General features: G+C 48.0%; 1 long non-coding RNA gene across 1 annotated transcript; it reads left to right on the top strand.

Moving 5' to 3' along the window:
- The first annotated feature begins 14,108 nt into the window (after positions 1–14,108).
- On the top strand, positions 14,109–70,670 carry LOC143836495 (uncharacterized). Its single transcript, XR_013230633.1, has 4 exons — positions 14,109–14,228; positions 27,247–27,326; positions 61,091–61,313; positions 70,576–70,670. It is a non-coding gene; the product is annotated as an uncharacterized LOC143836495 (long non-coding RNA).
- The last annotated feature ends 868 nt before the right edge of the window (positions 70,671–71,538 follow it).

The following is a 71,538-nucleotide window of genomic DNA, read 5'->3' as shown; positions in this document are numbered from 1 at the left end:
GAGAGAGAGAGAGAGAGAGAAAACTTAAGCCCAAACCTGACCCCCATGTTGACAACCATTGGCTTAGAGAGCTCTGCTTCCCCAAGGCGATACCCCCTCTTATCCAGTCTAACCCTTTTGAAGGCCTGCGGGAAATGGACCTGACAACTGTACCGCAGCAAGCGATCTTTGCCAGTCCTGCCGCTTATTCTTTTGACACGCTGTCTGGTTTTTGGGGAGCAGAGGGGCCGCCGAAATAGATGGCGAATGGAACAACCTAATTGCTAGGGATCAACTAAGAGCAACGGCGCTTACATAACCCATCGCCTGATTTCCACACACAATGCTGCCTGTAGCTGGGATGTTCGCATGTCCGTGAAGCCTCCCGTGATGGGCAGGCTAGGCGCCACCCTCTCCCTAAGAGCAGCCAATGGGAGCTGATGGAATGTGAGGGAGAGAGGCAGGGATTGGAGGAGGGCAGCTGAGGGAGGGAGGGAGGGAGAGCTTGGCTGGGCGAAGCTGTGGTGAAGAACAGGGTGAAGCTAACCAGGAAGAAAAGAGCCCAAAGTCTGGAAGAAAAGGTTTCAACAGGCTCGTGGCTGAGAAACTTCCTCGCTGACCTTCCTCAGTGCTCAAACCAGAAGTCAAACTGGACTCCGTGTTTGTTTAGCTCCATGGGCTGGTTGCCTCGGGGAAAGAAACCCCCCAAAACCTCACACACGAGTTAAATAATTTAGGGTGATGGTTGAAGAGCACTGAAAGTCTCTAGCCCCAATAATTCTGTGCCTGTGTTTAAGCAAGGGTGGATTATTATAGGGGCCTGGGCAGGTTTTGTGGCCTCAGCGCAATATAACACCTAGTTCAGCAGTGGAATAGGCTGCCTAAGGAGGTGGTGAGCTCCCCCTCACTGGCAGTCTTCAAGCAAAGGTTGGATACACACTTTTCTTGGATGCTTTAGGATGCTTTGGGCTGATCCTGTGTTGAGCAGGGGGTTGGATTAGATGGTCTGTATGGCCCCTTCCAATTCTATGATTCTATAAGAGAATCTTCTACCAAAGTGTCCATTTTCTCTAGGTGAAGTGACCTTGTCAATCTGGAGATCACTGGCGATTGAAGGCGACCTCCAAGTGCCACCTATGTCAAGGGTGGTGGTGGGGGGGGGGAGATTTTGCCATAAAGAAGGATTCTGGAAAAGTGGGGTGAGGGAGCATGAAATTCCAGGTCTACACCTGGGGAGGGGAAATGGTGTGCCGAACTGATTGAATTGTTTGAAACTGCAAGAATGCCGATGTGGGGGCTTCCTCTTGTGCGGAAATGATTTCTGGGTGATGGTGGGGAATGGCCGTGGCCCACTGGCAGAGCATCTGCTTGGCATGCCCAAGGTTCCAGATTTGATCTCCAGCATCTCCACTTGAAAGGAAGAAGAAGAAGAGTTGGATATCATATCCTGCTTTTCAATACCCAAAGGAGTCTCAAAATGGCTCCCATGCACCTTCTCTTCCTCTCCCCACAACAGCTGCCCTGTGATGTAGGTGGAGCTGAGAGAGCTCTAAGAGAACTATTCTGCGAGGAAAGAACTGTGACTGGCTCAAGGTCCCTTCCAACTCCATGATTCTGTTATACCTGCCACATGATACTAATGCCTCGTGACTTCCTGTCACACACCTGCACCTGGGTGGGTCCTATATTCCCACTTGGGAGTTAAAAATAGAGGTCTGATTTGGAAACACTGGAGACAGCTGGGCATTTTTACTGTGCAATCTTTTGCAGATATAGAATTTTCTGAAAAGATATCCCCTACTTCTCCTATATTTGTAGAAAAGGAGGATCACGAATTTGGTTTTTTTTAATTAAAAAACTCCCCTTTAATGTCAGAGGTTGTCAGCTCTAGATTTGGAAACACCTGGACATTTCAGGGGCGGAGCCTGAGGAGGGCGGGGCTTGGGGAGGGACCTCTGCTGGCATAATGCTGAATCCACCTTTCAAAGCAGACATTTTCTTCAGGGGAACCAATCTAGAGATCAATTGTAATCCAGGAAATCTCCAGGTCCAACCTGGAGATTGGTAACCATACTTCATACCTGAAGCCCTGTTTTCTTTATCACACCAGATGTCAAAAGTTAGAATCCTAGAATCATAGTGTTGGAAGGGACTTCCAGGGTCATCTAGTCCAACCCACTGCCGAATGCAGGAAATCCACAACTGACCCAATTCTATGCCCAGGTGATGCCCCCCAAAATCCATGGCTAGGAAGAAATTTGCCAAAGTGGCCATGGGCATTTCCTGGGCATGCAAAAGCCAAGTACCCACACAATCCTTCTGCCCGCCCACTCATAATAGTCTGCCTAAGTTCACAGAATAATGCCTTGTTAGGAGTGCGGACTTCTAATCTGGCATGCCGGGTTCGATTCTGCGCTCCCCCACATGCATCCAGCTGGGTGACCTTGGGCTCGCCACGGCACTGATAAAATTGTTCTGACCGAGCAGTGATATCAGGGCTCTCTCAGCCTCACCCACCCCACAGGGTGTCTGTTGTGGGGAGAGGAATGTGAAGGCGACTGTAAGCCGCTTTGAGCCTCCTTCGGGTAGGGAAAAGCGGCATATAAGAACCAACTCTTCTTCTTCTTCTTCTTCTTGTTAAGTCCTAGGATTTTCAAGTTCATCACACCTTTCTGAAAAAAATTAAAACTGCACAGAGCCACAGAAACACAAGGGTGTGAAAACCAACTCTTGTCCTCAGGCAGGATCTCCTGTACTAAAAATATGCCTTTTTAAATGTCCAAAAGGGTCAAAAAATTTTTTTCACATTTCCCCCTGAAGGGAATTTTGCCCCTATTTCCAGAAGGAGGCTTCTAACATTAACATGGTGATAACAAAAGAGAAGGGCGCGCCCCCCCCCCCCATCACCAGGAGACCCTGCAGGGCCTGCCTCTTGGCCCCAGCTTTTGAGGTGGTCTGAATGGAAGGCATCCTTCAAGAGGGGGGAGGAGGCGGCAGGATTTGGGAATTGGTTCTTTTTATTCTGGTTTAACTGGGAATGTCTTTAAGCTATTCTTGTAAGCTGCCTTGAACCACAAGGAGAGGTGAGCAAGAGAGAGGGGAAGGAAGGAAGATTGGAAAAGAGGGAGGAAGGAAGAGATGGGAGAGGAAAGAAAGAAAGAAGAAGATAGAAAGAAAGAAAGAAAGAAAGAAAGAAAGAAAGAAAAGAAAGAAAGAGGGGAGGAAGGGAGGGAGGGAGGGCAGGAGGGAGGAAGGAAGGAAGGAACGAAGGAAGAAGAGAGGGAGAAAGGAAGGAAATGGAAAAGGAGGGAGGGAGAGAGAGAGAGAAAGAAAGAAAGAAAGAAAGAAAGAAAGAAAGAAAGAAGAGAGAGAGAGAGAGAGAGAGGGAGGGAGGGAGGGCAGGAGGGAGGAAGGAAGGAAGGAAGGAACGAAGGAAGAAGAGAGGGAGAAAGGAAGGAAAATGGAAAAGGAGGGAGGGAGAGAGAGAGAGAAAGAAAGAAAGAAAGAAAGAGAGAGAGAGAGAGAGAGAGAGAGAGAGAGGGAGGGAGGGAGGGAGGGAGGGAGGGAGGGAGGGAGGGCAGGAGGGAGGAAGGAAGGAATGAAGGAACGAAGGAAGAAGAGAGGGAGAAAGGAAGGAAGACCAAAAAGGAGGGAGGGAGGGAGAGAGAGAAAGAAAGAAAGAAAGAGAGAGAGAGAGAGAGAGAGAGAGAGAGAGAGAGAAAGAAAGAAAGAAAGAAAGAAAGAAAGAAAGAAAGAAAGAAAGAAAGAAAGAAAGAAAGAAAGAAAGAAAGAAAGAAAGGGTAAATCCAGTAGGTAAATTTTCTTGCTTATGCACTGTTAGACTGAAAGAGAGCTGCAAATATGCATGTTCAGGCTCTTCTGGCAAGTTTCTCCACACATTCCTTGCCTCAGCCCCTGAATCCCCCTGCAAGTTCACATGCACGAAGCACACCCCCTCCCCACCTCAAGCCAAAGATTGGGAGCCACATCCGTCTGGACCCCGTGGGAAATGGCTACATGCAGAGAGAAAACCTAAGTGCAGGGGGAAAGGGGAAAATATATAAAAACACACTGTGAAAGAGGAGCTTGTGCTGGCAGGGGCTCATGGTAACTGTAGTCTGTGGACATCTGGAGTGCCACAGTTTGGCCACCCCTGGCCTAGGGCCTTGGGTGCCTTCTACACGACGGTGTCTGGATCCAGCTTGTTCTCTTCATATTTGGCTGGACAATCTAGAGATCCTTAAGGAGAGGGAAGAGAAGAGAGCAGACTAGGATTTTATATTTGCTGATACTTACTTTTTTACATTGGGTAATATTAGTGCTTTGCTATTGTTTCCACTTGGCAGTTTATGGGGGGGTGATTATTTTAAAGTGTTTCGTGCACCATTCCCCTCCCCCGTGAGTAATATCGGGGTCTTTGCAGTACATTCACAAATGGATGGATGTAGAACAGAAACAACTGAGTAAAGAGAGAGGAGATAGTCCTAACAGGTTAACTGACTAATGTTGTATATAGCATAGCCCAACACAAAGCAGGGGAATAGAGGTGAACTATCTTATGGGTGAGCTCTCTTTCTCTCCAGGGTAGTGTGCAAGGTAAGGGGAATTTTGCCAAGCCTGAAATGTAGACAAAATACTGTGAGCAGAAAGAGTATGAGAGCCAGTTTGGTGTAGTGGTTAGGAGTGCGGACTTGTAATCTGGCATGCCAGGTTCGATTCTGCGCTCCCCCACATGCAACCAGCTGGGTGACCTTGGGCTCGCCACGGCACTGATAAAACTGTTCTGACCAGGCAGTGATATCAGTGCTCTCTCAGCCTCACCCACCCCCACAGGGTGTCTGTTGTGGGGGGAGGAATGGGAAGGCGACTGTAAGCCGCTTTGAGCCTCCTTCGGGTAGGGAAAAGCGGCATATAAGAACCAACTCTTCTTCTTCTTCTTCTATAGCCTCATCCTCAAAAACATCTTTTCCCCTCTCTTAGAACAAAGTGGGAGTCCAGTGGCATCTTTAAGCTTAATTCTGGGTATAAGCTTTTGAGAGTATACGTTCTTCAAAGACACTGAAACAAGACTCCTCAACCATTACGCATAGGAAATGGATGGAGCTAGGATTAGTTGCCAGGGAAGAATGAATTAAAGATGCATAAGTATCTGGACCATAAGTATAGTTAATATTGGATCCAGGCAGTTAAGACTTGGGAATAGCAACAAATTAACTTACAAATAAAAGAGTGAAGAGATTTGAGGACAAAGTCTGAGTCCGGGGGCACATTTAAGGCTGATGAAGTTTTATTCCGGGTAAAAAATGAGAACTGAGTGCCTTAGCATGTGCTGATCATAGAATCATAGAAGAAGAAGAAGAAGAAGAAGAAGAAGAAGAAGAAGAAGAAGAAGAAGAAGAAGAAGAAGAAGAAGAAGAGTTGGTTCTTATATGCTGCTTTTCTCTGCCCGGAGGAGTCTCAAAGCGGCTTACAATCGCCTTCCCTTTCTTCTCCCCACAACAGACACCCTGTGGGGTGAGTGAGGCTGAGAGAGCCCTGAGATTCCTGCTCGGTCAGAACAGTTTTATCAGTGCCATGGTGAGCCCAAGGTCACCCAGCTGGTTGCATATGGGGGAGCACAGAATTGAACCTGGCTCGCCAGATTAGCAGTCTGCACTCCTAACCACTACACCAAGTTGGCTCTCTAGAGTTAGAAGGGACCTCCAGGGTCATCTATTCCAACTCCCTGCACTATGCAGGAGCAGGAACTCATAACTACCTGCCCACCTATGGCGACTCCAAATTTCATTCTGTACACTTCAGATCCTGGTGCTTTGGTGGCAGCTGCTGCCACAGCAACAGATTACAAAAAATCTACACAGCCAGTTGGATCACCATCAAGCCTGGCTGGGCAAAAGCCTTAGCAGACATGTCCCAAAAACACTTGACGGGCACCCTGTGGTGCCTATGGACACTCTATTGGGGACCCTTGCTATAAAGCAAGACCAAATAGGCAGGAAGTTTGCAAAGGATGCCTAAGAATTTAAGGAGGTTTTTTTTTTTGGGGGGGGGGGGAGCAAAACCTTACAGGGGGCATTCGTTTTTACCAGTCCATAAATCCCCAGCTGCCAGCCTGTCACTCCCGGACTAGCGTGTGGCGGATGGCGCATTCCTGATTTGTAAATCTCTCTCCAACATGTGCTCCCGCGTCGCGTTCAGGATTCCGACGGCAACTCGCAGACGACGGGGAGACATCACAGGCCTGACAAGGGCTTAGCCAAGAATTTGCAGATGACAAATTGTGAAGAAGAAAAAAAAAAAGGGAGTAAGCTGATTATCTGGCGTCAGTCAAAGTTTGTCAGGGTTTTCCGAGGGTGTGAATGGGATTCTGAAGGCTTGTCAAAAAAAAGGGGGGGGGGAGAAAATTCAACAGAATATGTTCTGCGGAGCTGGTGAGGGGTGGGGGGGAGCCTTATGTGGTTGGGGAGCTGTTGCCGGAGACGCCCTTCCAGCGTCGTGGGTATACGCCTAGATCAAGAAAGATGCTTTCAAAGTTCACGCTGGCAAATGCGGGAGCGTTGGCTGGGCGTGTTCGTGCTTGTACATGGCTCGGTATATCTATCTCATAGAGTTGGAAGGGACCTCCGGGGTCATCTAGTCCAACCCCAATTCTATGCCCAGATGATGCCCCCCCCCCGGAATCCCTGGTCAGTCTGGCCTGGGGGAAATTCCCCTCCTGATCCCAAAGTGGCAACTGGCATTTCCCTGGGCTCTCAAGAAAGGGCCACAAGAGCCAAGCACCAACACGCACCCACTCACAATCTGCCTAACTTCACAGCATTGGCATGCCTTTCAGAGGGCAATCCAGCCTCTGCATAAAAACTTCCAAGGAAGGAGAGCCCACCACCTCCCGAGGAAGCCTCTTCCACCGAGGAACCGCTCTAAGTGTCAGGAACATCTTCCGGATGTTGGACAGAAAGAGAGCCAGTTTGGTGTAGTGGTTAGGAGTGCAGAATTCTAATCTGGCATGCCAGGTTCGATTCTGCACTCCCCCACATGCAACCAGCTGGGTGACCTTGGGCTAGTCACAGCACTGATAAAACTGTTCTGACCGGGCAGTGATATCAGGGCTCTCTCAGCCTCACCCACCCCACAGGGTGTCTGTTGTGGGGAGAGGAATGGGAAGGCGACTGTAAGCCGCTTTGAGCCTCCTTCGAGTAGGGAAAAGCGGCATATAAGAACCAAGGGCCATTTCGCACGGGGATCTTTGTTGCAAATTGGTCACTGAATGAAAAATCGCCATTTAAAATAGTGGAATTCGTCGTTTTGCACACCTGGCTTTGTAGTGGAATCAGTTGCGTTTTTTAGCGTTTCCCACAGGCTTCCGGTCTCGGCAGAAATCGCTAGAAAGGAAGCGCTATTGCCAAGCTCGTCCCGCCCCTGGCCGTCAAGCAGCCAATGGGCAGCCGTTAGCATGCTCCCAAACAGCCCCTTTCCCTTTAAGAAAGGTTTTTTTAAAAAAAAAAACAGACCCATAGCAACGAATCTAGGTAGATTCCTTGCAATGGAGAGACCCATCCAGCTGCCTAATGTGAGCTGTCGTTTGATTGTATGATCGTTTGCACGCTGCCTCGAGTGATAAAAAAAAAAATCCCCCCCCCTCTCACGGCCCCGATTTTGGGCTGAATTAATGTGTAAAAAATAAAGGGACTTTATTTCAGCAAACGGGCTTTTATGTGGTTTGTGCTTAGTGACTAAAGGTGAAGGACTGAAGCCAGGGAAGCCTCTAAACAGAAAGAGGCTCGCCGGTGCGTTTATCCCCGCTCGCTCCGAGAAAAAAAAATGGCGATCGCTTTGCCGGAAGTTTGGAGGACAGGCTCAGGAGGAGGGACTTTGAAGAACCCGCAACAATGGTAACGCACAGGTCTTTAGCGCTAGTGTTGCAGATTGGTTGCAGGAGTGTATCGCTATCCGGAGGGTGAATCCACTTTTCTGGATTCCCCTGAAAGCGCTAAAACGAAGCGCTTTTTGCTGATCGGTTTCAGGAGTGTTGCAGATTGTCTACGACGTCGTGGGTAATGCCAAATTAGTAGCGTTTTCAATTAGCAACCATTGTGCTATTTTTAAGCCGTGCGAAATGGCCCCAACTCTTCTTCTTCTTCTTCTTCTTCTTCTTCTTCTTCTTCTTCTTCTTCTTCTTCTTCTTCTTCTTCTTCTTCTTCTTCTTCTTCTTCTTCTTTCCAGACCCCAATCTCACCTGTAGCTCTGACCTACAACCTGAGCTCCGACGTTGAGTTTTGTGTGACCCACACCTGTCTTTTTGTCATTTGCTAGATTTGAATCCAGCACTTTAGAGACCAGGAAGAACTTTAGGCATAAACTTTGGAGAGTGAATTATGCCTGAGAATGGGATTTATTATTTATTTATTTCTTGCTTTTAATATGCCTCCCCTCTCCACGGATTTGGGGCGGTTCCCAAAATATGTCACATGTACATCATTTATACAACTGCAGTTCAAAGCATTATTAAACATGCATGGTGCTCTGTTACTTCCGCTCATCGGTTTGTCCATCTGCCTCCTGGTCCATTTTGCTATGTTAATCAGGTCCTAACTTGGTGGTCCTAACTCAAATACTTTGGCCACCTCATGAGAAGGAAGGACTCCCTGGAGAAGAGCCTAATGCGGGGAGCGATCGAGGGCAAAAGAAGAAGGGGGCAACAGAGAATGAGGTGGCTGGATGGAGTCACTGAAGCAGTCGGTGCAAACTTAAATGGACTCCGGGGAATGGTAGAGGACAGGAAGGCCTGGAGGATCATTGTCCATGGGGTCGCGATGGGTTGGACACGACTTCGCACCTAACAACAACTTGGTGGAGGGTATAATCCAGAGATGGAGGTAGGAAGCCCATAGATTTCATTGGGTTCTTGTTTGTTCTGGATTCAACTGAAAGCCTGGTGAAAAAACACTGTTTTGCTGGCCCTGTGGAACTCAGGTAGTCTTGACTGGCAGCTCATTCCTCAAGGCTGGGGCCATGGCCAAGCAGGCCCTGTCCCTGGTTGAGGCCAGATGCACCTCCTTCAGGCTGAGGACCACCAACATGTTGATATTAGAAGATCTTAAAGTTCTTCTGGGGGCATACTGGGAGAGGCGGTCCCTTAGATACACAGGGACTGTGTATAGCCTTAAAGGCTAGAACCAACACCTTAAATTTTATCCAGAATTCAACTGGCTACCAGTACAGCTGTTGGAGGGCAAGTTGTATATGGGCCCTCCATGGTGTCTCAAGGCTAAGGGTAGGCCCATGTAGAGCAAGTTATAGTAATCTAGCCATATTCATCTAGTAATCTAGTAATCTAGATGAATATGGCTAGATTTTCCAAAGGGCTCTACAGTTAACAGCCTTGCTCAGGTCTTGCAAAGTGAAGGTCATCGCTTCCTTGAGAGAGTCCATTTATCTCTGGTTGTGTCTTCCACTTTTCCTGCCACCTTCTGATTTCCAAAGCATTATTGTCTTTTCTGGTCAGTCATAGAATCATAGAACCACAGAGTTGGAAGGGGGCATACAGGCCATCTTGTCCAACCCCCCTACTCAACGCAGGATCAGCCTCAAACATCCAGGATAAGAGTTATAGAATCCTAGAGTGGGAAGGGGCCATGCAGGCCATCTAGTCCCACCCCCTGCTCAATGTAGGATCAGCCTCAAGCATCCAGAGAAGGATCTGTCCAGCCGCTGCTTGAAGGGCCAGTGAGGGCGAGCTCCCCACCTCCTCAGGCAGCCCATTCCGCTGCTGAACTACTCAAGACTGTGGACATGTTTTCAATCTTTTCTTCTCACTTTGTAACTGAGGCACAGTAGCCTGATTTGAACTTTTGGCGAGAATTCAGGCTCAATTTGATCGCGAGCCAACTAAGGTATGCAGTTTGATTTTCTTTCTCCTTTTTCTTTGTGAAAAATAAGTCGTTCATTTATTTGCTTTTCTACATGTCTACCGCCCGTCCGTAATGGCCCCAGAGATTCAGCAGAGCCACACCGCAATTTAAAACATTGCAGAAACAAACATTGAATTTTGTTTTTTACAAAAATTAAACTTTAAAATGTCATCAATGTAAAACAATTTAAAAGCCGCCTCTCCTACCAACATGAACTCAGTTGTGGGGTGGGGGTGGGGAGCTATGCAGTTCTTACAACATCCCATTCAGTAGGGGGGATTTTACCGAAATCTTTTTAGGAAGGGAGGCCGGGATTCCCAGACAGAATTCCTAGCCTCAACTACAGGCCTGGCGGAACCAGCTACTCTGTCTTCTTACACATATCAGCTACAGTGACTAAACTAAGGCTGTTATTTATTTATTTGCTTGTTTATTTAATAAAGCGAGTTTCCTGCATTCTGTAGGGGCTTCGACTAGATGACCCCAGAAGTTCCTTCCCGCTCTACGATTCTAAGGCACTTAAACCAGAGGCACAAACACACAGTGCGAGTGCAACAGGGGTGTGTGAGCACCTGGTGGTCTCCTGTCTAAATACAAGCTAGTTTGGTCCATCCAGATCCTGACAAGATACTGATGCAGGTGACCTTTCATGGCAGAAAACAAAGCTCAGATTGTTATTGTTGTTTGGTGCGAAGTCGTGTCCGACCCATCGCGACCCCATGGACAATGATCCTCCAGGCTTTCCTGTCCTCTACCATTCCCCAGAGTCCATTTAAGTTTGCACCGACTGCTTCAGTGACTCCATCCAGCCACCTCATTCTCTGTCGTCCCCTTCTTCTTTTGCCCTCGATCGCTCCCAGCATTAGGCTCTTCTCCAGGGAGTCCTTCCTTCTCATGAGGTGGCCAAAGTATTTGAGTTTCATCTTCAGGATCTGGCCTTCTAAGGAGCAGTCAGGGCTGATCTCCTCTAGGATTGACCGGTTTGTTCGCCTTGAGAGCCAGTTTGGTGTAGTGGTTAGGAGTGGGGACTTCTAATCTGGCAAGCCAGGTTAGATTCTGCGCTCTCCCACATGCAGCCAGCTGGGTGACCTTGGGCTCGCCACGGCCCTGATAAAACTGTTCTGACCGGGCAGTGATATCAGGGCTCTCTCAGCCTCACCCACCCCACAGGGTGTCTGTTGTGGGGAGAGGAATGGGAAGGCGACTGTAAGCCGCTTTGAGCCTCCTTTGGGTAGGGAAAAGCGGCATATAAGAACCAACTCTTCTTCTTCTTCTTCTTCTTGCAGTCCAAGGGACTCGCAAGAGTCTTCTCCAGCACCAGAGTTCAAAAGCCTCAATTCTTTGACACTTGGCCTTCCTTATGGTCCAACTTTCACAGACATAGATTGCAACTGGGAAGACCCTAGCCTTGACTAGATGCACTTTTGTTGGCAGGGTAATGCCTTTGCTTTTTAGGATGAAAGCTCAGATACGTACGGATAAATGCAACTCAAGTGAATGCTCAAACAAATATACAGAAAAACACCCATGCATTGGAATCAAACCCAGCTTGCCAAATTAGAAGTCCTCACTCTGAGTCCTAACCACTACACCAAGCTGGCTCTGCCACTGGGCTCTAAATTTGTTCTGAAGGAAAGGAAGAACATTATAAGAGAGAGGAAAAGAGAGGAAAGGAGGTGGTTTGCCTCACAACCCTGGACTTCCTTCATGGTCTCCCATCCAAATACCAGCTAACGATAGCTTCTGAGATCTGACAAAATTGATCTCTCTCTCTCTCTCTCTCTCTCTCTCTCTCTCTCTCTCTCTCTCTCTCTCTCACACACACACACACACACACACACACACAAACACACAAACACACACACATACACACAGAGTAATTATATTATTCCTGCCTTTTTTCCGTGCACCAGAGAACATGCGTTTTGGAAGACCCCAATGGGCCAAGTTTTGCTAGGCCCAGCATTCACAAGGGACCAACGGACCCCCAAGTGTCCCCCTTCCCTCCCACCCCCTCCCAATCCACCCCTCTCCCCCAACCCCGCCGGGAAGCCTCCAGCACAAAGCAGAAAGGATGCGGCCCTCCAGAATTCCTTCCATTGTGCTTTGGTGAGCCCTTCGGAGCTCTCTCGGCGCTTGGCCTCTTCGTCCAGTTGGCCGGCGAGCGCCGCTTTCCCAGGCCGATCCCGCCAGTTTTCAGAGCTGAGGCCGAGGGTCCATCTTGCCCAGCAGGGGTCTCGGAGAATCCTCTCATCCATAGAGCCGGGGTCAGGCGTTGACCTTTCACCTTCGTGGATTTCCATCCCGTCCCCCTCTTTCGAAGGCTTCGCAGATTTGTTGGTTACAATTGCTATTAAAAGGGGGCCCGGCCAGATTAAGGACAAACCAGTAAACTCAGAGGCTCAAAAGCATAGGTCGAAATCAGTTCCTTCAGCTCCTCTAGATTTAATAAATATCATCGAACGGCTTGAGATGTCTCTTCCTTCCTGGACTTCTTTTTTCAGGTTATATATATATATATTGAAAAACAACAGCGTTATTTATTCAGATAATGTATTTATTCACGTATTTGTATTGTGTTGAAAAAAGAGATACAGGAATGAGCGGGACTATATCTTTATATGTGCACTGATGCCGACATGTTTAAGCTATATATGTATGCACTTTGTACCTATGCCTGCATGCACTTTGTACAAATGTGCATACAACGCACACGTACATGTATCCCAATGAAGAAGGGAGCAGGGCTTCACAAAAAGTCATCCCCTGCTACCAATGTCGTTCATCTTTTAGGACATGTTTAAGCTATATATGTATATCCACGCCTGCATGCACATTGTACATATGCACAAATGCATACAACGCACACGTACATGTATCCCAATGAAGAAGGGAGCAGGGCTTCACAAAAAGTCATCCCCTGCTACCAATGTCGTTCATCTTTTAGGACATGTTTAAGCTATATATGTATATCCACGCCTGCATGCACATTGTACATATGCACAAATGCATACAACACACATGTACATATTTCTCAATGAAGAAGGGAGCAGGGCTTCACAAAAAGTCATCCCCTGCTACAAATGTTGTTAATCTTTAAGGAGGTGCTCTTTTCTAGATAGATCGGTGGACGCTGTGTTTATATCAGCATGTCTGTTTGTTGAAAGCACGGTATCTCTGAGCAAGCCAATATGCTAGCACCAACGGTGCACAATCTTAGGTGCACATGCTGTGCATCCATACAATATTTTGCAGTCTCTCTCTGGGCATCTTTACACGCACATGTATGTGTGAATATATTCCTGGGTTTATGAATATAGCAGAATTCGCGTGTGTATACATATGCAGGTACATCTATAAACACACACCCTTGGCGTGCTCACCTGGCCGTATGTTTGCATGTGTGTAAGAGAGAATACAGTCGCATGCCACATTGTCACCTTAGGCACTGCAACGATATTTGTCGCGTAAGGGAGAAGCAGCAACAAAGGTATCTACCAGTCTGCATCAATGTACATATTAACAGCCGGGCGAGTCTGCGATTAAAATATAGGCATAGAAAATACATAGATTCCAGGTACAGGGTGCATAATTACAATTTTAAAAAATACTTCTAAGTAGCTAGTTTGCACCACATTCGGAAGATTTTTTTTTTGCCCCCTCCCCAATTTAAGACAAACACCTTCCCCCTCTTCGGCCTCTCGGACAAACATCTATTTCTCCGTTCCAACAGCAAATTTTCCTTTTAATTGAATGAGGAGGCTCGATAAGGTTTTCCTAGCAGCAGCCCCCCTCCCCCTCTCGGGATGGCCTGGCCAGGAAGGTCTAACTTTGCCAGCCCTTTTCTGGAAGGGCCGAGTGGGAAGGGCCCTCGACAATGTGTGGGGAAGAGAAAAGAGAAACACCTCCACAAAAAGAGGGATTGTTAATAGCATACAATCTATTGAGAGGGGGCCGGCCGGGGCCTGTCTCTGACAATAAGCACAGAGGGCCGTGATTTGAATAGAAGGGGGGCCCTTTTGCTTTTTAAGCCGGACAAAAAAAAAAACGAAATGTTAATCAGGGCTTGAAATCCCTGACTGGTCAAAGCCCGGTGGGTAGAAAGGGGACCCTTTAACCCACCCCCCACCCACCCCCCTTGCCCGCTCCCCAATTCAGGCCCCATGCAGAAGAATCTGTCTCCTCCTCTAACTTTATTTAATTGATTAGCTCTTGAAAAAAAAAAGAAAAAGAAAAACCCTCTGATGGCCTTAAGGAAACTTTTAAAGGGAGGGTTTGAAAAGCGATATCTCTTCTTTCTTCCCGAGTCAGAGGGAAAGGAGGCATCCCAAAGGGCAGGTAGGGCTTTTTTTTTTTTTTGGGGGGGGGGAGATATTTTAGATTTTTTTTTTAAAGCAATGGTCGGTCAAGAAAGCTTTGGCCTATTTTGCGCTTAAAGAGTTTCTCTTCTTCGCCGGGCGTTTTCTAGGGTTTTTTTTTTTTTTGCAGAATTGTCTGCACGCAAGTTATTTTAACCCTCCTCTGTGATCCTAAACGTGTTGACTAGGTGAGGGAGCAAATCCCAACGAAAAGAAGGCATTTGCTCCTGAGTACAGATGCTTAGGGAGCGTCTGTGTGTGCAATCAGGTTAGTGTCCTTTTAAAGTCAGGATCGGACAGAGGGACATTAGGGGCCAGGTTTGGAGTGTTTGCCATCCTTCTTTCAGGGACAGTCCAGCTGGGACAGTGTGTGTGTGTGTTGTTGTTGTTGTTGTTGTTGTTGAAAAAAAGAAAAGGATTTTCTTCGTCTTCTTTTACAGGGAGTCTGTTGCTAGATGCCCAGGGGTCGATGTTTTGCACACTCATGTCCCTGTCGTTTCTGGTTAAAAACAGGCTTGGTAGTCTTTGCGGTGCTTCCAAAACCTACAGAACCTTTCAGCCAGAAAGCAGGATTTTAAAAAAGAGAAACAGGAACATCCGTGTGCTCTCCGGTGTCTGTGGGTCTGCTGCTCTGTTGCTAGCACTCTTAAAGGCCCATTTCTGCACCCGCTGGAGAATGCACGTTCAATATGCTTATGCATTCTCCAACATGTGCAGAATGGGCTAAACACTGCTGTCCACGAATCAGTTAAGCAGGAACATGGGCATTCTTGCGATTGGAGTCAGACTTCTACTGAGCAGACTTTTTACTGCTTTGAGGGTCTATTTGTACCTTTGTCAGTTTTACTGTTTATTGGAGGGAGGGGAAACATGAAAAATAAAACCTGGGGGCATTCCCCCCGCCCCCCCCCCATTTCCCAATGGCAAAGCATCCACATTCCCTTCTGTCTTGCACCCACCGTGAAAATGACCCCCCCTCCCTGTTCTTTTCCAAATGTAATTTTTAAAAGGGGGAGGGGAAAAACCCCGCCCTGAAATTCTGGGTAATTCTCATGCCCCGTCTAATGGGGAAACAACAGAATATTTAAATCGTAGGGAAGGCCGAGCAGAGAATACCCCCTCTCATTTTCTGCCGAGAGAATTGGTGGTGTGGTTGGCACCTGACTGCCCTCCCTTTTTTGTTTTGTTTTGTCTGGAGGAACGGAGAACCCTGGTAGGGAGGCAGAAACCTGTTTCTGTTGTGGACAATAAAGCAGCCATGAGTGTTAAGGAGGACGGAGGTAGCCGAGTCTGAATGTTCATACACAGTGTATCTATATTTATATCTTGTAGATATATACAATCTTTACATTGTACTATTTGCAGTATACTATATAGATATAGCATCAATATATTGCACTGTATGTATGTATGTATGTATGTATGCATGCATTCATGCATGTATGTATGCATATACACACACACATACATACACACACATATATATATACACACACATACACACACATACACACACACACACACACACATATATATATAGTGCAATATAAAAACTTATACCTTGCTATTGTTTATCTTTAGTGTGCTTTTGGACTCTTCCTCCTTTCTTTTTCTCTCTCTTATACATGTTTGTGTGTGTACAGTATAGTGTGTATGTCTCTGTATAGACTGAGATCTCCCCATCTGCCCCAGAGAACCGTATTGGCGTTTATGTGTGTGTATATATACATATATACATATATACATATATACATATATACATATACACACCCACATACACAGTACACTATGTATATATATTATAGCTATATATTGTACTATATACTATACATGTAGCATGAGTATATTGCGCTGTGTATGTGTGTGTGTATATAGTGCAATATAAAACAAAACTTTCTATTGTTTGTCTATAAGGCGCTATTGCTCTTGTTCTTTTCTCCCTCTCTGATGTTTGTGTGTGTGTATACATATATATAAGGGTGTGTATAGTATAGTATAGTATAGTATAGTATAGTATAGTATAGTATAGTATAGTATAGTATAGTATAGTATAGTATAGTATAGTGTGTATGTCTCTATATGGTCAGAGATTCCTCTATACCTGCTCCAGAGATTTATAGACCTCTGCTCCCTTTCACTACTTTACATCCTTTTTATTTGGAGTAATGGATCCTGAGTAGCTACCATGGGATGAACCAGAAGAAAATCAAGGCCAGGCTGGTGGCTGGTGCTGAAAGGACCCGAGTGGGAAAGGGCAGAGAATAAGAAGCAGATGAAGACTTAGGTTGGGGTAACTTGATTTTTACTACCCAAAGGAGTCTCAGAACGGCTTACAAACACCTTTCCCTTCCTCTCCCCGCAACAGACACCTTGGGAGGTAGGTGGGGCTGAGAGAGCTCTGAGAGATCGGAGAGTGGCCCAAAGTTTTTGCAGGCCTGTGTCTCAAAGTGGCTTACAACTGCCTTCCCTTCCTCTCCCTACAACAGATGCCCTGTGAAGTAAGTGAGGCCAGGAGAGCTGGGAGAATTGTGATTGGTCCAAGGTCACCTAGCAGGCCTCATCTGTCTCAAAGCCCCTTACAATCTCCTTCCCTCCCACTCCCCACAACAGTCACTCTGGGATGTAGGTGGGTCTGAGAGAGCTCTGAGAGAACTGTGACTGGCTCAAGGTCAGCCAGCTGTCTGCACTGGGAGGAGGAGCTGGAGGAGTGCCACTGCATGTGAACCGGGGCTCTGAGCCTGCCAGGGGCTGGAGGCTGAGACCCGGCAAGGTGGGGATGGGCAGGGAGGGGTGCAACGTCCTGGCATGCCAACGTGGGTCATTTTGTGAAAGGGGCATGAAGTCAGAGGCCCTCCTCTCCAATTCTCGGGTGGCAGAAGGCTTCCTGGCCTGACTCCTCAGAAGTAAGCCCCTACAACATCCCTGTAAAGTTCTGCATTTAGGCAGAAAAAGCCATCTATACCAATATTGGATACGGGAGACTTGTCTTGGCAGTATTATGTGCGAAAAGGATCTAGGGGTCTTAGTAGACCATACATTGAACATGAGTCAGCAGTGTGACTTGGTGGCTAAAAAGGCAGATGGGATTTTGGGCTGTATCAAACGGAGTATCGTGTTCCAGATCACGGGAGGTGATGGTACCGCTTTACTCTGCTCTAGTTCGGCCTCGCTTGGAGTCCTGTGTTCAGTTTTAGGCACCCCAGTTAAGAGGGATGGAGACAAACTGGAGCGTGTCCAGAGGAGGGCAACAAAGAGGGTGATGGGTTTGGAGACCAAAACCTATGAAGAAAGGTTGGGGGAGCTTGGTCTGTTTAGCCTGGAGAGGAGACAACTGAGGGGGATCTAATAACCATCTTCAAGTATATAAAAGGGTGCCATATAGAGGATGGAACAGAGTTCATCCCAGAACCAGTGGGATGAAATTAATTCAAAAGAAATTCCGTCTAAGTATCCGGAAGAAGTTCCTGACAGTTAGATCAGTTTCTCGGGAGGTGGTGGGTTCTCCATCTTTGGAAAATTTTAAATGGAGGCTGGAGAGCCATCTGACGGAGAGGCTGATTCTGTGAAGGTTCAAGGGGGTGGCAGGTGACAGTGGATGAGCGAGAGGGACGTGAGTGCCCTGCATAGTGCAGGGGGTTGGACTAGATGACCCAGCAGGTCTCTTCCAATTCTTTTATTCTATGATTCTATGACTCTCCTTACTTTCCCTGATCTTTCAAGAGAACCCTCAATTTCCGTGTTATGAAAACTGCCACGCACGACCTGGTGGAATTAATCGCCATAGCTTTGGCTACAGTCTTGTCTCTACCGACTCTCATTCATTCATTTCAGGTTCCCCCTCCCCCCCTTATGTAATGAGTGAATACCCCCCCCCCCCTTCTTACAGTCAGAGCTGTGATTATTCCGCTATAAAACCATGAATACGAGAATCAAATCAAAATAGTTTATGGGCCCAATCGCTGCGGCCTGGCTGGAAGTAAATCAGCCCCTGTCTGTTTGCTCCTCCCTCCCCCAAACAAACAAATGAAGACAGAAACCAGCCAGGGAAGGAGAATAAGTCCTGGATCTCTTTATTTAAAAATCACCTTTGGAAGGGCAATTGTGCACGTCCCAAGTACCATCCTAAATGGCTGTCTTCGGCTTTCCAGTTTTGGAATCTTCCCTCCAATGTGCAGGAAGCCAAAACAAAAGCAGGCAGGGATAGATTTCCTAGTTTTTGTGGGAAATATTTGCAGTGGTTTGCTTCTGATCATAATGCACCATAGGGACACATTGGAGGAAAACATGTCATTAAAAAAAAAAAAAACGATAACATTTCTCTGTTTATGCTCCTTCCTTTTTTTCTTTTTTGAGAAAGGGCTGTCCTACCTTGTCCTTTCCTGAAAACAGACACAAAATGTAGGTTTTGGAAAAAAAATATTCCATTCTGCAAAGGAAATGACTTGGCCTTTAGAAACGAACAAACAAACAAATAAACAGAGGGACAGAAAGAAGACACAAACCCCTCTTCCCACGTGAAGTTTCCTGGTTTTCATACCACTTGGGAAATTCACAATCAGCATTCTGTGCCCGGCCTACAGCTCCTTGCTTTATAATAGTCCATGCTTTGTTTTTAAATCAATGGTTCATCCCCCCTTGGGCCAGCTGCCAGCTGAGAATCAAAGTTGTGATTATTTTGAACGATCGATCAGTCATGACAGCTCATCTTAAAAATTTTTTTGAAAAGTATTCCGTGTTCTATTTTTAAAAATTAATCCTTTGTTGCTTTTCCCTGTTGGTGGAGACAAATTTCACGGTTATCCTGAGTGAAAAATGTTATTTGGGAAAGAAGGAAGGAAGGAAGGAAGGAGGGAGGGAGGGAGGGAGGGAGGGAGGGAAAGAAAGAAAGAATGAATGAAAGAAAGAAAGAGAGAGAGAGAAAGAAAAAGAGGGAGGGAGAGGAAGGAGGGAAGGAAAGGACAGAAAGAAATGAGGAAAGGAAAGAAAGGATAAAAAGGAAAGAAAGGATAAAAAAGGAAGAGTGAGAAAGAAAGAAAGAAAGAAAGAAAGAAGGAAGGAAGGAAGGAAGGAAGGAAGGAAGGAAGGAAAGAAAGAAAGAAAGAAAGAAAGAAAGAAAGAAAGAAAGAAAGAAAGAAAGAAAGAAAGAAAGAAAGAAAGAAAGAATCTAATAGTATATTGTGCTTTTCATCTGAGTCGTTAAGGGGGGATAAACAGGATTTCTCCTTCTTTCCATAATCCTTCAGTGGGTTCGGGGAGTGTGTGTGTGTGGGGGGGGAGAGATTCTCTTTGTTATTTATTCTTTCTTAGGTCTCTCTTAGCGCTCTGAATTCTAATGAAACAAACCGCTAATTGAAAGAAAGGGTGTGTAACTCAAGCCAGACAGCATCACTTTCTGGTACCCAGGGATCCTGGAAGCAGCAGCCCCGAACATTTCTTACTGGCTTCTTCAGGCTCTGCTGGGAAAAGCACCAAAACATCCCCAGGGGTGGGAGTGTGGGGTGGTGTACTTGGGAGGTGAGGGAGGGGAAAAGAGCACCTATTTCTCTTTTCCTTCTTTCCCTACATCAGGTGAGGAAGAGATGCAATTGTGAGCTCCAGTGGAAGGAAGCCTTCTGGATCTCCTTGTGTCTGCACATTGGGGAGGGGGGATGGACATGTGTCAATAGGAGAAAGACCCTTTGTTTGCAGATGCCCTACATTAGCAGGATCCCAATTTAGGGATCCTTCAGACCCCTTGGCTGCCCTTGCCAGTTCAAATGCTGCAATCTCCCCCTCTTTGCAGATGTTTTGGGCATAGAGGCCGAGGCCTTCCTAAGGACATCAGGGGAGCCCTGCTGGATCAGACCAGGGGTCCATCTAGTCCAGCCTCCTGTCTCACACAGGGGCCAGCCAGTTCCTCTGGAGGGCCAACAACAGGGCGGAGAGGCCAAGGCCTTCAAAGTGGCTTACAATCACCTACTTTTTCTCTCCCCACAACAGACACCCAGCAAGGTAAGGGAGACCGAGAGATCTCTAAGAGAACTGCTCTGCACGATCAGCTCTAAGAGAACTGTGCCTGGCCCAAGTTCACCCCAGCTGGCTGCATGGGGAGGAATGGCAGATCATACCCAGTTCTTGAGCTTAGACTGCCGCTTTTCTCCATCCTAAGGAGTCTCAAAGCGGCTTACGATCACAGAGAGTTCTGAGAGAACTTCTCTGCAAGAACAGCTCTACGAGAACTTTGGCCCTGTTGGCGGCATGTGGCGGAGCGGGGGAAGCAAACCCAGCTCTCCAGATCAGAGGCTGCTGCTCTTGACCACTACACCAAGTTGGTTTCTAGAAGAAGAAGAAGAAGAAGAAGAAGAAGAAGAAGAAGAAGAAGAAGAAGAAGAAGAAGAAGAAGAAGAGAAAACAAAATTAAAGGGTCCAATTTAACACAGGGGGAAGTTTCATGCCAACACTATGAGGCCTATTATTTCTGGCTACTTTGTGCATTTCTTTTCTGCAGCCGTTTCCCTCCCATGCGGTGCTCCCGCTAAGGTCAGCCAGGCACAGAGGCAGGTAATTCTCAATTTCCCCCCTTTGAGCCCCCCCCTGCTCAGTTTGAATCCCTGTTTCATGTGGCGTTAGCAAAAACGCAACCCAAGCTGTCTTGTGGACAGGGGAGTCTCAAACCAGCCCGGCCGGCCAGCGGCACCGCGTGGACTCGGAGATTAAAAATCCATCACAATGGGGAAGTGACATCCACCTTCCCGTAATAGCGGTTCCCGAGGACACAGATTAGCCAAGGCAGATCTGAAGCCCCCCAAGAAACACAGGGGTCCATTGGCACTGCAAGTGACCTGAGGGGGGGAGGGATTTCAAAGCCTCTTTTCCATTTTCGGAACAGGAGGAAGGCGGGGAGGCGAAAATGCAAACCCACCAGGTCTAGCGGTCCTCTCCTGTTGCTATTAAGGCACTGGCCTAAATTCACCTCCCGGAAATGGCTGGCAACTTCAGAAGGGACCAGTTCTGCTCAGCGGGCCCAGAGAAGCAGAGGCTGATCATGGGCCTCCTGGTTTTCAAGGGAGAGGATCGGGATGCCGACCTCCAAATGTGGCCTGGAGAGATCCTGCTTTGACTATTGTTCTTTAGACATTCGTTCCCCGAGAGAAAATGGCTGCTTCGGAGGGTGGACTCACACTAATATCACCCGTAAATGATGTAGGAACATTGGTTACATTGTGTGTGGGGGGAAATGTTCTGGTTTGGGGGCAAAACTCTATGGTAAGAAGCTAATTTTACCATAGAGTTTTGCCCAGAAGCCAGAGAGTTGCTTCCTTGATGTCGCCGTTGTGCAAGCCGCTCTTCCAGGTGATGTTAGCGGGTCACCTTAATTTCTGTGCTCTTCCCTGCTTCCTGAATAGGCACCTCCCATCCCCTGCCAAGAGCTGCAAGGGAGCCTGGAAACCCTTCTTAGGGATCAACAGGATTTTGAAGATCTAAGGCTTTGAGTGTGATCCGTCACCTCTGAAGAAGGGCATTTAGACTCCCATTTAGACTCCGAAAATCCTGCTAGCCGGTAAGATACGAATGGATCCAGAGCCTGCAGACCCTTGTCCGCCCCACTTGCTGGAGTGTGGTTTTGCTCCAATGTTAATCTTTTCCTAATCGTTTTGAAGAGAGAACCTTTTAACAAAATGCTCATCAAAATCTCATGTCGGGGATCTGTCGCTTTGAAATGACCGAGTGTAGTTCTCTTTTCCATCTGCGAAGAAGCAAAACGGCCTTGCCAGGGAGGGCTATGAAGGGGTCTCTCATGAGAATGCTCAGACTCTGGCATTGCTTCTCAAGAGCGTTCCCACAACCTCCTTGACTGAAGGATGGCCCAGAAGCAGAAAACTCAGATCCCTTTGGTGTTTACTTGGTGCCCCTTCCAAATTGATAAAGCATGCAACCCAAGCTTCATGTAGTGATGACCACAAGCGTAGACAGCTTTAATAGCAGAGTCACAGATCCAGGCAGTAGATACTAGGCATGTGAAAAAAGGGAACCTCCAGTGACAGAGGCAGTAAACCTCTGAATCCCAGTGCCAGGAGGCAACAATAGAAGAAGGCTTATATACCCTGTTGTTGGACCTCCTGAGGAACTGGTTGGCCACTGTGTGAGACAGGAAGCTGGACTAGATGGACCTCTGGTCTGGTCCAGCAGAACTGTTCTGATGTTCTTAGGAAGGCCTCGGCCTCTCTGCCCTTTGTTGGCCCTCCAGAGAAACTGGCTGGCCACTGTGTGAGACAGGAGGCTGGACTGGATGGACCCCTGGTCTGATCCAGAAGGGCTCTCCTGATGTTCTTAGGAAGGCCTCATCCTCTCTGCCCTATTGTTGGCCCTCCAGAGGAACTGGCTGGCCACTGTGTGAGACAGGGCTGGACTAGATGGACCCCTGGTCTGACCCAGCAGAACTCTTCTGATGTTCTTAGGAAGGCCTCATCCTCTCTGCCCTATTGTTGGCCCTCCAGAGGAACTGGCTGGCCACTGTGTGTGACAGGAGGCTAGACTAGATGGACCCCTGGTCTGGTCCAGCAGAACTCTTCTGATGTTCTTACAAAGGCCTCGTCCTCTCTGCCCTATGGTTTGCCCTTCCAAGGAACCACTGTGTGAGATGGGATGCTGGACCAGAAGGACCACTAGTCTGATCCAGCAGGGCTCTTACGTTCTTATATAATTATGAGTTAAAATCCAGTATGACACCAGTAATTCCCAAACTGGGAATTTTCCAGCGGCGGATGAATCTGGAGAGTTTTTAATGCCAAAGAAAAAGAAGATAAGCAAACAGTGCCTGGTCTAGATTTCGTTAAGTAGCCTAAGCCGGTCCCTGTTCCTGAGCATCTGCCTTTGCCACCGTTCGAAATGGAAATAATCTCACTCTGCAAGCGTTCCTTGCTTACACCTCTCCCTGCGGTCTCGAAAAATGTCACTATTCCGAAAATACAGTCGAGCCCTAACAATAACACCTTTACCAAGCGAAGGTGTCACAGTGGTTTATGCTGTGCTGTTAGACAGCGGCTCCCAGATTAGCAGTCTCCCCTTCCCACCCCTGTTCTTCTCCTCCGAATGCTTTTATCCAGGCAACCGGGGAAGGCCGTGGCTGTAACAATCCCCAATAACTCCCCCCCACACTTCCATGCCCAATCCCATCCAAAACCATCTCATGTGTGGGTGAGTTTGCTCGGAAGGAACCACACAGCTGAACGTCAACGTCTCCTTGGTAGTGCTTGCCGCAGGGTGAAGGGGAATAATTTTGGGGTGTAGTGGTTAAGAGTGGTGGCTTCTAATCCCGCTCCTCCACATGCAGCCAGCTGGGTGACCTTGGGCTAGTTGCAGTTCTCTTACAGCTGTTCTCATAGAACAGTATCATCAGGGCTCTCTCAACCTCACCCACCCCTTGAGCCTTCACAGAATCAGCCTCTCCGTCAGATGGCTCTCCAGCATCTGTTTAAAAATCCCCAAAGATGGAGAACTCACCACCTCCCAAGGAAGCCTGTTCCACTGAGAAACCGCTCTAATTGTTATGGCCACTCTATGCCTCGTGTCCACATCCGGATCTGAGATGTTGCATAGAAGATGTGCAACCGTAAACCGTGTCCTTTTCCTCTGGGTGGGCCTCCTGCCCATTTTAAACAAAATGTGAGAGAGAATAAACTGAAAACTGAGAGGGGGTATCCACACAGGAAATCTCCCCAGCAAGAGCCGTCTCCTGAAATAACCCATTACTCCGGCTGACATTTTTGAAGGATTTGGTCCAAAGATTGCATGATTCCGAACTGACAGAAAATGGCACAGAAGCCGTTATTTACACATTTAATGCCCTTTCCTATCTTGATGATATAAAAGCATGGAAAGGTTAAGGAAAAGGCGATCGATCGCAGCAGACTGACGGGGCAAAGGGCGAGGCCCGATAGCCTGTGATGCAGCCAGGGAGTTAAATAAACTGTTCCTTGACTTTATTGCTTAGAAGGGCAACGGCGGGTCAGGCTTGGCCCTGAGTATGTGTTTGGGGTTTTAAAAACTGATTGGGTGGAATTAAACCCAAATCCATTTGGAAGCAGAGCTTTGGACACCCAAGTTCTTTGTCGTCTTGATTTTGGAACTCATTCCACGTTGTCAGAGTAAGTGACAATAAAGCCTTTCCCTTTCCTCTCCCCCCCCCACCACCAAGATTTCTGGGAGGAAAAGAGGGTTTCAGCATACAAAATTGCAAAAATTATAGCTACCACATAGAATCATAGAATCATAGAGTTGGAAGGGGCCATACAGGCCATCTAGTCCAACCCCCTGCTCAATGCAGGATCAGCCCAAAGCATCCTAAAGCATCCAAGAAAAGTGTGTATCCAACCTTTGCTTGAAGACTTCCAGTGAGGGGGCGCTCACCACCTCCTTAGGCAGCCTATTCCACTGCTGAACTACTCTGACTGAGAAAAACTTTTTCCTGATATCTAGCCTATATCGTTGTATTTGAAGTTTAAACCCATTACTGCGTGTCCTTTCCTCTGCAGCCAGCAGAAACAGCATCCTGCCCTCCTCCAAGTGACAACCTTTCAAATACTTAAAGAGGGCTATCATGTCCCCTCTCAACCTCCTTTTCTCCAGGCTGAACATTCCCAAGTCCCTCAACCTATCTTCATAGGGCTTGGTCCCTTGGCCCCAGATCATCTTCGTCGCTCTCCTCTGTACCCTTTCAATTTTATCGATGTCCTTCTTGAAGTGAGGCCTCCAGAACTGCACACAGTACTCCAGGTGTGGTCTGACCAGTGCCGTATACAATGGGACTATGACATCTTGTGATTTTGATGTGATGCCTCTGTTGATACAGCCCAAAATGGCATTTGCCTTTTTTACCGCTGCATCACACTGCCTGCTCATGTTTAGTTTACAATCCACAAGTACCCCAAGGTCTCGTTCACACACAGTGCTACCTAGAAGCGTATCCCCCATCCAGTAGGCATGCTTTTCATTTTTCTGACCCAGATGCAGAACTTTACACTTATCTTTATTAAATTGCATCTTGTTCTCATTGCTTAGATAGCAGGAATGTTTTTTCCAGTCAGAGCAGTTCAGCAGTGGAGTGGGCGGCCTAAGGGCTCCCCCTCACTGGTGGGTTTCAAGCAATGGCTTCAGCCTTGGCTAAGTCAGTAGTTTAAAATAATCATCTTAGAGTATATCCTTGTTATGCAATAATGATGAGTAATTCGGTTTAAAAAATTGCACATATACTTGACTGTGTGGTAGCTGCAGAGACTGCAATACATCAAGACGGTTGTTGAAGGCATGTTAACTAGAGCTTGTCAAGAGTTGCTGGAAAACTCGGCTTCACTAAACCAGAAAATTCAAGTTTGGGATTAGGAAGCCGGGTCCATTATGGAGGGAACCGGAAAAGCCTCAAGTGTGAAGGGGTCAGGGTGGAAAAAGACGTGGCCCAGTAGGAGGAAAATACCTCTGTTTAAACGGCTTCAAAATAAGGTGTTACGGAGAGATTATCTTGTTGACCTTTTGGTTTATCATGCAACAAGCAGCTCTTAGTACAAAACTCATTTTTGCCTCAACCTTGCAGAGAATCATAAAACAGCATCCCTGTGATGGCCCTGTCCATTTCTTCTCAGAGGCAAGAATTTTCCTCCATTTTTCTTTCCCTTTCTGATTGAGCAGCCCTGTGGGGTCTGTTTTCTTTTTTCCTGAAGAACTTTGGCTGTCCCGCCCTGACTCAGTATGCTGTTTTACTGCTGGCTCAGGAATCTGAGGGAAGGATTGGGATCACCCTGTAATTTAAACCACTGATCCAAAGACATTGGGACAAATTTCTAACATACTTGTAAACACTGACTTTCTATTGTTTCTATTTCTCTTCTGTTATTAACTAAAAATCAAATAAAACATATAAAAACAATTTAAGCTTCTGAAAATAGTGTTTGAGACATTCTGAAGTTCAAAATTAACAAAATGTTTTATTCAACATAGGGCGGAAAGGCCATATGTAACCAGGGACTAATATTTCTGAGGTACCTCAATATGGATAACTATCAGGACTGGGACTAGTCCCAGGTCATCCAGCTGGCTGCATGTGGAAGAGTGGGGAATCACACTTAGTTCCCCAGTTTAGAAGCCACTGCTCTTAACCACTATATCAAGCTGGCTCTTTCTAGTACCCACATTCCTTCTCTCGAAACACCAGTACTTGTCTTGATTTTTTAGCTGGCCCTTAAGGTCTTCAAAGGCAGTTTCTAAGCAAAGGTAGACCAGGGATCTCTGAACTCTTCAGAGCCATCTCCCTGTGTGACTGGTTGAGGAATTTTCTTGCCTTTTAAAAAGATCTGTCCACTTTCCTTTGTCCAAATGAGAGTCTCTGTCTAACTGCCTTTTCATCCTTACCAACTTTCCCCAGTTCTCCTGTCTGTGTTGAAATGCTCTCAGTCAGGGCCGCATTCTGAATCTGACAGTGTTCAGTTTTTCTCAGACAGGTCTGAAATCAGACTGAATCCTCCTCAGTATCCAGTTCAGAAGTCATTCTCTGTTCAGCTTATGCTAACCAGCCAAAGTAGCCTGTCACAAGGCTCTCTGGCTCTATGAAGAATTGACCATTTACAGTCCCTTATCCGTTTACACAGCACTTCTAAACTTTTAGAAATTTTAGTTCATCACAGCCCCCAACCCGTTGGAACCTGTGGGCACCTCTGGAATTCTGACACAGGGTGGTGGGCACAACCACAAAATGGCTGCCACAGGAGGTGGAGCCAGCCACAAAATGGCTGCTGCAGGAGGTGGAGCCAGCCACAAAATGGCTGCTGCAGGAGGTGGAACCAGATACAAAATGACTGCTGTGGGAGGTAAAATAGGGTTTTCTGGGGATTCCTTAGCTGCAGGGCAAATGAGGGGTAATTCGGGTCTGCATTGGAAGAAGCAAATTTCAGTGCGGAAACAGACGAAAAGTCAATAACATCGCTAGTGCGGAAACAGTCTTTATGCAGAGAATATTTCTTTTTCAGCTGGCTAGGTTTTGAAGAGAGACCTATACTGCACAATCTTGAAGGAACAAGACAAGGACATCTTGGGCTCAACTCTACAGGTAAGTCGTTTAAAAAGACAACTTGGGTGCCGATTCCGAGGCTAACTCCGTCACCCATTCAAACATGCAAAAAAAAAAAAAAAACCCATTTCTCTATACCTGCATTGTGGCTCCTTTTCCAAACTTAAATTTGATTCAAGGTAGCCTCAAAGTGGCTAACATCAGTCCCCAATATCCATTTTACTCTGTGAAGTAGCTTAGGCTGAGAGGCCAGGACTGGTCCAAAGTCACCTGACAAGCTTCCATGGCATGGCAGGGAATCGAACCCGTGACTCCCAGAACCTAGTCTGACACTCCAGCAACAACACTACCCTTCTGTGACTAAACGAGCGCCTTCCTCTACTGCAGGGAGGCAAGGGCTCATGGGAAGTGTAGTCCGTGGCCATCCGGATGGCCACGGTTTGCCCACCCCTGACTTAATGCCTGTGGCTCATCAGTTCATACCGCTCCTTTTGACCTGCTGCGGCTTACCCGGCTCTCCTTCCCACTCTCTCTTCCCAGCGTGACTCGAAACCGCTTATTAGCGCAAGTGGAATGGCTGCCTGCAAATGGCAGCATGTACGGAGCTAAAAATAACCCCCGGAGGTGGGCTTGTAACGTACGGGAAAGAATGAGACACTTTGTGGAGAAGCTGAGAATTTCGTTTCGGCGTCTGCTCTACCCTAGCAATTATGTTCTCGTTATAATTGTCTCGAGAGCTTTGGTACGGAGCCTGTCAGTTCCGCCGATGTTTGCCTGCCTGGGCTTTCTATCTCCCCCCCTCTCGCAAATGTTGAGCCATGCTTGCAGCAAGGAACACTCTAGGGCAGGGGTAGTCAACCTGTGGTCCTCCAGATGTCCATGGACTACAATTCCCATGAGCCCCTGCCAGCGGTTGCTGGCAGGGGCTCGTGGGAATTGTAGTCCATGGACATCTGGAGGACCACAGGTTGACTACCCCTGCTCTAGGGCGAATATGGGAAGCAAATGGTCGTGGCCTGGCATTCTCACCACTACCCTGGCCACCAGCTGGGGATGTTGGGGGGGGGTGTATGGATGCCAGCTCCTGTTTGGGAAACACCTGGAGATATGGGGATGGGGCCTAGAATGGCCAGGGACCACATCGTCCTCGCTCTGAAGTATCCATTTTCTCCAGGGCAACTGATTTGAAACCCAGTCTGGGGTACTAGTTAAGAGGGGTGGCCTGTAATGTGGAAAGCTGGGTGTGATTCCCTGCTCCTCCCTATGCAGCCAGCTGGGTGAGCTTGGGCTAGTCACAGTCCTGTCAGAGCTGTTCTCGCAGAGCGGTTTTCTCAGAGCTCTCTCAGCCTCAATTACCTCCAAGGCTGACTGTGGTGGGGAGAGGAAGGGAAGGCAATCATAAATCGCTTTGAGACTCCTTTGGGTAGAGAAATGTGTCATATAAGAACCAGCTCTTCTTCAGTAATATCAGGGCTCTCTCAGCCTCACCTCCGTTACAGGGTGTCTGTTGTGGGGAGAGGAAAGGGAAGGTGACTGTAAGCCGCTTTGAGACTCTTTTGGATAGAAAAAAGTGGCATATAAGAACCAACTCTTCTTCTTCAGTAATATCAGGGCTCTCTCAGCCTCACCTCCGTTACAGGGTGTCTGTTGTGGGGAGAGGAAAGGGAAGGTGACTGTAAGCCGCTTCGAGACTCTTTTGGGTAGAGAAAAGTGGCATATAAGAACCAACTCTTCTTCTTCTTCAGTAATATCAGGGCTCTCTCAGCCTCCCCTCCCTCACAGGGTGCCTGTTGTGGGGAGAGGAAAGGGAAGGCGATTGGAAGCTGCTTTGAGACTCCTTCTGACGGAGAAAAGCAGGGTATAAAAACCAATTCTTCTTCTTCTTTGACATTGGTAACAGCTGTACAAGAGTTATTTCGGTACAATGGTGTGATGACTCTGTCAGACAGGTGTTGCTGTTGTTTTGGCAGTGCTTTATCAATGCGCAGATTGGTAACGTGTGTGTGTTTGGGGGCGAGGTGGGAAGAAGCACATGATTTGAAGCCACTGAGAAAGACTCAGAGCGACTCCAGTTTGTACAAAGTCTTGAAACCACACTAGAATTCAAAGCTTCCACTTTGACGACAAGGCCAGGAGTAATCCAGAACTCCAAAAGCTGGGGGGAAATTTAACTTGATGATGCTGCGGGGATGATCCCTCTTACCTGGGCTGCTGTCCATGGTAGCAATAGAAAGCTGCCATATTGAGAAGGCCCCACAGAAGGTAAAACTAAACCTGTCCTTGAGACACGAGGATTTCTTTGCATTTTATTGCTTCCTCGCTTTCTGCATTTCATCTGTTATGACCGTATGGTGTCAAGGTTAAGAGTGACGGACATTGATCTGGAGAACTGGGTTTGATTCCCCACTTCTCCCCATGCAGCCAAGTGGGTGACCTTGGCCAGTCACCGTTCTCTTAGAGCTGTTAGAATAGAATTGTAGAATCCTAGAGTTGGAAGGGGACATGCAGACAATCCAGTCTAACCCACTGCTCAATGCAGGATAAGCCTCAAGCCTCCAGGAGAAGTATCTATCCAGCTGCTGCTTGAAGACCACCAGTGAGGGGGAGTTCCCCACCTCCTTAGGCAGCCCCTTCCACTGCTGAACTAGACTCCTGGAATCCTAGAGTGGGAAGGGGCCATGCAGGCCATCTAGTCCCACCCCCTGCTCAGGACAGGATCAGCCTCAAGCATCCAGGAGAAGGATCTGTCCAGCCGCTGCTTGAAGACGGCCAGTGAGGGGGAGCTCCCCACCTCCTTAGGCAGCCCCTTCCATGGCTGAACTAGACTCCTAGAATCCTTCAGTGGGAAGGGGCCATGCAGGCCATCTAGTCCCTCCCCCTGCTCAATGCAGGATCAGCCTCAAGCATCCAGGAGAAGGATCTGTCCAGCCACTCCTTGAAGACTGCCAGGGAGGTGGAGTTCATCACCTCCTTGAGCACGCCATTTTGCCGTAGTGCTGGCTGTCTCGGTTTTCGGTGCATGCCATATCAGCCAAATTGGAAATGTATATTTAGTATAGACAGGATACGGATTTCCAGACGATTGTCAAATTATCTCCTCCAGCGTCCTGACTGGGTCAACAGGAGGCTTCCTGTTTTGGGCACACTTCCTCCCTGCTTGCTTCCAGAACAGCATTTGATCAGAAGAAAAACTGCAGAGAACAGCTATCTAGGTCTCTCTCTCCCTCCCTTGTCTACAAAGTTGTTTCTCCCCACCTCTATATTCCCTTGGGGCCGCATCACCTGGGAGGTGTTCTGAGGCTTGATTCCATGAACCAGGATGAAAACGTACGCAGAGGCTACAGTCTTTGGGTTATGACTTGTTCCTCTCAAAGGTTAACAAATGCTAGGCAAATCCTCTTAAGCAGCCACGTTTAGCACAGCTCAGCAACTGCTGTACCTTTACCTTTTTTACACTGTAGCGGCTTTGCCCCTCCCTTGGAATAGTTTCATTCCGCAGTGGGTTTTTGGACCCATCCCCAGTAGGCCTAGTTCTTCTGACAAGGAGCCAAGAAGCAAATCGACGGAAGTTCTCTTCCCGATAAACTTTCTGACCATCTTTTTTGACAAACCAACAGGGTTGCCAGGGGGAAGATGCTTGTAGGCTGCGTTGGGACATCTTTGGATAGTGAAAAGCGGGGTATATAAAAACGGATTTTTCTTCTTCTCTTCCATAGACACCATGCTCTCATAGTCCTGTACACAAAGCAGGGAAATCACTTTTCTCTCTTTCCTTTTGACTACCACCTGAATGTGACCAGGATCTGCTTGAATAAATGTAAATCTATTTATTTATTTTTGCATATATACCCCCCTCTTCTCCTGAGGCTCGGTTTACCTATTTTTGCAATATATTTCTTGGGAGATTTATTTACTGCATTAAGTATCACATGTCCGTGACTGAAGAAGAAGAGCTGGTTTTTATGCCCCGCTTTTCACTACCCAAAGGAGCTTTCAAGCACCTTTCTCTTCCCACAACAGACACCCTGTGAGGGAGGTGAGGCTGAGAAATTACGGATGTTACTGCTCTGTGAGAACAGCACTATCAGGGCTGTGACAAGCCCAAGGTCAGCCAGCCAGCTGCAGCAGGTGGAAGAGCAGGGAATCAAACCCGGCTCACCAGCGTAGAAACCACAGCTCTTAACTGCTACTCCAAGATGACTGGGCAAAACTCTGCTATATGAAACAAATATCCTAATAAAAAACTGAGAGAATGGGGTTTAGGGCGGGGCTCTGGCTCTGTATTTACATGACCCTGTAAGGGAAGGAAGGAAGCAAGGAAGCAAGGAAGGGAGGGAGGGAGGGAGGGAGAGAGGGAGGGAGGAAGGAAGGAAGGAAGGAAGGAGAGAGGGAGAGATAGGGAGGGAGGGAGGGAGGAAGTAAGGAAGGAAGGAAGGAGAGAGGGAGAGATAGGGAGGGAGGGAGGGAGGAAGGAGAGAGGGAGAGATAGGGAGGGAGGGAGGGAGGAAGGAAGGAAGGAAGGCAACAAGGAAGCAAGGAAACAAGGAAGCGAGGGAGGGAGGGAGGAAGGAAGGAGAGAGGGAGAGATAGGGAGGGAGGAAGGGAGGGAGGAAGGAAAGAAGGGAGGGAGAGAGGGAGGGAGGGAGGAAGGAATGGAGGAAGGGAGGGAGAGAGGGAGGGAGGGAGGAAGGAAGGAAGGAAGGAAGGCAACAAGGAAGCAAGGAAACAAGGAAGCGAGGGAGGGAGGGAGGGAGGGAGGAAAGAAGGGAGGGAGAGAGGGAGGAAGGAAGGAATGGAGGAAGGGAGGGAGGGAGGGAGAGAGGGAGGGAGGGAGGGAGTGAGGGAGGGAGGAAGGAAGGAAGGAAGGAGGGAGGGAGGGAGGGAGGGAGGGAGGAAGGAGGGAGGGAGGGAGGGAGGGAAGGAGGGAGGGAGGGAGGGAGTGAGTGAGAGAGGGAGGGAGGGAGGGAGGGAGGGAGGAAGGAAGGAAGGAAGGAAGGAAGGAGGATGCCAGTCTCTAGGTGGGACCTGGGGATCCCCTGGAATTATGGCTCATCTCCTGACTAAAGAGACCAGTTCCCCTAGAGAAAATGGTGGACTCTATAGCATTATATTCCATTGAAGCCCCTCCCTGCCCCAAATCCCACCCACTCCTAACTCCATCTGCAAAGCCTCCAGGTATTTCCCAACCCAGATCCGGCAACTCCACATGAGACTACATAAATCCGTGCCTTGCCTGGCTCTGCAAAGCAACTCTGGGCTTCCTTGGCAATCGCCCATCCAAGCACTAACCGGGGCTGACCGTCCTTAGTTTCCAGGCTCTGATGAGATCAGGCTAGCCAGGGCGATCCGGGTCAAGGCACGTCTCAAAGAGGAAGCTGATTCTGCCTGACACGGTCATTAGTTCGGATCCACGTTGCTTTCCCAGCTGCTCTTGCTGACTCTTCTCTCTTTGGTGCTGCTTCTCGTGCTGCACAATGCCCCTGATGAGACATTGATGTGCCGTTGAGGCCCAGTTGGAGCCAAAGGAACCCCAGGGGTTGAAATCATTTTAACATGAGGGTGGGGATGCAAGGAAAAGGGAAGCAGCGCAAAGGGATGCATTTCAGAACTCACCGGGAAGGAGAAAAACCAACGAGGGGTTGGGAAAGGAGCCCGAAATCTAAATCTCCAACCAAGCCTAGAGAGGGAACGGCTAGTGGCTGGTGAGACCCTCCCCATGGGTTCTGGCACAGCGTTTCTCTTAGACCACATTTCGGCTTGCACTGGTGGGATGTGGGAATCCCCCGGAATTACATCTCCAGACTACAGAGATCAGTTTTGCTGGAGAACATGGCTGCTTTGGAGGGTGGATTGGAGGATCCATCCCCAGATCTCCAGGGATTTCCCGGCCTGGAGCTGGCAACCACATCTATGGCTGCGAAGCATGGCCTGGCAGGTGTTTGGTGTGATGTTGTGACATGGAGGGGTGCTGGGAAAACCCAGAAGTGATGTCAAGGAATCTAGGAATCACTGAAATCTAGGACTCTCTAGGAATCACTGAAAACTCTATGGTAAAGCCATAGGGTTTGCAACAATTCCTAGAGAGGACTGAGATCACTTACTGTTTCCCCCAGAAATGACACTGACCAGTTTTCCCCTTCCCATTAGGAAACAGGCTGCTGAGAGAATGTCTCTGAGGAAACCTGAAAGGCTTATTTATCAAGTGTTCTGCGTACTTAGCTGGCAGTAGGAAGGACTGTAAACACACAGGCCTCCAATCAGAAAGTTCATCGGAAAATGCAGCCCAATGACAAGTGGGTGCCAGTTTTTGCAGCAGTGAATTGTTGAAGGCAGCTGTTGTGGGTTTTCTGGGTTGTGTGGCCGTGTTCTGGTCATTTTAGTTCCTACATTTTGTCAGTGACTGTGGCTGGCCTGTTCAGATGCAGTAAATGCTAAATGATTCCTGCAGGATCTAGAAACAATTTAATGAGGGAACCTCCTAACTGGAGTGTGCCAATTTCCAACAGAATAACAAACCAGTCCCGTTGAATTAACCCCTGTTTCAGTATACTTCATCAGCATACAATGTAACAAAGAATGGACAAAATGAGAAATAGTGGCAAATGTTCTGTGTTCTCGCTGTGTCCAGGAACCTGCCATGGCGACTGCTCATATGCTAATGAGCCCAAGGGCACCCAGCTGGCTGCATGTGGAGGAGCGGGGAATCAAACCCAGCTAAGCCGATTAGAAGCTGCCACTCTTAGCCACGACACCACGCTGGCTGTAAGACAACGGGCTATTACATCTCTGCATACTTGCTCATGTTTTTCTTTTTTTTGGTGAATAAGATTCCTTTACACCCTGTTTTGCTAAAGCTCATAACTCCAAAGAGCGCTCATAATTGGAAATGTTGTTTGAGGGGGGAAAATCAAATCACAAGAATATTTTCCTCCCCTGAGGCAAAGCAGAAACGGGAAACGGTAAGAAATGGGGTGCGTGCGTGTGTTCAATCTAGAGAAGATTCAGGCCAGTTATGGCAATCATTTAAAAATTTCTAACAAGCTGTCACACAGCGGGGGTGGAGGGGGTTATAGAATCAAAGGGGGAGACGACGGAGAGCCTTCAGTTTAAGAAGAGAGGAAGAAGAGTTGGGTTTTGTACCCCACTTTTCACCGCCCTCAAAGCGGCTTACAATCGCCTTCCCTTCCTCTCCCCACACAGCAGTCACCCTGTGTGGTAGCTGGGGCTGAGAGATCCCTTACAGGACTGCTCTGTGAGAACAGCTCTATCAGGACTGTGACTAGCTCAAGGTCACCCAACTGGCTGCATCTGGAGGAGCGGGGAATCAAACCCAGCTCACCAGGTTAGAAGCCACCGCTCTTAACCACAAGCAGACGGCTGGTATGACAAAAGTTGTGTAGCTGCTGTTCCAACCATTGCATGGCCAGAGCTGTCCAACGGCTAAGTTGGGACATATGGAATTCACTTTGGCCAGAAGTGGTGGTGGATACAAGCACAATCAGCATCAAGAGGGGATTGGATAATTTTCGGGAGCAGAGGTCTTTCATGGGCTGTTACCCACAAGGTATAGATGGAGCACTCCTGTCTGGGACAGTGAGGCTCTGTCTTCTTGCTGCTTGGAGGACAACAGTGAGAGGCCTTCTGAAGTTCTACCCCTGCTGGTGGACCTCCAGGACTTTGGCTGTTGTATACAAAATACTGAACTGGTGGAGCCACTGACCTTAGCAGAGGTCCACCAATGGCTATTTGCCAGAAGTTGGTGGCAGCTACAAGCATAGACAACTTCAAGAGGGGATTGGAGAAACATCTGGAGAAGAGGTCCATCAGTGGCTGTTATCCAGAACAGAGGTAGTCAACCTGTGGTCCTCCAGATGTTCATGAACTACAATTCCCACGAGCCCCTGCCAGCAAATGCTGGCAGGGGCTCATGGGAATTGTAGTCCATGAACATCTGGAGGACCACAGGTTGACTACCCCTGATCCAGAAGATATAGCGGGAACATTCTGTCTGGGGAAGAGATGTTCTTCATTCTGGATGCTTGGAGGGGCAACAGTGGGATGGCATCTGGAGTTCTACTGGTGGACCTCCTAATAGCTCCTGGGTTTCGGCCACAGAGTGGTGGACTGGATGGGCCACTGGCTGGATCCAATTGGCTTCTCTTCCGCTCTTGTGGAATTACAACTCATCTCCAGACTACAGAGGTCAGTTCTGCACTGAGTCCAATGGAGGCAACCTCCCATCATACTTCGCTCTCTTCCCCTTTCCCAAAAATGTGTGTTGTTTTTTTTTTTTTTGCAAAATGGTGTCTGCTTGTGCCTTTGTTTTCATTGTGCCCCTTAATCCCACCATTCTACTCCCTTGATCACCTCCCCCCCCCCCCAAGTATCCCGAAGAGCTCTGTCTTTGAAGGTCTGCAGAAATAGTCACATTTACTGTGGGGATGAAACCTGGGGAGAACAGGAACTTGAGTGGGGTACTATGCTATAGAGTCCTCCTTCTAAAGAAGAAGAAGGAGAAGAAGGAGAAGAAGAAGAAGAAGAAGAAGAAGAAGAAGAGTTGGTTCTTGTATGCCGCTTTTCTCTACCCGAAGGAGTCTCAAAGCAGCTTCCAATTGCCTTCCCTTTCCTCTCCCCACAACAGACACCCTGTGAGGTGGGTGAGGCTGAGAGAGCCCTGATATTACTGCTTGGTCAGAACAGCTTTATTAGCGCTGTGACTAGCCCAAGGTCACCCAGCTGGCTGCATGTGGAGGAGTGCAGAATCGAACCTAGCATGCCAGATTAGAAGTCCGCACTCCTAACCACTACAGCAAACTGGCTCTTTTCTCCAGGGGAGCCTATCTCTGTAGTCTGGATATGAGCCGTAATTCCAGGTCTTTCCTGGAGGCTGGCATCCCCACTGGCTACCCTAGGCAGGAACCTTACCGCTCACAGTCTAGATCAATTGCTGTTTCCGATCCATTTTCTACACAAAAAACAACCCCCACCAGCAAGTGGGCTTCCTCCCTCCAGAAAAAAAAAGCAGCGTACAGAGGCCAGACATCCCCTCTCTCAGGGAAGGGAATAAGAAATACAGCGAAAGCCCAGGTATAATTTCTCCCCATCTAGAAACAAATGACTCCAGGCTAGCATGAATCAAGACAATTTTTGTATTGTGTCGGGCGAAGTGTACGAAGAAGGTTTCCTGAAACGAACATCGGAGGCACTTAACGTGCGTACAAAAGGCCCTTTCAACTCGCTTTTTTAGCCAATATGTTTGTGCCAAGCAAAGATCGTTAGAGCGGTCTTTATGGGCCAAGGGAGCCCGAGAAGCCCCTCACTCCAGGCTATCAACATGAATGGAAAAGCTAAGGCAGAGCACAAAAGTAAATCAGCCGGCGATTACACAGCAGAGACAAAAAATATATATCTAAATGATGACCTCGTTAGGGAAACCCATTGAAGATAAAAATAGACACTGCCGGGAAAAGCAGTCCTGCGGGAGCTCCTCTGAAGTTGGCAAAAAGAAAGGCCATCAACCTGGAACAAGTCAGCGTTCAGCTCGACCAAATAAGAAGGAACTGGTGATTTGCTTTTCTCAAATTTGCTTAATGACTGCTATTCTCTGCACAGAGCCAAAGCAAGGGATTGATTCCACCAACTTTGGAAAGATTACGTGATGGTTATCTTCCTCTCCTGGGTTAGGTTTACCATGTCCCGTTTGGGGGGTGGGTTATGGAATTTCTAGACATTTGGGGGGTGGGGCCATGGGAGGGACCTCAATTGGTTATAATACCATAGTGTTCACCCTCTTTTAATAGGGGAAGGGACAACTTTGTAGAGGGCGGGGTTATCCATGGCTACTGGTCATGATGGTTATCCTCTCTTCCCAGTTCCAGAGCCAGCTTGGTGTAGAGAGTCAGCTTGGTGTAGTGGTTCAGAGTACGGTCTTCTAATTTGGCAAGCTGGGTTTGATTCCGCGCTCTACCACATGCAGCCAGCTAGGTGACCTTGGGCTCACCACGACACTGATAAAGCTGTTCTGACCGAGCAGGAATATCAGGGCTCTCTCAGACTCACCTCCCTCACAGGGTGTCTGTTTGGGGAGAGGAAAGGGAAGGTGAATGTAAGCTGCTTTGAGACTCCTCTGGTAGAGAAATCAACTCTTCTTCTGAGGCCTTAAGTCAGTCACTGGGGAAGATGGGCAGGATGATGCTGTTTTGGGGCTTCCTAGAAGCAGCAGGTTGGCCACGGTGTGGGCCAGTGGTCTGATCCAGCAGGGCTCTATTTATGTTCCTCTGAAGGCCTCAGCCTCTGTGCCCTGTTGTTGACCCTCCAGAGGACCTGGTTGGCCCCTGTGTGAGACAGGATGCTGGACTAGATGGACCAATGATCTGACCCAGCAGGGCTCTTCTGAGGTTCTTAGGAAGGCCTCGGCCTCTCTGCCCTGTTGTTGGCCCTCCAGAGGAACTGTCTGGCCCCTGTGTGAGACAGGATGCTGGGCTAGATGGACCCCTGGTCTGATCCAGAATGATTCTTCTGATGTTCTGACCCTTTGAAGTGACCTCCCTTTACCTGCTCTCACCCTGACCTCAAGCAGTCCTGCTTGCCTTTCTTTGGACTCCTCCTTTCCACATTGCAGCAGCACCCCCTTGTTAACCGAGTCCTGGTGCATCCGACCCAGAGGCTGCCAGAACTCATCCATCCTGCCTTCGGGTGCAAATCTGCCGTTCCAGTTCTGATCCCTTTGCGCCGCTCTCTTAATGTGAGCTTATTAATCTTTGCTTTCAGCACCTCCATATGCGGTGTCTCGTGTGTCCACCAGCGGGGAGTCATCCCCTCCTGATTGGCAGGCTTGAGGAATTAATGTGTTAGGCACACGGAAACGAACAGGAAGGACCACAAATGTCCTTCTTGCTGAGAAGGTGGTCTTGAATAGGGAAAAAGGAGAGGGGCTCGAAATTAGAATCACTGAAGAAGCTAGGGCTCATTAAAAACTTTTGAATGCTGCCACTTTGGATTCCGCTGTCCTATGGCTGTATTTAAACCTGGTGTGCCACTGCAATGTGCAATGTGCAAACATGAGCAACAAAGAAGAATAATAGGTTTTTATACTCTGCTTTTCACTGTCTGAAGTAGTCTCAAAGTGGCATACAATCACCTTCCTTTCCTCTCCCTGCAATCAGGAGGAGTGGGCAATCAGACCAGGCTCACCAGATTAACCACTACACCACCCCTTCTAACCAAATCATATTTTTCTGTAAACCTGTAAGTTCCTTCTGGTCTGTTGTAGCTATGGGAGCTTCTATTTATAGGTTTCCCAACAACACATAAATAAGTAATGGGAGATTTGGGGGGGGGATGTCTGGGGAGGGTTGCAGTTTGTGAGGATGTGATGTCATTTCTGAGTGGTGCTCTAGGAATTTTCCTTAATCAGAGAGTAGGGGGAATGCCTGGAGTTTTGCTATGGAGATTATTTTCGATTCCTGCTCTTGAATTTATCGCAAGTAAAAGATTTTTAGCGGGTTTTCTTTCCCCATTTGCCTAGCAGCCAATCCCCCTCCCCCACCCCAACCAGAAGACAGAGGAAGCCCCAGGTGACATAGTATGCACAGGAAGTGATGCATCAGGGGTGACATTTCAGCAACACTCTGGTATTTGGGCAAAACTCTATGGTAATAATTGTTTCCACTATGGACTTTTTGCCCAAATACCAGAGCATCGCCTGGATGTCACCAGGATGATGACATCATTTCCTAATCTCACCGGAAGCGACATCACCATGCCACCAGCCATGGTGCCTGGGCCTTGGAAGGTCCTCTGCTGGCCACTGACTTTACGGAGGGAGCTGGCAACACTAAGTCAATCTAGAACAGGCTTTCTCATCCAGGGTTTCGTGAAACCCTGGGGTTTCTTCATGTCCCTGGAAGGGTTTCCCAAATGGGTAGGAGTTAAAGTTTTAAATATGTTCAAAAGTTATCAGGGGAAATGATCGTATATGGTTTTGTCAGCTTGTGCCCCACAGCACCCGGAATGACCAATGATGGGCCTGGAGGGGGTGGGAAGAGGAGGGGCCCTGGGTGGGCGTGTCCACAGCTCTGCTTCCCAACCATCACACTACTTCTCTGGGTTCTCGAATCCTGAAAAATGTTTCAGGGGTATCTCAAAGCTGAGAACGGCTGGTCTAGGTTCAAATCCTTGCCCTGCCACGGAAGCTTCCTCGGTAGTGTTGCCCCAAGCCCACACTCCCAGTCCAACCTACTTCGCAGGGTTGTTGTGCAGATTAAACAGAGAAGAGGAGAATGAGCCAGGCTGCTTTGGCTCTTCACGGGGGAGCAAGGCAGGGTATGAATAAAATAAATTTAAAAAAAAATTAAAACCCAGTTCTATGGTTGTGTTAGGGCCTTGTGGCAATGCCAGAGCCGTTGGAGTTAACAGACAGAAAATATCCTCCTCATTTTAAAAACAATAATAATAATAACAGCATGTTATTTTCAGGAAGAGATGGACTGGGATGGCTCTGTGCCAAAGGCAATGCTCCCGCTGCCAGGAAGCCAGATGCAAGGCTGTGTTGCCAACCTCTCCCTGGCAAGCCCAAAGAAGCTTCAGCAGGTGTGATTTAAGAGCATGCCAGAGCTTTTGCTTGGCATGGAACAACCTGCCTCTGCGGTGCCACTGGGGTTGTTTCCATGCCCCCGAAGTCCCTTGAGGGACTTTCTGTCATGCTTGCTGCGAGTCAAGTGGGTGCTCCATGTGTGGCTGCAAATCTGGGCCCAGGAAGAGGTGACAGGGCTGGTTTCAGATTTGGGGGATCTTGGCTGAGAGTCCTAGAATCATAGAGTTGGAAGGGACCTCCAGGGTCATCTAGTCCAACCTCCTGCACAATGCAGGAAATTCACAACTACCTGCCCACCCACAGTGACCCCCATTCCATGCCCAGATCAGGCCCGACTAACACCAGACTCCCTTCTCATTCCTTCCTTCCCCACATTCCTGTGTCTCCTTCCCCCATTGGGTCAGAATACCTTTCACCACCTCCACTCACAGACGCCTTCCCCCACCCTCAGTCCTGTTCCCATGAACACCCGAAGCTGCCTGAAGAACATAAGGACATCTGAGACGCCATGTCGGATCATGCCAATGGCTCCTCCAGTGCATTCGTGACTGGCATCAAGCCAAACACTTTATTATGAGGCATTTAGGATTGGATGGAAGCAACCATTAAGCATTTGAAGGGGAGGAGAGACTGTTTGGGGATTTTCCTGCAAACTTGGGGATTCCTTGAGGTAGTGCAAAATCCCCCCTATTCCTGGGTGCCACCCCCCTTACTATTTTGAATCCACACAGGAAACCCATGTTCCAAATTAGAGTTATTATAGGTGATGGGCAGAAAGCAACTGATTTCAAAGAAGTTCAGCTGTAGCTTCATGTTGTCTGGCATATTTTCATCCCATTTATTTCCAATAAGCTCTAAGAAGCTGATAGAAATTGACGGGCCAAATGTCACTCAGACAGTTACTACATGAGGGATTCGGCCGGACTCACCACTTATTGTGGGTTGGGCCAAATTCCTGCTGCTTCATGATGTCGGTGCCAGACTGGGGAGGTCAGGTACTTGGTTGGCCTGCAGCAAGGAAAAGCAGATAAATCCATGTTCCCTTCATTGCCATGGAACTCATTGGGGTGAATGTCAGCCATGGGCCATGAGTCTGGGGAAGAATCAGGACATCCTGGCCTAGCTCCTCCCAACCCATGCTTGTGTATGCTAGTGGGTAGCATGAGGAACTAGGCCCGAGGAAATCCAACGCCAAATTTCCTCTGGGGCATTTTTGTAAAGAATGTTACTAGGGTTATGTGCTTCGACGTGGTTCGGCCACCTTGGCAATCACCGAAGCCTGAAGCTGCGTGCAGGAGGCCAGTGTTGTGCGGAGAAAAGAGATGGCCGGTGGTGGTGCGCCAGCCGGGAGCTGGACGCAGGCGCAGAGCTCTGCGCTTGCGTGTGACTGCTGGCTGGCTGGCGTGCCACCACCCCTCCTCTCCGTGCTGCGGAGCTGGCTGCCTCGGGCTTTGGTGATCCCTGGGGCGGCTGAACTGTGCTGAAGTGCACAACCCTAGTTGTTACGCAATACTACATTCTTAAAAATAAACCAAAAAGGCCCACGTGAGCCCGCAGCAAGGCAGAACCGTGCCACCCCGGCTGCCATGCTGATGGAAGTAGGGGTTGAACTTTTCACTTTTGTTATGCTCTGAAATGCTAAGATTCCTTAAGTGCCCATTCCATGCTTAAACATTGTATTCGACAATGCAAAGTTCTGTAATATTTTGTCTCTGTCACTTAGCTTCCGGAACTCTGTCTTAATCAGAAGGCCTTGTGAGGAGGGTGCATTTGACCATCTCTTGAAATGCTGCCAAATAGTGCCAGTGTTGATGAACTTGGCTGGCTGATTTCCAAGGCCACTAGAACAGCTGATGCTAAACCACTGGAGTCGGGCAGAGGGCTGGGAGGAACGGATATCGCCTTTTAGGGACCTTTCCGGTGACTTAGCAGAATGGCATAAGGGTGGTCCAAGGGGTGTGTGCAAAGGATGGAGACCTTAGGCCAGGGGTAGTCAAACTGCGGCCCTCCAGATGTCCATGGACTACAATTCCCAGGAGCCCCTGCCAGCATTCGCTGGCAGGGGCTCCTGGAAATTGTAGTCCATGGACATCTGGAGGGCCGCAGTTTGACTACCCCTGCCTTAGGCTATTGGTTTGACCTGTAAGGGTATCACCTTCTCCCGCCTCCAGTGAGAAGTTATATAATTTTATGTTGCTCTATTGTTCGACCCACAGGCTGTTTCGGGACCAACCCACCTGTGTCATTTTGTTCTTCTGCAGTTGAATAAAATCGTGAAAGGTTTTCCAGTCTAGAGGTCATTCTATTTGGGTACTGCACACTAGGCAAACAATCCTAAAAGGCCCAGACCAGGCCCTGGGCTATCAATGCTAAAACACACATCCGGGGCAGGTGGAAAGGCAGAGGGCAATATCCCAGAAGATGCAGAAGCAACCTGCCCCAACTGGAGAGCCAGTTGGAGTGTGGACTTCTAATCTGGCATGCTGGGTTCGATTCTGCGCTCCCCCACATGCAACCCAGCTGGGTTACCGTGGGCTCACCACAGCACTGATAAAACTGCTCTGACCTGGCAGTAATATCAGGGCTCTCTCAGCCTCACCCACCCCACAGGGTGTCTGTTGTGGGGAGGGGAATTGGAAGGCGACTGTAAGCCGCTTTGAGCCTCCTTCAGGTAGGGAAAAGCGGCATATAAGAACCAACTCTTCTTCTCCTTCAGTAAGCTCAGGGCTCTCTCAGCCTCATCCACCTCACAGGGTGTCTGTTGTGGGGAGAGGAAAGGGAAGGTGAATGTAAGCCACTTTGAGACTCCTTCGGGGAGGGAAAAGCGGCATATAAGAACCAACTTCTTCTTCAGTCATCTCAGGGCTCTCTCAGCCTCACCTCCCTCACAGGGTGTCTGTTGTGGGGAGAGGAAAGGGAAGGCGACTGTAAGCCGCTTTGAGACTCCTTCGGGTAGAGAAAAGCGGCATATAAGAACCAACTCTTCTTCTTAAAATGTGGGCAAATACGTGTGGTAAATGTCTCAGTGAGTTTCATACTATCATGAGGAAATTTGACGTTGGATTTCCCCGGGCCTAGTTCCTCATGCTGCCCACTTTGGCTTTCATTAGTAAGATGGAATAATGATTGTCGGTTGGACAGGCGTATCCGTTTTAAAAAGCAGGCGCTCACTGTTCACAGAATGGGGTCGATTTTATGAGAGGAAGGATGGTTTCAGTCGGACGATATAGGAGAGCAATTTCTGAGGGAAAATATGTATTCTACAGTGATATAGGACAGAGAACTGCTAGCGGTTAAGAACTGAAAATCATACCAAAAAGGAATGAGGGAAAGAGCAAAAAAGAATATAAAAGCCATGAAGATGAAAACATATTTCCAACCAAAAAAAAAAGGAGAATAAAATAAGCCACTGCCATAGATAATGTGTCCCATTTAGGGCACGATCAAATAATAACAGTCAGGGGAAAAAATGGAAGCAACTTAAATAAGGAGAACTTGAAAGACACAGGGGAAATTGCAAAGAGGAAGAATTGTTTACAGCAATGCCTGCTTCTAACAAAGGGACAGTTTAAACAGTTTATAAAGTAAAAGAAAGGAAGAACTGTATTACACATTAAAAAGTTGGAGATGTCCACAAGGAGTTGGAAGAGAAAATAAAGGGGTTTTGAAAAAGAACAAAATATGCACACAGGAAAAAAAATATGAAGCAAATCCATGAGAAGTTATTTTTAAAGGTATTTGATGAAGGTTAAATGGTCAATAATGGGTGGTTCAGACAATATGGCTATCATGGGGCCATTGGTTGGAAAGATCCCCATCTCCAGCTGATGGACAGTTGATGGACAACTAGGGTTGTCAATAGGGATGGGCATGAACCCGTGCACAATCTAAAGTTTGTGATGAATTTTGGGTGGTTTGTGGTTTGCGAAGAGAAGTAAAGTTCATGGGCAGGTTAACTGACCAGAAATTCCCATGAATTTTCCAGCTATTTGTGGTGGTTTGTGTATGGATATATTTCCAGACAGACTGTCTCAGCTCAATCTAAACATTTTTAAAACTTCAAAGCAAGGGGGGGTGGAACTTGGAGAGCATCTGAGGGTCATTTTGACAGGTGCAGGTTCAGGATGTTCAGTATATATAATGGATCTGAGGCAAGGTAGGGATACCAAAATCACAGGGGATCTTCAGCTGGCTCTCCTCTGCTTTCTGTCTAAGTTTAGTGAGAACTGGATTTATGGGATCTGTGTTATGAAGCTCCCCAAAGGAAGTGCCTCCAGGAAAGGGCTTTCTGGGAAAATGACAGGCAGTTCTTTGTGGAACTGTAACTCCAGGGGAACTGATGTCTGTAATCTGGAGGCCACTTCTAATTCTGGGAGAACTCCAGGTCCTACCTTGAAGTTGGTAACCCTATTGGTGCACCGGTCACTTGAAATCTATCTAGAACCTAGTTTTCTTAGAATCTCAGAATTGGAAGTCCATTTAGCCCATCCTTTCCCCTGATTAACGGAGGAAATCCAGTGCTAAAGCATTGATGGCTCTCCAGCCTCTGCTTGAAGACCTCTGGCTTCTGTGGTCAGCTCTGGGTTGGGAAATACTTGGAGATTTTAGGGGTGGAGCTTGAGGAGGGTGGGTTTTGGGGAGGGAGGGACATCAGCAAGGTATAATGCCATAGAGTCCTCCCTCCAAAACAGCCATTTTCTCCAGGGGAATTAATCTGAAAACGATCTTCAAGTCCCACGTGGATGGTGGCCACCATAACTGTAGCACAGGAGAACATCCCACCCCCTTAGATAGTTCATTCCATTGTCAAACTGCACTTGTTTCTTGGAAGTCTTTTCAAATGTTCATTCAAAAGCTTTCCTCTCATAGCTTCAGCGATTCCCAAACAGGGTCCTGGGGAGCGCTGTGGTTACGGGAGAGTTCCCCAGGGGTTACGTGGCCTTTCCCAGAACTTTGGATTGCCCTTGACATCACCGGAGCCCAATTCCCCCATTCCTACAGGCCTACTCTCTTTCTGCACACCTCATTTGCTTTCATACATGCACAAAAGCTACTGGTACACATCAGAACTTTTTAGCAGCCATGGAGAAGATTGAAATTTTTGTTCACACAGGTTTCATTCTCTACTGTATCACGGGTGTGTTCACGATTACATCTTTGAGGAAAACCCCCTTTTGGAGTCAAAACATGTTAGGCCTATCATAGGTCTAACCTTGTCTGGTGCATATTTTGTGAATTCAGTGATTAGCCTAGGAGCTTTCTCTGTGTTTTTAACCTTTTAACTCTATAAATTGTGCACAATCAGTTGAATATTTATATTTTGTGGACACTTAACCTTTTGAGTCTTCACTACGGATTGGTTAGATTTGTTGTTTTTTGTAACACTGTCCCCTTTGAGGTTTTGTTATGTGGCCGTTCTTCTTCTTCTTCTTCTTCTTCTTCTTCTTCTTCTTCTTCTTCTTCTTCTTCTTCTTCCAATTTATTACCCGCCACTCCCAAATGGCTCGTGGCATGTTACAAGGTCTGACTAAAATCCCCAATAAAACTCCCATTAAAACCTCAGACAATAAACACAGATCCATAAATACAGTCATGAAAAGATACGGTGGAAAAAACAATGCAACCACAATCCATTCCCCCTACTAAAAATCCCATAGAATCCCATAGAGGGAGGAGGGAAGAGCGGGCAGATGGAACCCATAGCCACCATACACATTGCATTATCCTGGAAGGGGGGCCATACAGATCATAGAATCACAGAATCATAGAGTTGGAAGGGGCCATACAGGCCATCTAGTCCAACCCCTTGCTCAACGCAGGATTAGCCCTAAGCATCCTAAAGCATCTTTCTTGCTGCGCCAGCTTCAACCATAGACCTGCTGGAAGAGCTCCGTTTTGCAGGCCCTGCGGAACACCGGAAACTCCTGCAGGGCCTGCAGCTCCTCTGGGAGCTCATTCCATCAGGTAGGGGCCAGGACCAAAAAGGCCCTGGCCCTAGTTGAGGCCAGGTGCGCTTCCCAGGAGCCAGGATTGACCAATAAATTAGCACCCACAGAGCATAATGCCCTGCAGGGGACAAAGGGTGATAGGCTGTCCCTCAGATATGAACTTCTTAGAAGTTCAGGTGACTGCTGACTACTTCCTCTGTTGCTCTAGAGCAGGAGTAGTCAACCTGTGGTCCTCCAGATGTCCATGGATTACAATTCCCATGAGCCCCTGCCAGCAAATGCTGGCAGGGGCTCATGGGAATTGTAGTCCATGGACATCTGGAGGACCACAGGTTGACTACCCCTGCTCTAGAGGCCTGGTTTCTTCCTTCACAATGGAAACAGTAAATGATTGATGTATTGATTGACGCTCATGTCTTACTTCTGCATCCACTTTTCTGAAGGGGCATGCCCTCACTTCTAGGGTTCCTCAACGCCTGAAAAATAGTTCAGGGGTTCTTCTGTAGTCAAAAGGTTGGAAAAGGCCTTAAACCCATGAGATCTTTCTATCTCAACTTCTGCAGAAGCACAGAACCCATCTTTGTCCTCTTCTGCTGTCCTCTTTGCCCCTTCAGGTATTAATTCCATGCTCATCTTTCTCTTCTCCAAGCTTGCTTAATTGTCTGCGATGCACACAGAGGGCCAAGTTCGCGATGTTGGTAGCATATGGTGCCCGTAAATATCCAAAGTAGGTGAAAGAGGTGAGGGGAACAGGACTCAATCTGTGCTCACTCCATGCCAACGTATCAGCCTATTTAAAATAGCAGCTTACAGAAGGTCGGCCCTGATCTGGATGGGCCAGCTGGCCTGATCTTGGAAGCTAAGCAGGATCAGCCCTGTTGAGTATTTGAATGGGAGGTCAAATACTAGGCCGCTAAGCCGAGGCAGGCTGTAGCAACATACCTCTGAATATATCTTGCCTTGAAAATTCTACAGGGCCGCCTTAAGTGGGCTACGAATTGACAGCACTCTCTCCCACCAACAAAGGAGGATTTTTTTTGGGGGGGGGGAGGGACAAATGGGAGGAAACATTGTTCTGGAACGTTTGTGGAATGCAGCCAAGTCAAGTGTAAGAGTATGTCGTAAAGCGATCTCCCAAATCCATCCGCCATCTTGTTTTTTGTTTTTTTAAAGTCTATGTTATAAGTTTTAGGATCTTTGAACATTTAGGAGTTTAAAGGATTTTATTTCTGAGAAAATAATGTACATTAAAAAAAAATTAAAGTTTGTAATACTTTGGAAAGCTCGTGCCAAGTAATGCAGTTTCAATCTGCTTCAGCGACCGTTTGCACTTGGATTAGGAGTGGATTGAAAGTGCATTTTTGAGTTTGTGTGAAAGCCCCCGGAGGAGTGTCAAACTGGATGGGCCTAGGGTTGACAGTTGTGGGTGGAGAAAGACCTGCAGACTTTGGGGGTGGAGCCAGTAGTGGGCAGGGATGGATCTAAGCAGAGTATAAAGCTATGGAGTCTAAATGGGTTTAAACTACAAGTATGATATAGGCTAGATATCAGGAAAAAAATGTTCACAGTCAGAGTAGTTCAGCAGTGGAATAGGCTGCCTAAGGAGGTGGTGAGCTCCCCCTCACTGGCAGTCTTCAAGCAAAGGTTGGATGCACACTTTTCTTGGATGCTTTAGGATGCTTAGGGCTGATCCTGTGTTGAGCAGGGGGTTGGACTAGATGTCCTGTATGGCCCCTTCCAACTCTATGATTCTATGATTCTGAGTCCACCTTCCAAAGCAGCCATTTTCTCCAGGAGAACTGATCTCTTTAGTCTGGAGATGAGCTATAATTCCAGTGGATCCCCAGGTCCCACCTTGAGACAAGTTTAGGAAACACCTGGAGATGGGAGTTGGTAGATTTTGGGGCCAGGAAGTACATCTATGGAGTATAATTCTATGGAGTCCCCCCTCCAAAGCAGCCATTTCCTCCAGGGGAACTGATCTCTGTAGTCTAGAGATGAGTTATAATTCCAGGGGATTCCCAGGTCCCACCTGGAAGCTGGCATCCCTAATGCGGCATTGGCCTGATCCAACATGGCTTCCCTTATGTTCTTAAATTCTTACGTGTGCGTGAGTCTTTGTTGCGCCTTCATTTCCGCACCCTGAGGACACTGTTCCGAGCGCAAAACAAAAGTCGGCCCGGGCAAACGAACCCGCCCCCCGCCTCCTCCCCGCAACCGAAATCCTTCCACCCTCTTCAGCAATGCGTGGCTCAGAGATCAGGGGTCTTGCAGCGAGAACATCCTGTCAGGGCAGATGGCCGGTCATAAGCCCTCTCGCTAATCTGTCTCTGCCGGGAAGCAAGCTAGGCCTCGGGATGGATGGAGGGGGATGGGGGGTGCGTGTAGAAGTTCCACGCAGGGCCCTGCAAGCGAGAGCATCACGGGAGAAGAGCACTCTAGGTGACATGCCTTTGAAAGACGCTTCGTCCCTGGAGGGCCAGACAGACGTTTTCCACCCAAAAAGAAACATTGCAGCAAAGATGCGTTCGGGGGAGAGAAGGCCGATGCATTTAAAAATAAATTGGGGCAGGGCATAACTGGATAGACCTTGGCGACAACACAAACACACACACACACACACAAAACACACACACTCACAGTAGCTAACTGGAACGATCGTCTCCTCCCACTGCAAACGTACAGATTTAAAATGGCTGCCAAATCGGATTCCATTCAGCACAGGATTCTGGCCGAGGAGGGTTGTTTTTTTTTTTGCTTGGCACGTCCTGCGCTGCAGCTTGGGTCCAGAATTATTGCCGTTATTATTATTATCCTTTTTAATTTCAAAACACAAGCTGCATTTCGGGGCCTGCTGCTCCTGGCGGGCCGCCGTCTCGCTGCTGAAAAGCGATACCCACAATTTTTTTTTGGGGGGGGGGACTCGCAGCCGGCGTCAAATGGCTGCCTGCCTAGAGGGGCGGCAGGATGCTCTCAAAGGCACGTTCCGGGAAGGCCGAGGGATGTGCTTGTGGGGGCGCCAACGGAAAAACGCATCTCGGGAAGAAGAAGGAATGACGCATGGAGTTTCAAAGCCCTGGAGTCAGCGACAGCTAGGGTTGCCACCTCTGGGTTGGGAAATTCCAGGAGGTTTGTGAGTGGAGCCTGGGGAGGGCCCATTTTGGGGTGTGGAGACACCTCAACAAGGTAACATGTCCCAGAGCAGCCATTTCTTCCAGGGGAACTGATCTCTGTAGGTTCTCAGATGACTATCAAGCCTCTGTTTACTAATGTCCAAAGAAGGAGAACCTACCACCTCTCGAGGAAGACTGTTCTACTGAGGAACCACTCTAACTGCCAGGAACTTCTTCCGGATGTTTAGCCAAAAATTATTTCAGATTTAATTTTCGTCCATTGGTTCTGGCCCAACACTCTGCCTCTGGGACAGCCCTTGAAGTACTTGTGACTCTTTTCAGGGGCTGCAGGACTTTTGCTCTTGTGTTACAGACCCTGGGCCATGTTGACCCACTTCTCCCCTCTGAAAATGGCCAATGATGGGCGTGGAGGGGTGAGAAGGGGAGGGGTCCTGGGTGGGCATGTCCACAGCTATGCTTCCAACCATATACTGGACAATCACATCACATCTGGGGTTTCTGAGAGCCAGTTTGGTGTAGTGGTTAGGAGTGCGGACTTCTAATCTGGCATGCCAGGTTCGATTCTGCACTCCTCCACATGCAACCAGCTGGGTGACCTTGGGCTCGCCACGGCACGGATAAAATTGTTCTGACCGAGCAGTGATATCAGGGCTCTCTCAGCCTCGCCCACCTCACAGGTGTCTATTGTGGGGAGAGGAATGGGAAGGTGACTGTAAGCCGCTTTGAGCCTCCTTTGGGTAGGGAAAAGCGGCATATAAGAACCAACTCTTCTTCTTCTCAAAACCTGAAGGATGTCTCAGGGGGTTCTCAACATTAAAACTTTTTTGAGAAGGTTGGGGGAGCTTGGTCTATTTAGCCTGGAAAGGAGACAACTGAGAGGGGATTTGATAACCATCTTCAAGTATTTAAAAGGCTGCCATGTAGAGGATGGAGCAGAGTTGTTCTCTCTTGCCCCGCAGGGATGGACCAGAACCAATTAATAGAAAAGAAATTCCATCTAAATAATCAGGAAGGAGTTAACTGACAGTCAAAGCGGTTTCTCAGTGGAACAGGCTTCCTCGGGAGGTGGTGGGTTCTCCATCGTTGGAGATTTTTAACCAGAGGCTTGAGAGCCATCTGACGGAGAGGCTGATTCTGTGAAGGCTCGAGGGGGTGGCAGATTACAGTGGGTGAGCGATAGGGTTGTGAGTGTCCTGCATAGTGCAGAGGGTTGGACTAGATGACCCAGGAGGTCCCTTTCAACTCTGTTATTCTATGATTCTATGAGAAAGGTCGCTAGAAGGTGCTGCTGGATTCTGGCTCTTTTCTGCTGCTGTTGACGGACTGGCACAGCTCCCCATCTCGACTCCCAAAAGCTCCTCCCCTGCCCCAAATGCGGTGAGTCTTCAAGGGGCTGCCGGACTTTCTGCTCTTCTACCTTGCCAAGGACAGACTGCTGCAGCTCCCTGTTCTTTGCTATCAGCTTGTTGCGTGCGTCACCTTGGGAGAAGTGAGGAGTACATCAGAGTGGGCAGAAGATTTCGGCATCCAGATTAGGGTTTGGACTTGACAGCTGAAGCCGACACGGAGGTGAAGCTCCCTTGATGTCTCCCCCGCGTAAAAGGCTTGTCTCAATAAACAAGCCTGGCTAATTAGATAAGAGAGAATTTCTGTTTATACTCTCTTGCACAAAGCCCCTCGCATCCCAATGAAACGCTTGTCAGGAAAGGAATGCATTTTAAAAAGGCAGGAACAAAGCCTACCAAAGGGGGGGGGGGGAGAGGGACTCAGAGCATCCCAGTGGAGTGATTAAAACAGAGCTGACGTTTTATTTTTAGCATCTTTTTTTTGGGGGGGAACAATATGCAACTTCCCTTTTGAGCTTAAAAATACTCTTTCCAAATAGGCCACCCGAATGTCTCGTTGGCACGCCAAAAAATAGGCTGAGCTTTGAAACCCGGATGCTAAAGGAGGCAGGCCTTCCGTGGAAGTCCCAGTCTGTCTGCCTTGAGAGCCAATGCCTAAAGAGAAATACAGAGCTGCTTTGAGACTCCTTCAATTAGAGAAAAGTGGCATATAAGAACCAACTCTTATTATTATTATTATTATTATTATTATTATTATTATTATTATTATTATTATTATTATTATTATTTATTTGATTTGTATGACCGCCGCTCTTGGAAACCGGCTCGCGGCGGTTCACAACATTTTAATACAAATACAATATATTAACCATTAAAATTCCCCATTAAAACCCCATTAAAACAATGACTAAGTCACAATGATGGCGATTAAAACTATTCCCGTACAGGCCCACTGGATGAGCAGAAGGGAACGGAGGATAATTGGGCATAGGATGGAACACTCTGGGGAACCAGGTCAGTTTAGTACTGGCCTCCCCCCTCCGGGGAGAGGGGTCTGATCTTAGCCCCGGGCCATCACCCGGCCTTAGACAAACGCCTGGCGGAAGAGCTCCGTTTTGCAGGCTCTGCGGAACTCAGAGAGCTCCGACAGGGCCCGCAGCTCTTCAGGGAGCTCATTCCACCAGGTAGGGGCCAGGACCGAAAAGGCCCTGGCCCTTGTCGAGGCCAGGCGTGCCTCCCGGGGTCCTGGGATCATCAGCAGATTCTTACCCGCAGAGCGAAGTGCCCTGCGGGGGGCATAAGGAGATAGGCGGTCCCTCAAGTTCTTCATTAAAGAGAAATACTGCAGCCTCGTTTCTTCCAGAAAGCTACAAGCCCCAGCCTAGAAATGCTGTTCTTGAAAGACGCATGGGGTGTTGAAGAAGAAGAAGAGTTGGTTCTTAGATGCTCCCCGGTCAGTCCTAGAAGAAATCGGCCCTGCCTGCTCCTTAGAAGGCCAGATCCTGAAGATGAAGCTCAAATCCTTTGGCCACCTCATGAGAAGGAAGGACTCCCTGGAGAAGAGCCTAATGCGGGGAGCGATCGAGGGCAAAAGAAGAAGGGGACGACAGAGAATGAGGCGGCTGAATGGAGTCTCTGAAGCAGTCGGTGCAAACTTAAATGGACTCCGGGGAATGGTAGAGGACAGGAAGGCCTGGAGGATCGTTGTCCATGGGGTCGCGATGGGTCAGACACGACTTCGCACCTAACAATAACAACTGCCTCTCCTCGCAAAAGCAGTAAGCTGAAGAGAGACGGACGGAGAAGTCCTCGCGGTAGCAATGCGGATTGATTCCTGGCATCGTGAACAGGATTCGAAGAGGAGTGCCAGCTCATTTGGTAGAACGGTCTCCCGACGAGTGGGTTCAAGCGATTCCCTTGGCCATGCTTATCTCCCTGCGCCTTCGGTTGGCGCCGTTCCTTGACAAAGAGGGCTTAGAGCGACTTGGCGAAGCAGCTGGGGAAACCTGTTTAAAATTTCCAGCCACCGGAACAATTACGGGAGCTTTAGAACGAGTGTGAATAGGGCTTCCCCCGGAGGATTCCTATCGCCCAGGATAACATTTCCCGCCGTTCTCCAGGGTGGGATGTTACTCTGTCGAACAGCGTCTCTGACAATGCTGACGGGTCCTGGATATCGCTTATTGTATCCGGAGGGGTCTCGGGGAGTCATCTCGATGGGCCAATGGAGCTTTGGGGTGATCTTTTAAACATCGAGGCTGGCAGCAGGAGGAGACATTCTTTCAAATTCTTGGGGCGAAAGACGAGGCCTTTGAGAAAGGTGGCCGATATCGCCAGGAGGGGATGCGGACAGAGGCCAGCAGTTTGAAAGAGGAATTCAGGTGGATTGAGAGGGAAAAGGAAATCGTTCAGCAGATGGCGAGTGGTTACAGTGTGGAATTTGATGCCGAAGGCTGTACGGATGGCCACAAGCGTGGACACCTTTAAAAGAGGATTGGAAAGTCTATCAGTCACTACTCTAGGCTTTTGCGCTTCGGCGCGCTTCGGCCGCTTTGGCAGCTATTCGAGTCCGAGGTGGGGCACTCGTGGTATGCCAGTCGGCGCCCGCATGCAGGCACAGAGCCAAAAACAGGGCATAGACGTTGAGGCCTTCCTAAGAACATCAGAAGAGCCCTGATGGGTCAGACCAGGGGTCCATCTAGTCCAGCCTCCTGTCTCACCCAGGGACCAACCAATTCTTCTGGAGGGCCAACAACAGGGCAGAGAGGCCGAGGCCTTCCTAAGGACATCAGGAGAGCCCTGCTGGGTCAGACCAGGGGTCCATCCAGTCCAGCTTCCTCCCTCACACAGGGGCCAGCCAGTTCCTTTGGAAGGCCAGCAACAGGGCAGAGAGGCCAAGGCCTTCCTAAGAACATCAGAAGAGCCCTGATGGGTCAGACCAGGGGTCCATCTAGCCCAGCCTCCTGTCTCCCACAGTGGCCAACCAGTTCCTTTGGAAGGCCAACAACAGGGCAGAGAGGCTGAGGCCTTCCTAAGAACATCAGAAGAGCCCTGCTGGATCAGACCAGGGTCCATCCAGTCCAGCCTCCTGTCTCCCACAGTGGCCAACCAGTTCCTTTGGAGGGCCAACAACAGGGCAGAGAGGCAGAGGCCTTCATAAGAACACCAGAAGAACCCTGCTGGATCATACCAATAGTCCATCTAGTCCAGCCTCCTGTCTCACACAGTGGCCAAGCAGTTCCTTAGGAGGGCCAACAACAGGGCAGAGAGGCCAAGGCCTTCCTAAGAACATCAGAACAGCCCTGCTGGATCAGACCAGGGGGTCTATCTAGTCCAGCATCCTTTCTCATATAATGCCCAACCAGTTCTTCTGGAGGACCAACAACAGAGCATAGAGGTCTATAGAGGTTTAGTGCCTCTGGATGTGGAGGTTTCCCTTAGTCACCATGGTTAGGAGCCACTGATAGACATCCTCCAGGAATTCATCTAATCCCCTTTAAAAGCTGTTCCCCCTCCTCCTTGTGGCCATCACCACATCCTCTGGCAATAAATTCAATATTTTAATCACTCTCAGCCCCTAAAGTGCTACCGTTTTCTGTCTGTCCTGAACCCCCTTCCCATCAGTGTCATTGGATGCCCTCAAATTCTAGGGTTTTGGGAGAGGGAAACAAAGTTTTCATTGTTAATGCATTATTTTATCTATCATCTCCCCCCTCGAGTAATCTCTTTTCTAAACTGAAAAGTCCCAGACCTTCATCCTTTCCTCCTCGGGAAAGTACTGCAACCCCTCATCATCTTGGTTGCCTTCTTCTGGATTTTTTTCCCAACCGCCCTGAGCCTCAGGGGTGGATGGTATATAAATACAACAAACAAACAAACAAATAATAAACTTCCAGCTCTTCTTCCAAGCCACCTTTAGCTCTCTGGGAGACTAATGGCTTCCCTCCAACCTGAGTCTGCTTTCCAGGGATATTAAAATCTAGCACCAGGACATACAGGCTGCGGCCACAGCAGTAGTAGCAGCATCTCTCTGAGTGGCCTTCATTATGCTGAGTGCTGAAGGAGAAACGGCACCCTCCCAAACAGCCTAATGCCTAGAAAATCTTGAAAACGACGGTAGGAAATAATATGAATAGAAAATCGAGCTGCGCTTTCCCGGAGTGGCCTCAAGTGACTCTTTGGGTTGCTTAACTCACAGAAGATTTTCACATTACCATTCTAAACTGGTTGTTTTTTGTTGTCAGCCTGATTTCGAGTAAAACGGCGGAGAGACATGTTTCATGCAGTGGGTTTCCTTCTGTTGACGAGCTGTCGCTTAAGCGCTATGGCCATTCCCCCTGCCCTTTTTTTCACCGCATGATTGTCCATGTTTTTCTTTTTTTTAAACCTTCTAAGTTGAGTGCTATAACACTGTATTGCTATATTGGTTTGGTGCTATAGCACTCAACTTAGAAGGTTAAAAAAGGTCCACGGAAGATTACACAGCGGAAAAGGGGGGGGGGAAGCAGTGTTGTAGGAAGCATTGTGGAACAGCACAAGGGAAATAAACTTAAGTCTATACAGGGCGAAATACAATTTTTAAAATATATTTCTTAATCAATTTTTTATAATGCAGTATTTCTTAATCAAATTAAAAATCCAGGGTTTTTAGCGTAGCCTTGATAAAATCAATACGTACGTACACACTAATGCTTCCACTGACTAGACACACTGACCAGACATATATGAAGGGCCTTTTTGCATGCCATAAATATAGTGATATGCTTACCTGGGGAAGAGACTACATTTTTGGCATTTCGCTTGATGTCACCAACATCCAGCATCCCAGCAGCAAACCGCTAGCTACATCCTCCATTTGAAAGCGCTATCTGGAGAATTGCATAAAGTGGATTCCCCAACCTAAAAAGCACGAGCTACAGGAGAGCAACCAGCAGGCCACATGCTAAAGAAATGTATGGAGGCAAAGAAGCGCTATCTCTGCCTCCAATGTCCTGCCGTCGTACCTGCCTCCCTCTCCCTTCTCCCAGGGACCTTTTTTTTAAAAAGCAAACTGCCTGGAGCAACGAATAGGCATACAAGTATGCAGGCAACAGCAAAAAAAGTACCCCCCCTCCCAATCAGGAATGAGATTTTTTTTTTCAGTATCAAGACTCATGAGTCCATAATGGGTAGCATTCAAAAAGCACTATGCATCTATGATTAGATGCATAGGCGTTTCAACAGAGAAGGATTGAATTCTTTAAACATTTTTTAAATATAAATGTTAAATGCATGGTCATATTGACCCGCCTCACCTCCCACAATGGCCAATGATGTGCTTGGAGGGGGTGGGAAGGGGAGGGGCCTCCAGGTAGGTGTGTCCACAGCTCTGCTTCCCAACCATATTCAGCACGATTGCATCACTTCTGGGGTTTCTCAAAGCCTGCAGAATGTTTCAGGGGTTTCGCAGTGGTAAAAAAAAAGTCGAGAAAGGCTGCTCTGTATGATTCAGAAGAAGAAAGAAAAAAAAAATCAAGAGAACTCCAAGTGAACGCTACCTCACTTCTTAAACGGCATTCTTTCCCTCCCCTCCTCAATAAACTACTAGCTGCCGATTGTCAAGGAGTTGACTGCAGGTGGATTATCTCTTTAAAAAAAACACACACCAGAGAATATGTAACATCACATAAAGAGAAAAAATAGTCCCTTAAATTAATCATGGCATGTCCTCTGTGCAAAGAAGAACAAAGCGCGGTTTCCCGGTGAAGGGAAGGAGCCGTAAATGAGGAATGAAGAACAATTTATGGTATTCGGGGAGAAATCTGGAAGGGCCCCCCTAAATAAGATGAGAAAGCTATTTGCCTGGGGTTGGTTCCTCTTCTTAAAAAGCCCAGGGATAGCAGGGGATCATCTACAATGCTTTCACTGAGATGGCATCTTTTCTCTCATCCTTTCTTCTCATTACATTCAACTGCAGAATCCTGAAAGGCAAAATGAGTGATATTATTTCCTTTGGGGGGGTTACCTTTGGGGGGGCCCCAAAGTATTTTCCCAGAGAAGTTCCTTACCAAAAGGACACTAGAACAGGGGTAGTCAACCTGTGGTCCTCCAGATGTCCATGGACTACAATTTCCATGAGCCCCTGCCAGCAAACGCTGGCAGGGGCTCATGGGAATTGTAGTCCATGAACATCTGGAAGACCACAGGTTGACTACCCCTGCAGTAGAAGATCTCTGTTCTGGGAGATCACTGGGACTAAGGTGGCCAGCTCTGGGTTGGAACTATCTGGAGACTTTGGGTGTAGAGCCAGAAGTGGGTGGGATTTGGGGAAGGGCGGGGCCTCAGTGGCATGGGGTCCTCCCTCCAAAGCAGCCATTTTCTCCAGGGGAATTGATCTCTTTCATCAGGAGATAAGCTGTAATTCCAGGGGATCCCCAGGTCCTACCTTGAGACAGAGTTGCTAACTCTGGGTGTGGAAATACCTGAAGACTTTGGGGGTGGAGTCGGGAGTGGGTTGGATTTGAGGATTTGGGGTGGGGAGGAAACTCAGTGGAGTATAATGCTAGGGAATCCAGAATTTTGATTTGGGACCTTGGCTCGGTGGTAGAGCATCTCCTTGGCTTGCTAAAGGCCCAAGGTTCAATCCCCGGCATCTCCTGTTGAAGAGGACCAGGAAGTCGCATTGTGCTGCTGCCAGTCTGAGTAGACAATACTGGCCTTGATGGACCAAGAGTCTGATCTGGTAGAAGGACATTAAGATTGTCCAGCTCAAATAAATTAGTGATCCCTGGCCCAAAAGAAGTGTGTCTGGCTTCAACCAGGGCCAAGGCCTTTTCAGCACTGGCTCCAACCTGGCAGAGTGAGCTCCCGGAAGAGCTAAGGACCCTGGTGGAACTGGGGCCTGTAAGATGGAGCTCTTTCACCAGGCATTTGGTTGCGGCCAATGGACAGCAAAATGGCTTGGTTGATACCACAGAATTATAGAATCATAGAGTTGGAAGGGGCCATACAGGCCATCTAGTCCTACCCCCTGCTCAACGCAGGATCAGCCCTAAGCATCCTAAAGCATCCAAGAAAAGTGTGTATCCAACCTTTGCTTGAAGACTGCCAGTGAGGGGGAGCTCACCCCCTCCTTAGGCAGCCTATTCCACTGCTGAACTACTCTGACTGTGAAAATTTTTTCCTGATATCTAGCCTATATCTGGGCCTCCTCTGCATGGATACGCCCCTGTTGCCACCTCAGATTTTTCAGTGTTTGTCTTAAAGGTGCTACTGGACTCTGATTTTATTGTTCTACTTCATACCAACACGGCTACCCATTTGAATCTGTCTAAGCCAGGCTTTCTCAACCAGGGTTTTATGGGGTTTCTTGACAGCCCTGGAAGGGTTTCTTGAACGGGTGGGAGTTCATTCATTTTAAATATATTTTTTTAAATGTGTCAAACATTTATCGGATAGTCATATCAACCTGGCTACCCCTCCCAAAATGGACAGTGATGGGCCTGGGGGTGGGTGGGAAGGGGAGGGCCCCCAGGTGGGCTTGTACACAGCTATGCTTCCCAACCATGTTCTGAAGAATTGTACCGCTTCTTGGGTTTCTCGTAGCCTGGCAATGTTGGAAGCCACACCAGCCTGGCATGTCGGGAGGGGCAGGGGATGGATGGGTGGGTGGGTAGGTAGGTAAGTAGGTAGGTAGATAGATGGATGGATGGATAGATGGATGGTAGATAGATGGAAGGATGGATGGATGGATGGATGGATGGATGGAGGGAGGGATGGACTGAGGGGGAGGGAGGGAGGGATAGAGGGACGAAGAGAGGGAGGGAGGGAGGGAGGGATGGATGGATGGATGGATGGAGGGAGGGAGGGAGGGAAGGAGGGATGGAGAGAGAGAGAGAGAGAGTGATGGATGGATGGAGGGAGGGAGGGATAGAGGGAGGGAGGGAGGGATGGACAGAGGGAGGGGGATGGAGAGAGAGAGAGAGAGAGAGAGAGAGAGAGAGAGAGAGAGAGAGAGAGAGAGATGGATGGAGGGAGGGAGGGAGGGAGGGAGGGAGGGACGGACGGACGGACGGATGGACGGAGGGGGATGGAGAGAGAGAGAGAGAGAGAGAGAGAGATGGAGGGAGGGAGGGAGGGATAGAGGGAGGGAGGGAAGGACGGAGGGACGGACGGAGGGACGGACGGAGGGGGAGGGAGGGAGGGAGGGATGGAGGGAGGGATGGAGGGAGGGAGGGAGGGAGGGAAGGAGGGAGGGAGAGAGAGAGAGAGAGGGAGAGAGAGAGAGAGAGAGATGGATGGATGGATGGAGGGAGGGAGGGAGGGAGGGACGGAGGGACGGAGGGAGGGGGATGGAGAGAGAGAGAGAGAGAGATGGATGGAGGGAGGGAGGGAGGGAGGGATAGAGGGACGGACGGAGGGACGGACGGACGGACGGAGGGATGGACGGAGGGGGATGGATGGATGGATGGATGGATGGATGGAGGGAGGGAGGGAGGGAGGGAGGGAGGGATAGATGGATGGATGGATGGATGGATGGATGGATGGATGGATGGATGGATGGATGGATGGATGGATGGATGGATGGATGGATGGATAGATAGATAGATAGATAGATAGATAGATAGATAGATAGATAGATAGATAGATAGATAGATAGATAGATAGATAGATAGATAGATAGATAGATAGATAGATAGATAGATAGATAGATCCATGTGCACGTGTGACAGTATGACACAGGGGTTGATGCACTGAATAAAGATATTGACCTGATTTTCTGCTTCCAAGACCACTGGCCTCTGCTCCTCCAATCGCTTTAACTGACCAACACGCATCATTGCAGGCATGGAGTTTCCTAACCCTAGGGTAATTTTCTGACATCCCCTCCTCTGCATTGTGCTCGGAGGGGATGCGGGGAGGGCAATCATCTCCCCCCCCCCCGGCTCATCCTATCATGTTAATTACGTTACTCCGTTGACATAATAAACACTACAGATGAATCCAGAATGGATTATTTACGACGCCACCTGAACTCAAAGTAATTATAACCATGTAATTTCGCTCTCTCCCCCTCTCTGTCGTTTCAGATAGAATGTCATATTTCAAATCATTCCAGTCCACACCCATCTCTGGTTCTGTCTGCCCTCTAATAAATTGTGATCCTCTTTCTGCAGGTAATATATCAGCGGAGGTCCCCAAGGGAAGGAACTGTGGGCTTGTCAGGAAAATCCATAAATTAATTTATATATAAACAGAGACAAGGAGCTCTTAGCACTGGGGGCCAGAACTCAATTTGCGGCAAACGGTTCTGTGTTTTCAGACATCAATATGTGGTGTGGGGTGGGGTGTGGGGGTGTGGGTGGGGGTTGCCTCCTTGTTCTTCGGAGAATGAAGCGTTTTTATCTCTCTCAGTCTTCTGGCTTTCAACCACGAATTTTCCAATCATGGATATTGAATATGTTACAGCAAACCGGCAAGCTGCCAGTGGCTAACCGGTAGCAAATGGAAGGAAGATCCTGAGATTTAGCATTAATAGCAAAGAAGAATAATCTCTGGACACACTTGAATAACGTTTTCAGAGAGTTGGCTTTTATACCCCGCTTTTCACTCCCTGAAGGAGTTTCAAAGCGGTTTACCATCGGCCACTCTTCTACTCCCCGCAACACCCTGTGAGGGAGGTGGGGCTAAGAGAGCTCTGAGAGAACTGCTGGCTGCATGTGGAAGAGGATTGTGGAATCAAACCCAGTTCTCCAAATTAGAGGTCTCTGCTCTTTTCCATGACACCACAACAGGACCCATTCTGTATGGCCATGTCTTCTTTCTTTCTGGTAGATGTTTCTCCTGCCGTTCTGCCAAAGAGCCCAAACTGGCATAGATTGTGCTCCCAAACTGCAAATGTTTTTGAGGTAGGCTGGAATTGCTGCACCAAAGTGGCCTGGAGTCCAAGCCCCGTGAGGAAAGGCTGAGGGGCTTGGGAATGTTCAGCCTGGAGAAGAGGAAGTTGAGAGGGGACAGGATGGATCTCTTGTCACTTGGAGGGCAGGGAGGCGTTTCTGTTGGCAACACAGATTGGAACCCATGGTAATGGCTTTAAACTCCATGTAGATATGAGGGGGAGGGGAATTTACAGTCAGGATAGTTCAGCAGTGGAATGGGTTGCCTAAGAAGGTGGGGAGCTCCCTCTCAATGGCCGTCTTCAAGCAGCAGCTGGACAGATCCTTCTTCTGGATGTGTGAGGCTGATCCTGCATTGAGCAGGGGGTAGGACTAGATGGCCTCTATGGCCCCTTCCAGCTCTAGGATTCTAGGAGTCTAGTTCAGCAGTGGAATGGGCTGCCTAAGGAGGTGGGGAGCTCACCCTCACTGGTGGTCTTCAAGCAGTGGCTGGACAGATCCTTCTCCTGGATGCTTGAGGCTGATCCTGCATAAAGAAGGGGTTGTACTAGTTGGCCTGTGTGGCCCCTTCCATCTCTAAGACTCTATGATTCTAAAGCTTCTCAGCAAATATCATGGTAGAACAGGGAGTTGTTTTCTCTTCACAATATTTAGTTGCCAACTCCAGCTTGGAAAATTCAAGATTTGGGGGTGGAGCCAAAGGAGGGGAGAGTTTGGAGAGGGATCTTAGCAAGATACAATGCCAGTTGCCCTCTAAAGCAGCCATTTTCTTCAAGAGAACTGATCTCTGCAGTCTGGAAGCGAATTGTTATTCTGGGGACTGGCTGGGTCCCACCAGGATGTCGGCAATTCTACTATCAAATGAAAAGAATGTCCTATCCTCCACCTTTGTTTCCATTTTGCAGAACTTGCCAGACTAAAACAATATTCTCTGAATATCATCCTTTATTCAGTCAACTGTCCAGCAAAGAAACAAACCAACCCAGAAATCAAGCACGAGGGGAGAAAAAGCACAGTATCAACCAGCAGCTCTCCCAGGCACCAGAGAACTCTGCAGTCTGCTAGCAATATAACAAAGCTTTGCTACTAAGCATGAGATGTTGGAAATTTCTATCTGCAAGTAAAAAGGTAACAAATAATTTGTTTGGGCAATGAGAAGAACTGAAATGTCCAAAATGCAAAGTCAACAGGGTGAAAATTAGACTCTAGGGGTCATCGGTGGAGCAAACGTGCTAGTAATACAATTGACTAGGAGTTCTCCTTCAGCCAGGCTTGCCAAACCTCCAAGGAAATTCTTGGAGGTTTGAGGGGTGGAGACTGGAGGGCAGGGTTTGGAGAGGGCAGGGACCTCCACATGGTATTCAACCAGAGTCCACCCTCCAAAAGCAGGCATTTCCCCTAGGGTGACTGATCTCTTATATCTGGACAGGAGTTGGAATCCTGGGAGATCTCCAGGCCTCCCCTGTAACCTGGCAACCTTACTTTCAAGTCCACCAGAGTCCGTTCCTTTTCTTTTCGAAGAAAATAGCTGGTGCGGTTGTACCCTGCTTTTTACTACTTGAAGGAGGCTCAAAGTAGCCTACAAGTACCTTTCCTTCCTCTACCCACAACAACCCTGTGAGGTAGGTGGGGCTGAGAGAGCTCTGAGAGAACTGGGACTGGCCCAAGGTCACCCAGCTGGCTGCATGCGGAACAGCGGGGAATCCAATGCAGTTATCCGGATTAGAGGCCACCGCTCTTAACCGCTACACCGAGTACTTTAAAAGGGGGGGCATTGTTTTGGAAAAGTCAAGGCCCTTTGGAATTGTGTCAAGAGTTCGAATCCTGCCTTTGTCCCCACTGAGGAAGGCTCGTGGCGGCACTGCGACCAAGTTTCCAGCTGGCACTTGGCTGGTGGCACCGAACCCTTCTAAGGTTTCCATGACATCATGCAGTAGCCGGAGAGCCCATCAGTTAATTAAATACTATATCCATGCGTTCTAGTTAATTGATGCTTCCTTTATGCGGCGCATTGTGCGGCAGCCTGGCATTGTTTCTCTCTCACTGAGCAAACACAGAGGAAGAGGGAAGACACGCACACTCGCACCCACCCACAGATGTTGCGTCCCTGGCAAGGGCAGAACGGCTGGCAGAACTGCTGCCTACATCAGGGGCAGTCAACCTGTGGTCCTCCAGATGTTCATGGACTACAATTCCCATGAGCCCCTGCCAGCTGACGCTGGCAGGGGCTCATGGGAATTGTAGTCCATGAACATCTGGAGGACCACAGGTTGATTACCCCTGGCCTACACAGTCCCATGGCAGGAAAAGGTGGAATTTCTGTAGGAGCAGGCCACGTTCATTTCCCTTAACAGTATGCAAACTGAGCCTCTAGGAACGCCCGTTTTCCCTCCCTATCTGAGCGTGGATCCTTTTGTGACAATTCTGGCAGTTTGGGGAAGACAGGGACCTCAGCAGGGAACAATGCCGTAAAGCCCAGCCTCAGAGCAGCCGTTTCCGCAAGGGGAAGTGATCTTTGCTGTCTGGGAAAAGATCAGCTTTTTTGCAGGGCCTGCGAACGGGAGCTCCTCCATCAGGCAGTAGTGGTTAGGAGTGCAGACTTCTAATCTGGCATGCCGGGTTCGATTCTGCACTCCCCTACACGCAGCCAGCTGGGTGACCTTGGGCTCGCCATGGCACTGATAAAACTGTTCTGACTCTCAGCCTCACCTCCCTCACAGGGTGTCTGTTGTGGGGAAAGGAAGGGAAGGCGACTGTAAACCGCTTTGAGCCTTCTTTGGGTAGAGAAAAGCGGCATATAAGAACCAACTCTTCTTCTTCTTCTTCTTCTTCTTCTTCTTCTTCTTCTTCTTCTTCTTCTTCTTCTTCTTGTAAGCTAAAGCCGCACAATTCTTTGGGAGCTTTGCACTATAGTCCCAGCAATCGTGATTAATTATAACCCGCGTTAAAAAGACTATGAGCCGCATGACGATTTTATTCCTCTGCTGCATTTAAACCGTGTATTCTTTGGCTCACTCGAATGTCTTCCCACCGCCCTCAGTTGATGTTTTTGTTACATTTTTATACTGCAATCACTTGGGTTCTTTTCTGCTCTTAATTTCCCGTCGTAAGCCACCTGGAGTGATATTTTAATAGCAGAAAGGCAGGGCATAAAACTTAGGTGCGAGTAAATAAACAAATAAATAAGCTTTGGATTCAGCAGGCCCCAGCTTAAAATAACGAGGCTGGCAATTATAACAGCAATTAATCATGATTAAGTGTTGTGCGCAACAGGCTTATGGCGAAACCCTCGAGGGGTTTCCAAGGCCGGAGATGAGCGGAGGTGGTTTGCCATGGCCTTCATAGTGACCTGAGCCCCCCTGGTGGTAGAGTTGCCAACTTCCAGGTGGGACCTGGAGATCTCCAGACTGCAGAGATCCGTGTGGTGTGCTGGCCAGCAGGGGGACTTACCAGGCCAAAGGAGAAGGCCTTGACCTGGGGGCTGTTGCCGCACAGGAAGTGACATCATCACGCCAGAAATATCTGGGTGATGTTCTGGTATCTGAGGGAAACCACTTGGGTAGAAGCTGGTTTTACCAGAGCGTCTGCCCAAACACCAGCCTTTCAACTGGGGGTCCTTGGATGGAATAGGGGGGTTCTTCCCTGGCCTCAACCGTACGCTTGGCAGAAGAGCTCCATCTTGCAGGCCCTGCGGAAAGCTGACAACTCCAGCAGGGCCCTCAGCTCTTGGGGCCAGGACCGAAAAGGCCTTGGGACAATTACAAAGAAGAAAGCCAACAAAAATAACAAAAAAAGCAATTCCTGGTTTCACAAGCATTTAAAGCAGGGGTAGTCAACCTGTGGTCCTCCAGATGTCCACAGACTACAATTCCCATGAGCCCCTGCCAGCGTTTGCTGGCAGGGGCTCATGGGAATTGTAGTCCGTGGACATCTGGAGGACCACAGGTTGACAACCCCTGATTTAAAGAATTCACCCCAGCATCTTTGAAATTCCTCAATCGGTCTTGTTCTCTCAGCTTCTCACACCATGAGTCCAGCTGGGGCTCGTGCTGTTGTTCTCATCCGGAGGCTATGAAAAGTCTCCCTGCCCTTGTTGAGTAGAAAAAGAATTCTGCTTCTTCTCTAGGGAGGCCTGCTGGGAAAACACTCAATAACACAGACTTTTGACACCGATTTACATTTAAATGCAGTTTGTAATTTGTCATGAACTTTTATCCAAATGTTTTTTTATAACTAATTTGCAGTTCTACCACACATGAAAAAAAGGAACCAACAGACTCGTGACATTTCCAAAATTGACCATCAGGTTGGCTGGTCTTTTTCTTTATGGCTTTAGGTGTTAGATAACAACGGAAAAAACATTTTATGCCAGTTTTCTCTCAAAGCCTGACATTCCGTTAGTTTTCATGTTTTACACCGTAGCTGTTCCCTATCTCACCTCCTGTGCAAGGCCAGCAATGAGACCTCTTTATCTTCAAAAGTCCCCCTCCATCTCCTGCTGGTGACCCTAGACTTCCTTGGTGGTCTCCCATCAAGTAGTAACCTGGCCTGATTCTGCTTAGCTTCTATGAGACCAGGGTGTATTCTCCACGGGCTTTTTACCCACTCCCAGCTTGAATAAATCCCTCCCGTCTAGTCCCATTGTATACGGCACTGGTCAGACCACACCTGGAGTCCTGTGTGCAGTTCTGGAGGCCTCACTTCAAGAAGGACGTAGATAAAATTGAAAGGGTACAGAGGAGAGCGACGAGGATGATCTGGGGCCAAGGGACCAAGCCCTATGAAGATAGGCCGAGGGACTTGGGAATATTCAGCCTGGAGAAAAGGAGGTTGAGAGGGGACATGATAGCCCTCTTTAAGTATTTGAAAGGTTGTCACTTGGAGGAGGGCAGGATGCTGTTCCCGTTGGCTGCAGAGGAAAGGACACGCAGTAATGGGTTTAAACTTCAAGTACAACGATATAGGCTAGATATCAGGAAAAAAAATTTCACAGTCAGAGTAGTTCAGCAGTGGAATAGGCTGCCTAAGGAGGTGGTGAGCTCCCCCTCACTGGCAGTCTTCAAGCAAAGGTTGGATACACACTTTTCTTGGATGCTTTAGGATGCTTAGGGCTGATCCTGCGTAGAGCAGGGGGTTGGACTAGATGGCCTGTATGGCCCCTTCCATGATTCTATGATTCTATGATTCTATGATTATACACTGAATTCAATTTCCATTTTGATTTTGGGTGCTTTAAATTTCCCCTCTGCATGATTGATTCGTGGTGACCCTACCTTTCCCCTGCGATATCCAGAAGTGGATATAAGCATCGCTATTTGAAAATTCACCATCAGTAAGTCTGTAGATTTCTCCTTTTTGTGAATTAGCTTCCTGCTCCATGCCTCATAGCAAAGCAGACTTCCCTGATTGGCCAGGGCGTCAGTTCAAAGTCTTCCTGGATACAAGGCTTCCCTCTCTGTCTTAAAGTCACTGTGCTCCAGAAGCCCTAACTTCTGTCAGCAGAGATTTGCTTCTTGGATTTATTTCCCCTCCTCTACTGTCTCCAGTCCTCCCCCCCCTTCAAGAAAAGAAAGATAGAGATTCCTGCTGCGCTTGGCTCCTCTCCCCACTCTGAGCTTCCTCAATCAAGTGCAGAACACTTTCTGTTTCAATGGGGGGGGGGGTGGATAGAGGAAGACCCGAGTTCAAATAGATCTGAATTCAGCAGGATCCACAATGGAAATAAACAAAGTAAGTGCAGAATCAGCCCAGGTTATCCTGGGTCATCTAGCTCAGGGGTAGTCAACCTGTGGTCCTCCAGATGTTCATGGACTACAATTCCCATGAGCCCCTGCCAGCAAACACTGGCAGGGGCTCATGGGAACTGTAGTTCATGAACATCTGGAAGACCACAGGTTGACTACCCCTGATCTAGCTCATGGTGAAAACTAATTTTCTTACATAATGCAAATCATGCACAATAATACCCCCAAAATGAATACTTTTTTCTAAATTTCCTTATGGAGTTGGATTTCCTCTCCCCCTCCCGAAAATAAATAATAGGTTTAAAGGTTCCCTACAGGGGGAAGGAAACAAACTCTCAACTCTCATTGCAAAAATTATATTTACCTCTGAGCGGATTTGCAATTTGCCCGACGTGAATGGTTATTAGGCTGCCGCATTAGTTTGTTTTTCTTGTCACCAATGACTTAAATGAGCAGAAAAAAGACATTGTTCTCTCCTTTCGTTTCAGCGGGCGCCACCTTGCAGGTTCATTTTCTTAAATGTGGTTTTACCGGCTTCTGCTACCTGCTGCTGGAAAGATTTGGGGAAATACGTCAGGTCCAAAACAAAGCAATTGAACAAACCATCTCCTTGTCTCACAGCCATCCCATACCTATTAAAACAAAAATGGGTTTTTAAAGTCCAAATGATAGTTGTCAGAACATACAGAGGCCTATGCAACTAGCACTGTTACTTACAGGAAAACCACGAGCAGACCCAGACTCTAACTCCCTTCTCCATTGTTTGCCTAAGTACCTCATATTTCAAGGTATACTGCCTCTGAACATGGAGGTTCCATTTAGCTATCATAGCTAATAGTCCTTGGCAAAGCTTGTTGGAATATGCAGGATCAGTAGTGTGCATGATTCAAAGAGATTGTGGAATGTCCTACAAGTGACATAAAGGGAGATATGAAGTTAGCATATTCAGATTAGGAAATTCCTGATATTTTTAAGATAGCTTCCTCCTGTGTCCTGTTTTGCTCAGTGGGAACCTCTCGGCTCCTTTGAGCGTGCTTCCTCCCTGCTCACCTTCAGAACGGACAGAATGAATGCAGAACAGCAGTGAAGAGTTAGCGAAGACTCAATCTCTCTCCTCTCTCCTTACAAAATTATTTCTCTTCTTAATAAACTATATTCTTTTTAAGCACTTCTGGTGCTTGACACCATAGAATCATAGAATCATAGAGTTGGACGGGACCTCATAGGTCATCTAGTCCAACCCCCTGCACTATGCAGGACACTCACCACCCTATTGCTCATCCACTGTCACCTGCCCACCCCCTTGAGCCTTCACAGAATCAGCCTCTCCGTCAGATGGCTCTCCAGCCTCTGTTTAAAAATCTCCAAAGATGGAGAAAACACCACCTTCCGAGGAAGCCTGTTCCACTGAGAAACCGCTCAGACTGTCAGAAACTTCTTCCGGATGTTTAGATGGAATTTCTTTTGCATTAATTTCATCCCATTGGTTCTGGTCCGTTCGTCTGGGGCAAGTAAGAGCAACTCTGTTCCATCCTCTATATGGAAGCCTTTTAAATACTTGAAGATGGTTATCAGATCCCCTCTCAGTTGTCTCCTCTCCAAGCTAAACAGACCAAGCACCTACAATCTTTCTTCCTACGTCTTGGTCTCCAAACCCCTCACCCTCTTTGTTGCCCTCCTCTGGACATGCTCCAGTTTGACAACATCCCTCTTCAACTGGGGTGCCCAAAACTGAACACAGGACTCCAAGTGAGACCGAACCAGAGCAGAGTAAAGCGGTACCAGTAAAGCTCTTTCTGCATTGCTTTTATACGTTTGTAACTTACTTGCATGGGATTTTAAAAAACCCCGCTCCCCTTGGATTTCTGGGGTAGAAGGCATTGGGCTCAATATCCAGAGCCTGAAAATACATTTTCACCCGAGGCGGAAAACATTAGAAATCTCAACGTTTGCTTGTGTCCGAGATATTTCTCTCCTCCCGGAACATAGCTTCCTGTAGCGAGGTAGATGTTCTCCAAGTTATCCAGTTGGGGTCATAAGTAAGGCCTCCCAATTTGCACAGCTGGGATACCAGACATATGTTGGCTACCCAGGGCAACTATCCAGTGGGATACCAACCACCAGGTGACACCTAGAGATCTCCCAGTATTACAATTGATCTCCGAATGGAGAGGATCAGTTCCCCTGGGGGGGGGGGAAATGGCCATTTTAGAGGATCATGTCTCCACTGAGATCCTTCCCCTCAATGTACCCTGATGGGTTCCCATATCTAGATTACGAAATACCTGGAGACTTTGCGTGTGGAGCTAGGAGTAGGTGGGTTTTGGGGGCATGGAGGGACCTCAATGTTGTATAATGCAATGGGGCCGGACCTCCGAAGCAGCCATCTTCTCCTTTCTCTCTAGTCTGGAGATGACTTGTAATTCCAGGGGATCTCCTGGTCTCACCTGGGGTCTGGCATCCCTGTAACCTGCCCTCCCCAGGCACCAGCTCCCAGTCATTTCCTGACCTAGAGCTGGCAACCCCATCTATCAAGTACCAGATAATTCTGCCATTATATCTCCCTCCCCCTTTGCCACACGTGTATTTACGAGGTTTGCCACTTAGCAGCTATCGCTGTAAAGACAGCATTCCTTCCTTAGGAAAAAAATAAATAAAATCAAATCATCAAAACCTCCTCCATGTCCTTTCTAAAAAGCAACAGGAGTAATAATAATAATAAAAAAATGTACTTGAAAATCCTGCCCGCTGAAATCCACTTTCGAGAACAATTATAAAGCGACTGAATTAAATGACCGGAAGGAAAGGAATTCGGAATTAAGGCTCCGTGTGTTTTTGCTGACAGGCCTGACCTTAATTCCGCACAGTCTCTTGACAGCGAAAAGAAGCTAGCTTTAGGCTTCTGCGCTTCAATTTCCTTATCTTTCAGGAGGCTTTTAGGATGAATTCTCACAGTTACCGAGTGATGGGTTTCTGGGGCTTGAATATTTCATTATTCCTTAATGAAATTTCGGGTGCGGGGGGGGGGAGGGGGGGAGGAAAGAATGGGTACAAGAATTATTATTGGGGATGAAACGAGAGGGAAATCTATTCCTCATCCGACGCTGACGTTTTTTGGGAGACGCTCGAGGCCGGCAACCGCCTTTTCTAAGAAAATGGTGACTTAAGCCTCTGTTTCTTTTGTCTCTTTGGGCTCTCGAGGAAAACAGGGCTTTCAGGTTATTGAAACAACGCGAAAACCTAGCGTACCTGTTTGCCAGCGGCCAAGGGGGTAGGGGATAAACAATGAAGGTTCTTCCTGCTCCCCGGGGGAAAAACAACCATTGTCCATCTCTAGAGGCTGACAGTGAGAATCTTTTTTAAACATCTTTTAAAGCTCTGGACTATTGACCAGAGATGTTAAGTTTAAGGTTTGAGCCTTCCCCGGAAAACAAGACGAAGCATCATTTTAAAATATATCTCGGAGAGCAGGCCTCGCCTTCTGGCTGCTGACAAAATGGAGAGGCGGAGGAAGACAGCAGAGGGGGGGGGGCAGATGCTGTGGGGAACATTTCCTTCCCATGAATTTGTTAATGCGTCTTAATCCTGACCCTGTGGCACCCCCTCCTCACTAATTCCATGGCCTCCCATGACCAAAGGATTCCGAAGGCGGCTTTCTTTGTCCCGGGAGGGTTTTCATTTCAAGGGGCAGCATTGCCGCAAAGACCACCGAGCGAATTCCGCTCATGACCTAAATACTGCTCAGGCTGCCATTCTGTAGCGAGGAGCCCCTTTTAGCCAAATAGGACCCGGGGATGAGCTTTTGCGGCCGGCTTTCTGTCCCCCTCCGAAACGACATGGCTCCCCGTAACGTTTGCTCCAAGGAGAATCCTAAGGTTTAGGTACAGTTCGGGCAGTTTACAGCAGGGCAGCCAAATCTTTTTTGTTTGGAGGGCGTCGGTGCAAAATCCTCGTCCCACTTTGCATTTTGTCTTCGGCATTTTTACAAACTGAAATGGGCCCATCGCAAAATGGGTTGTGGCTGGAATATGTCCGTCTCCCCCCTCCAGAGCTGATCTTGACTGCTAAAACACAAAGTTGAGGAATAATATAACGTGATAGAAATGGATTTGCTCCCTTTTTTTGGATAGGAAATAGATTTGCCTCCTTTTTTTGGATAGGAAATAGATTTGCTCCCTTTTTTTGAATAGGAAATAGATTTGCTCCCTTTTTCGATAGAAAATAGATTTTCCCCCTTTTTTTGCATAGGAAATAGATTTGCCTCCCCCTCTTTTTTTTTGGATAGCAAATAGATTTGCCTCTTTTTTGATTTTGACACTGTGAAGCGTCGTCACCCATTCCTTAGCCAATCCTGAGTTAATTTTTTTTAAGAAACCCTACATATTTCAGTGGCCACAGAATCAGAGAAGCAAGACTCCATGTCAAAGGAGATGTCAGCAAAGGATTCCCAAGGAGCACAATCATTATGTTGTGGTGTAGCTTTCAAAGGAGCGGAAAATGCCAGATTAATTATTATAGTTTTATTTATCATCCTCTCCGAGGTATGTGACGGATCAGAAGATGTGTGGGTATGGATGTGGTAAGCTTAAAAATCTTGGTTCATTCTAGCTGGATGCATCTTGAGATCCACCACTGATTTCTTCCAGAGCTCCCTGAGCAAAAATAGAAAGTCCCTGAGTTAAGTGACTATTGGGTGTCAAAAATTATCCCATGTCAGCTGGAGGAGAACACGTCGCACAGGTATGACATTCCAATTCACGTGAGAAATATGACAAAAGTCAGCATTCCCATCTGTCCAGCCCCACATGGATTTGGTGAACCCCCCTCAATGTTCAAAGAGGTCGGTGTTGTCAAAATGCAGTCCTGCAATTGTCATGATAGTTGGATCATTCGTTATTGAGAAGGAATGGATGGTGGGGAGGCCCACAAAAGCCATTTGAGATCGTCCACCTCAAAAGGAGAAACAAACCTTCATGACATTACAACATTCACTTTGATAGACATAAATAAATAGACAACTGTCTAAACTTCAAAGAGGGTGTGTGTGGACTGGAGGGAAGGAACATTGTAAATAAGAAAGAAAGAAAGAAAGAAAGAAAGAAAGAAAGAAAGAAAGAAAGAAAGAAAGAAAGAAAGAAAGAAAGAAAGAAAGAGGGAGGGAGGGAGGGAGGGAGGGAGGGAGGGAGGGAGGAAGGAAGGAAGGAAGGAAGGAAGGAAGGAAGGAAGAAGGGAGGGAGGGGGGGAGGGAGGGAGGGAGGAAGGAAGGAAGGAAGAAGGGAAGGAGGGAGGGGGGAGGGAGGAAGGAAGGAAGGAAGGAAGGAGGGAGGGAGGGAGGGAGGGAGAAAGAAAGAAAGAAAGAAAGAAAGAAAGAAAGAAAGAAAGAAAGAAAGAAAGAAAGAAAGAAAGAAGAAAGAAAGAAAGAAGGAAAGAAAGAAAGAAAGAAGGAAGGAAGGAAGGAAGGAAGGAAGAGGGAGGAAGAAAGAAAGAAAGAAAGAAAGAGGGAGGGAGGGAGGGAGGGAGGAAGAAAGAAAGAAAGAAAGAAAGAAAGAAAGAAAGAAAGAAAGAAAGAAAGAAAGAAAGAAAGAAAGAAAGAAAGAAAGAAAGAAAGA

The sequence above is a fragment of the Paroedura picta genome, chromosome 4 (assembly GCF_049243985.1).
Source record: "Paroedura picta isolate Pp20150507F chromosome 4, Ppicta_v3.0, whole genome shotgun sequence".
Classification (NCBI taxonomy): Eukaryota; Metazoa; Chordata; class Lepidosauria; order Squamata; family Gekkonidae; genus Paroedura; species Paroedura picta.
This window is presented reverse-complemented; position numbering and strand designations above follow the sequence as displayed.